Raw genomic sequence first — 72,089 nt, 5'->3', positions numbered from 1 at the left:
ACTGACCAGTTTCCTTGACAACAGAGTGCAACATCTCAGCCGTTTTCTTATCTGTGTCCTTGGTGATCAAGCCTAACGCTAATTAGGGTGATTTATGGGTTAAAAAAAATTGGATCCATTTTCCTGAAAGACAGAGGCAATACCTTGCTTCCTTTTTTTCCACTGACCTTCACCGTGCCTGCTTTGGGGCTGTATTCTGGATACTGTCAGTTGTTTTAAACAGATGCCTGTTGTTGATTTTGATTTATTTACCCCTCCTCCATCCTCATGCTCTTGAAGAGTCTACAGGCCCTGTGCTGAGGGGAGGCTGGATGTGTATGCAAGGCTTTGCATGTGTGGAGATGATGTCAGCTTTATACAGTATGAGTAAAGACAGATGTGTTGAAGACAGACTGTGTCATGAGTACAGGCACAGTCAAGGGAAACGTGCTGTGCTGCACAAAAGACTGCTTGCTTTACATCTACACACTAAGCATTGTGCAAATGATGGTTTTGGCTCAAAATCTGAAGGATTTTATACATTTCATGTCATAGCGTCATCATTAAATTAAAATAAAATTGCGGTGTCCTTATTTCACTCTTAGAAAATGATACTGGATTGCAGCTTTAGTTCATAAGTTAAAAAGAACTAAAAGGAAATATAGCACACTCTTGCTCAATTCAATAAACTCGGTGCATTTTGCCTCTCTACTGACATTTTTGCTCTGCTATGATTGCCAGTGTCAGCAAAATGTCAGATATTGCTATGAGAGTGTCTTTCTTATATTTCTCCATAAAGTAAAATCAAAACAAAGTAAATATGGCAGCAGAAACAATTATTTTCAACTTCAGGGAGTGTTCATTTTCAGCGCTTTACACTCCCATAGTGTGGGTGATGAGATTTGACAACAGAAACAGGCCCACATGTGCCCACAAGAGTGTAAAGAACATAATATGAAGTTTTTCCAGTTACATCCTGCCCCCTCAAGGCTAGTGAGAAGAGCCTGGGAAAATCTTATTTTGTAATCTTAAGTGATTGTACACTCACCAACCATTTCATTAGTTATATGTTGCTAGCACTGGGTTTGACCTACTTTTGCCTTCAGAAGTGCCTTAATTGTTTTTGATAATGATTCAGCAAGGTGCTGGAGATATTTTGGTCCATATTGACATGAAGCACAACACAGTTCCATTGCACATCCATAATGCAAATCTCCTGGTCCATTACATCCCAAAGTGTTCTGCTGGATTTAGATCTGGAGAGCCAAATGAGTAAAATGAATCTATTGCCATGTCCTGATGCATGCTCAGTCATCCAGATGAACAAAAACAACTTTTGGGGAATCCATTGTCATGTTCAGGAAACCAGTTTGAGCTCATTTGAGTTTTAAAATGTGGTCATAATAATGGACATGGTCTGCAACAATACTCAGGAAGGCTGGAAGGAAGGCATTTACACAATCTTCAGTTGATAATAAGGGGACCAAAACATGCCAAGAAAATATCCCCCACATCCACTGCACCAGTACCAGCCTAAATCGTTGATGCAAGGTAGGATGGATCCATGCGTTCATGTTCTTGTACTAAATTCTGACCCCACCATCCAAATGATGGAGCAGAAATCAAGACTCAGCAGACCAGGCAACATTTTTCCAATCTTCAGTTGCCCAGTTTTGGTGATCCCGTGCAAACACTAGCCTCAGTTTTCTGTTTTTAGCTGGTCTTAAGTTACTGTAGCCCACCTGCTTTTAGATTTGACATGTTGTGCGTTCACGGATGCTGCTCCTGTTGAGACCCACAACAGTAAAAATTGAATACATTTTTAAAATTTCTATTGCAGATTCCCAAGTTCTCAAAGTCACTAAATATGTCAGGTTGAATGTCTGTGAAATGTATTTAAAATGTTGCACCAGATGCATTTCCATATGAGTCCACGCTCAGCGAAAGCGTGCAAAGCAGACACCATGTGTGATCCTGATAGAGAAAGGGGGGCTCAGGTGCAAAACTATAAGTCATTTATCAAAGGAGCAAAGGGTAGCCGTCCACAAGAAGCTTGTGTTTGAATATATCTCTCGGTGTAATTATATATATTTACCGAAAGGCTGGAACAAGCTGATGCTGTCAGCCAAGGAAGTAAAAAAGATGATTTTAATAAACTCCAGAAAAAAAAAATGTTAAGGGTTGATCCCCTTCAGCAAAAATTACATAATATCCCTGTGATCCACATAAGTATTACAAATATGTGTTCCTTCCTACTACAAGTAATAAATATATATGGCATGTTAATTATTAGGAGTAAAGTGGAAGTTTGTCTCTCTGAGAGAGATAAGATACAGCAATACTGCGTGGGGTTAAAAATATGCAGCTACTCTTAAAACTACAAGAAGTCTTATTGTAAACAGGCTCGGGCTCTGGTCTGCCTTTGGTATCTGCTGGAGATTCTGAAGTGCAGTTTGCGACCTTCCTCGAAGAGCAGCTGATTCCTTTGATATTTTTATGATTCCTCTGAGTACAGATGATGTTATTGTGGCTTCTCATGACAGTCAGATGCTCCATAATATAGAAGAGTCTTATTAGTTGAAGCCTAACAACCCACATCAGCCCAATCTCATAAAGAGATGGGCATTGATAAACAAAGCCCGCCCTGATAGCAAGATCCTAATGGCTAGCTGAACGACAACTCAATGAGAGGAAGTTTTGACAAATATAGGCGCGGTCACAAGAGACTTCATATGAGGTTAATGTTTTGAAGTACTGTCATTTTTGGATAAAGACCAGATGGGAATAAACACACACACATCCTGGCAGGCTGAATTTGCAACAAACTTTCAAATAACTGCAAGTAGATGTGCTTAAAAAAAGAAAGAAAGAAAAAAAGAGCTGGCATATGTTCATGAACAGGCAGGCACATACACGTTGCACATACTCGTGAAAGCCATCATGGTGAATGACAGCTTATACATTGGGTGCCGTTGAATGGAGGCCACAAAGTGACAGTGCGTAACTCCCATTGCTCAGCCAAGTATAAAGAGATTTGATGGAGCATCTGTTTGGAGAGTGCTGAAACAACAGGCGGAACAAGAGTGGAAAGCTGGACCAGACAGTCTGCACATTGTCATGCGGCTTCAAATTATAACCCATAATAGACACAACAATGGAAAATCACGTTTACATAAACAGAAGACTTACAAAATTAAAATCAACACATCATGCAATATGAATGGGTTTCCTTAATACATCTTATATTATTAACTAACGTTGGAAAGATCTGCAACAGCTGTTACAGATGTGAAGGTCGGCTTGTGTGTGTGTGCGTGAATGTGTGAGGAAGAGAGAGGAAGAAGGTAAAGAAATGAAAGGTAATTTGTATCTAGAGGAGCAGAACTGTCATTCAGTTGTAACGTGGCCTTCACCTTGTTGTCAGCTTAATATGATTGTGTGTCACCGCAAATGACAGAGCATCTGTTTGTGGCACACAAGAATCAATACTCGGGAGTGAGGAGTCATTTATCTTGTTACGCACTGACTTTGAAAATAAAAAGCCCCATTTCATCCTGAATGTGAAGAAAAGGGTAATTACACAAAGGAGCACTCATAATTATCAGCTCAATCTTAAATTATTCTTGAAGATATTTACCTCCATAAAGAAACGCCATTTTATTGAAGTTGGAGGAAAAGCATTAATTATCTAGAATGTGTTTTAATTCTAAGCATACGTTTTTATATGGTAGTTTTCAAAAAGCTGTTATTGAACTCTAATGTTTTTTTTTAATTAAGCTGCTAAATAGAAAATAAACACAGTGATACAGCAAAAAGTGAAATCATTTATTTTAAAATATCGAGAAGTAGAAGCATAACCACTGCTTGAGCCTTGTTTGTCAGCTCCCAGACAAGAAGCTTTTGAGGTGCACAGAAACATCATCAGAAACTCAAACTTCACATGTCAAGAAAGACAAAAGGAACTCCACAAAAAGTAAAGAATTTTGAGTTGAGAAATAAATTGCTTTTGACACATTCTTCTTTTTCTTACACCCAAAATTTTGATTTGCAATGATTCAGGACACTTAACATTTCTACAAAGCACTTCTATTACAGCTCAGTAATAATGTGGTAATAGTGGGCCATCAAGGTAATAACGTGGAAATGACACTATTACTATTACTTAATTACACAAGTAAACATCAAGTAATATTGAATTAGTTATCTTGAATCACCAGTGCTTAATGTGTAATATTGCACTGAAATTTATGTATTTCGGTAGCAACTGGGGGTAATAATGTGGAAACAAACATATCCCTTCAAGGCAAAATCAACTAATAAAGTAATATATTGTCAACAATATGATAACCAGCAATATAATGATAGTAGCTTTGCATGTAGGTAAAAATGTCAATATTACAGTTAATTCAATGGCTTTTTACACAGAACACTATGGTAGTCAGTGGCTGCAAAATGCAAACCTGTGTATTTCTAATTCTTCCTTACCTGGAAATATGTGATATTTTCTGTATCATACGCAGCAATGAAGGCTACAAAATGTAAAACTCCCTTCTCCTATTTAATTTTATGTTAATATTAAATTAACCTATTACCCTAATATCACCACATTATTATTACTGAGCTGTAAAAGAAAGTGTTACAGATTCCTAAATGTATAACAAAAGTGAAAGAAGAAAATCAACCTTGTGACATTTTCCAAAGCTTTGTGGGTATGTGAAAATCTTACTTCTCTAATGACAGGAAAGAGGGTAGCTTCTGGACATCTGCCAATACATTTTCATTGTATAACGTATGCTAATCCTAGTTGTCTTGGTATGTATGCCAGTAAGTTCCAGAAAGTGGGTGGAAAGAAGTTTAAACTTTGTATACTAGTTGCTTTATAAACCTGTCTGAAAGATGACATGGTTGTGCTCCTTGCTCCATTAGCCTCTCCGTCATTGCTCTCCCTCCTCGCTCTGTCTTGCAGTGATTTATGTAGGAGTGGAAAGACTGCAGTGTTGCAATTTGTGTCCTCTCTGTATGTCACCCGAGCGGTCCAACTATTTAAACGGTCTGTAAAATAAGACATCAGTGCGGCAATGAAACCTGTGCAGCATATTTTTAAGATTGTTGCACCTATTCACATATGAATATTGATTTTATTCATACGAGGAATAAAACATTCAATTCTTGATAATCCCTAAAAATTCCTGCCAAACAGAAAAGACATTTCATTTTAGCTTAAGTTGTTGCACAATGTGTTGCACAACATTCAAGTGCTGCACATTGCAGAGTACTTGAAAATGATGGAATACGAATTCCTAAAGTTTTGTTTCTGCAATACTTAAGAAAACCCTCGATTAGATTTTTTATTTTATTTTATTAATTGTTTTGCTAGGAAATTCTTTTACGATGTCATATCCAATATTCAGGACTAAAGAAAATCACACCGGAACACCAACATCTCAATGTGCACAGCTCCTCTGCTCCACACTGAAAATTAAAACAAGGGAGAATCAAACCAGCATAGACTCTCAGGCTGGAGCCGAAATGAAACGGGTGCATATAAATTAGTTAAATAACAATTCACCTTATTAGTTTTTGGAGAAAATTGAAAAGAACTCTGCAATCTGCCATTTAGCATTTAATTGTAGTTTCTCTCTCTTTATCTATTAATAAATGTGGGAATGGAAGTAACATGCACATCACAAAAACCATGATGCTCGCCTTTTTTATTACAAATATTTTACATACAGTCTTCACTTACTACAATACTACAGCACTGCACCTGCAGTCATAACATCCAGTTAACTGTAACTCTACAGCTGTATGTGATTTGAAAAGCGTACCAAATTCACTGGTTGCGTCTGCATAAAAGGAAAATTATGCTGATTGCGTCTGTATTCTGTCTACATGATGCTGTTGAAATACAGATACAAGTGCTTTCCACTTCGTGTGTGTGTACGCTTGGGAAGACTAATAATTCAAATCATCTCTAATCATTTTTTATATGCTGATGATTTGTTGGTATTTATTACAGTATAAACTGCTGACGCAAGTCTAGTGAGTCTGCAATGAGAAGTCTGAGGGTTTCGTTTTTTTCTCCACTGCAATTCAAGGCCCTTAAGCAAAAGTCAAATTTTTATATAACACCAACGTCAGTTCAACTGCTTTTTATAAAGGTGTACTTGCTGCCACAAACCAGACACACTTTTAAGGTATTACAACTGCTTTACTGTTTCCCAAAACAGTGAATAAATCTCTACATCAAGTTTGAGTGTTTGTCTGGCTAACTCAGCAAGCATTCATTTAAACATGGTGGGTATAACATGCAACTGGTAAACACTGAGCAGTGTAAACCTTCATTTTGGCTGATCTGATTTTAAAAAAGATCCAGTCTTGTCATTACTTGCCTCCGTCTGCAAGGCACGTACATATGACAGGATCACTAAACACTATGAGATCCTGAGCCTGATGAAACAGGCTTTTCAAGTCTCCACAAGACGTTCACGTTGTCACACCCTTCATTTCTCTCTCTGTTCCCATCTTGCTTGCAGCTTCTCTCTCTGTCTCTCTGGTAACACACTCTGTGCCTCTCTCTCATTCATACACATATTTTTTTGTGTCTTGGAGAAAGTTTGATTGCAGGAGTGGAGACAGGTGCCTTGAAACCTGAGCAGAGCTTCACCAGCTGTAACCACTTCTCCAATCAAGCCTCCATCATGTTCTCAGCTATGTTCTCGCCAGAGTGCAGACTTTTCTCATGCACAGCTTTAGTATAAGCAGATTAATTCATGTTTTCTGTGTCCTCACTTCTCACAGATGACTCAGCTCATTTGCAGACCTCCTGCCCCATCCGTCCCCTTTGGACTTCCTGGATTTCTTTCTCCCCGGCTCCCCTCAGTATTTCCCCCTGCCAGGTTCATCCCAGCATCAGGTCCACAGCTACCACCAGCTTTTTTCCAACCCAGCCTGAGTTTTTCTGTTAGTTGTTTTATTTTTTTATTATTTATTATTCCTGCCTCTGCTTCTGTACCAGCCTTTAGTTTTTACTTCCCTAGCTTTGGACACATTTGGCACTCCATAGTCACCTTTTATGATGGTGTCAAGTATAAAGCAAATCAGATATTCTAACGACCAGCTTCCCAGAAGGAATTTGCGTAAATGTAGTGAGCTACATCATTATGAATTTATGGTGTAGTCTAACACCACCCTTGGGATTGTTTTGCACTCAGTAAATCAGTGTACAATGGCTAATTTACTGAGAGTATTCATCATCTCCAGAGGATTGATCCTAATATTATAACAGTGTTTCTTCTGAACCCATCACAAAATCCATCACACACAACAAGTAATAAAATGCAATGGGACAATTTCCATGAAATTTACAGAGTAAATTAGTGCCAAACTCAAATGATGAAACTTATTCTATTTGTTGACTCCACGTCTATGAAAGGCTGTCTTTTCATGAGTGGAATGAACAAACCTGAGCTCCGTTTTAGTTTATTATTCTACAGAAAATTCCACAGTGAATTTCAGCTGTAAGTTGTCCAAGACTTGCACATATGCTTGTGCTTCAATAAAACAAGCCCAGAGCAGCAGTATAAAATCAATATCTTACACCTCATAAGCAAAGAGAGACCGACAGTGTTTGTGTTGGGCCTTGTATTGTCATTACATCATTATGAATTCATGTAAAGTGCTTTAATTATGCACAAGGCCAAAGCTTGAAGGACCACCTTAAATATTTATTGATTATAAATGCCGTAATTCATTATAAACCTTCTTTGTTCATGACTGGTTTACACTTTTGCTTCAGTTAACATTCCAACATGTTTGCAGTCACCCTCTGCTCCAGTAATACTTTACAGGCTCTATATTAGTAAAGTTTAAACAGTTTATAATACAGTGCTAACAACTGTAGAACAACTGTAAACATCTGCACTGCACTGCAGGGGTTTCAAGTGAAAAATGTGCTCTTTACAATATAAGTTTTGCCGTCATGTGAATTTGGCTTTCCCACAGGTTATATGACACTTTATTATTATTACATAACCAAACAACAATAGCAAATAAGTGAAAAAATGGTCTGTGAGAGTTTGCGCTGCACTGAATTCCTCTGACTTGCTTCGTTACATTAAATGAAACACAAAGTGAGCATATAGGAACATCTGTAGACTGGATGGTTCTGTTTTTTAACCACAGCTACAGCAGTGATCCCAGGATGTGGAAAAAAATATCCTCAGAAAAAGTATAGGCCTAATTAATTAATGATCTGACGCTGAGCTCCTCTATTATCTGTTACTGCAGAATTAGTTTCCATTTTAAAATGCATATTTTCTAGGTCAGTATATATTGTTTTGAGCAAAACCATTTTTTCTTGCACTCTTTCTGATTTGTATGAAAAACTGTACCGAGCTGCATAATGGAAATATGATGAAAATCAGACCAGCCATAGTTTGAGCCATAGTGATCCTGGTTCTGTAATTATGAGGATTTTTTTTTCTCTCCCTGCGGCTTGGATTTTATCCTCACTGGAGGAAGATCAATTGTAATCATCTGAACTCTCCATAGCAATGAAAGTGATTGAAAGCCTGCTTTCAGATGCTGTTTTCACAAGCTCCAATAAATGCTCCATGACGATCATATCTGGTTATTGATAATCACATGATAGCAAACATTCACAATCAGCAAAACAAAAAGAAAGCATGAGAATAACTCTGCAGCCTTATTTATCTATCTATCTTTCTGTGTGTATATATATATGTATTTATAAATATAGATCATGGGTCATGAACAGAAGGAGGCCTCTGTCAAAACAGAATCCTTTTTTGTTTTTTTATCACCCTGATATCTTACGACCATTGCATATGAACATGATTTTGATCTGATGAAATAATCCAGATGCCTTCTGTTTCCTTACTTCTGTTCCGGCTGCAAACGTCCCCAGCTATAATATATGTTACAAAAACCAATCTCAAAAAGGAGGCTATAGAGACCCAGATAAGTATGCCAAAAATAAAATAAAAAAAAGATTTAATTCTTACATACTGTTCACAGTATAATTTGGGTCATTTTTGACCCAGAAAGAAGGTTGTGGCTCTACTTCGCCTTCTTCCAAGTTGCATGAAGAATAACAGGGGTGTAACGAGGTCGCTTGAGCAAAACATGTAGTATAAATATCAGCTTTATTATTTGACTGGCACATTTCAGGCTGTGTCCTTTGATGACCCTGGTGAAGGCCACAGGCCAAAACACATTGGTCAAAGTAATACAGCTGTTCGTCATACTACAAGTGTTGCTGGAGCGTCAACCTTATTTTTGACTCAGGCCAAGAATTCCCTCATAAGTGTTTAGAAAAAATGTTGAACTACTGATTAATTTAGAATGTGTAAATAGCCTATCTGACATTTATAAATGGATGATTAATTATTAAGTGATGTTTCAGAGAGCAGGAGCGTGTATTTTGGAGAAGCAGAAAAAGAAATTTTAGGAGAAAAACATGTACTTTCACACAATAACATGTCCTGTTATACTCAAGACATTAAAGCATAAACACCAGACTGATTTAATTATATTTCATTAAATGTGAAGATGGCAGGAACATTGTGGAACTGTTGGGATTTATTATATAACCATTCATCCATTAAACAACCATTAAACACTTCCCCACTTCTCTATAATAAAAACCTCATAAGTACCATTTTTAATTATCAGTATGCTTTTAATATTAATCAACACAAAACCTGCTCATTGCAGACTCATCTGTGCATTCACATGTGGTATTTGTATGTGTTTCCACATTCAGTGAAATGGCAGCTCAGGTGTCTTTATAATGTTACCTGTTTGATCTCCCCAGCTCCTCTTTTCATCTCTGTTTTAATCTCAGTGAGAATCAGGGGATTCTAATTTGTTTGTGGTATTATTAGATTATTTTCTTACATTGTTGGTACTTCCCACAGTATGCCTATATGTTGGTGCTTGCAAATTACAGGCACCAGCATATGGGCTTGTAATGTGCTATATTGCCCTTTTCTTGTCTTATTTTTAACGAGAACTCACACTTTGATCGCACATTCTTACAGCACTTTACCTGCCACACATACATGGCCAAGTTAGACTCACTCATTAAACTGACATGCATATCTTTGGACTGTGGAAGGAAGTAGCTGGATAAACCCCACTCCAGGTACTCCACACAGAAAGACCCCAGGAACCTTCTTGCTGTGAGTCAACAGTGCAAACCACTCCATCACCATGTCACCCTATTTCAGATCTGTCTGTGTGAAACCACCATCATTCAAGACACCCACTCACCTGTGTTTCTTATATGCCCCATATATGATCACTCCTAGGCTGTTTTACTATTTCACTGTTTCAAGTTTCCCCCATGAGCCTTCAAAGACCAACAGGTACCTGTCTCTGTGAGTAGGACAAATGCCACCACTGTCTAAAGACAAAAGCAGTATAACTTCTTATATATTTTGTGTGTTTGCAGTCTCTTCAGAAACAGCGTCAAATTTCAGGTTAAAAGAATTACATGTGTGGTATTTTTCTGTGGTCAAATGTCAAAATGGATCAAATTTGACCTGGTATATCAAGTATCAGTTTATGAGGGCTAAAACTGCGGAAAGGGCCGTTGTTTTCTTAGTGTATTGATGCAATATTTACAGTGAAAAACACCACAAAACAAAATGCAGTAACTTTACATTTATGCTTATTTTCTTCTATATAAGCAAGACAATGCACATCAGTTGAGCTTCAGCTTGTAAGTATGCCAGATTTGTATTTGTAGTCACTAGCAGGTTGATGCTGTTTATAGACAGTAAAAGAAAACCAAAGTTGTAATGCCATCTGAGCAAACAAGAAACGCGTATGAAAGGTAAAAGAAAAAACATACATTTTAACAGATTAAATGCCAAACATTAAAACTAGCAATTAAGAAGTCATGAGCAAAGATAATACCAACTGCTAGGACACAGACATTTACTGGAGTATGAAAAGATGTTTGATTATCCAGTAACCAGTGTTTCATAGACTTAAAGAAGGCCTATGATATGAAAGTTATCATACGGATAACTGCGGAACATAACTTTCATATGTTTCAAGTTATGTTCCGTAGTTCTGCAGGTATAGTATACCAGGTGTGTGCTGCTTGTCAAGAAAAGAGTGAAAAGAGCACTTTTTTTAGGAGAGGCTCTGAGTGTGTTTTGATGAATTTAATGCACAAAGAAAGTCTGTTTAAAACTGAATGAAGATTAATGTCACAAACTGGCTCAAAGGAGGGAGACCACAAAAGAGATTTACTTAAGTAAAAGATTATTTATTAACATAAATTAACCAAACACCAAAGTGGGCTCGTGGAAGAGACGCAGTGAGCAGTTCATCTGAGTTTTTATAGCCTGGGAGCCCAGGTGGCTGCATTAGACCCTCCCAGCTTAGCTTATTATTAGTAAGACTAGGCCAATATTTCCATGAGACAGGTTGAGGTATGGCACAAGATTTTAAACAATAGCAGACTAGTGTATAATTTTTGCTAACTGAAGTCTAAAGGAAACCAAATATATACAAACATGTTTTGAGTTATTTCACGCTTTTTTGTTTACTACATAATTCCATGTGTGTTCATTCATAGTTCTGTTGCCTTGGTCATGAAAGTACAGAAAAACCATTAAATGAGAAGGTGTGTCGAAACTATTGACTATATTGACTATATAACTCACTTTTATATAGAAAATTGCTGTTCTTTGTGGTCAATATTGTCTACTTTTTTAAGACAGATGGGTTTCTGGAACAATCCCCGACATGCATCTGCAATTACTGTTTTTCCTTTTTTGTCAACACGGTCTTGTCAGAATATGTCAACAGGTGTTTAGCATTATGTGCTTTTAAAAATATGGTAATGTGGTCAGAATAAAAGAACAATTCCTCAGCTCTGCCTTAAAAGTAGCCATCCCTCAAGTATTATAAATCAACTTATTTTTACAGCTAGAATGAGCAAATTTGTTCAGCATTGGAGAAAAATTTCATAGTAACCTTTCAGCATGTTGTAATTCAATTGGTTTGAGATTAAACTAGATTTCTGCACTTCATCTGGGCTTTGTTTTTAGGCTTTAGAAAATCTAGTCCGTGACGGGGGACTTTGGCTGATCACAAAGAGATTCTTTTCAAAGAAACAGTTCCTATTAACTTGTCTCCAAAATTCAGATGCATATGCACATCTCTTTAGATGATGGAAAGACTGATTCAGTGAAACATTCTTCAGAAAGAGTTCCTATTCCAGCATTGCCAACTGCAAAGTTATCAGAAAGAAAATCTAAATGAGAGGCTGACAACAAATGCAATAAATTATGTGCTGTAGAGCGTTTCAGAGATTGTGCAATCATCATTTTTCTGCTGTTCCAGTATTTACCTGTGGCCCTCTTTACTTCTGTGCTGTGGCTGCTCAGCTTGGTAAGTGAGGATCTGCTGTTAGTGACGTTAAGGTTGTGGAGACAACTATGATTGACTATGATTTAATGTCTTAATTTTGTTGTGTATTTCCTGATATATCTAAATTTGTTCTTCTTCTTCTTCATTAGGTAGTGTACATCTGTGGTCAGAGGTTTAGATACACTCATGGGCATGAATGTCATAGTAATTTGTGGCTTTTAATGTTTTCTTTAAAATCGTCTTTCTTCACAGAGGAATGATTGTATAGCATACATCTTTAATGGCATGTGAACACATTTGAATATATTATGGATTTTCTCAGATCCACACAGGGTCAAAATTATACACATAGGCTAAAATATATACATATACACTAACTTAAATCTTTTAGGAAGTGGTGCTGAAGGTTCTACAGTGTCTTTTTACTGGGCAAGACCGAGGCCTATTAATTTTTTGTGACTGGTCATCATTGACTACAACTGTTAAAAAATCATAAAAAATGAATTGTTTGACAGCACTCTTTGGACTGACTACCACTCAGAACAACGGGAAAGTCCAAGGAACTCAGTGAAGAGCCAAGAAGAATTGTAGTTAGTGTTTATACAAATTTTGACAATCTCTTTGAACTATTTCTAAACCTGCAGATTCCAAGTTCAGCAGTTCAAACAGTTTGTCATGTCACCACTTTGCCAAGGTCTAGAAGAAGACCCAAACTGTCACCTTCAAATGAGAGGAAATTGATAAAGATGTTCTGGAGCAACCCAGAAACCACTAAGGCTCCAGCCTGCCTTGTAGTGGAAACTGTTGGCACACCAGCATCAATTTCCACAGTGAAGCAAGTTTATATGCAGTGAGAGGGCACAGACCAAATAGAAAGACCCTGTTCCAAAACTGACACCTTCAAGCTCAGCTGAAATTTGCACCCGTCCACATAGACAAGTCAAATGCCTTTTTGGAGGAACTTTTTATGGTCAGGCGAAACAACGATTGAAGAAATTGGTTAGGATCTTCAGGAACAACACAGACACCAGTATGTCAAGAGTTATGTGTGAAGGAGTGAAACTGAAGCTTTCAAACCTAAGAACACTGTACCAACTGTCAAGCATGGCAGTGATAGCATCATGCTCCAGGACAGTTTTGCTGCCAGCTACCTGGCACACTGGACAGTGGATGGAATAATCAACAACAACTAGTATGCATAAAGCTGAATCTGTGCTGGGAAACCAATTTAAATTTAAATTAGCCAATTCTACCCAAAAAATTGTCATTAGCTCGCTGATGGCTACCAAAAGCATCTGGTCAAGATGCAACTTGTTAAAGAACATTCAAGTAAATATTAGTGGAGTATGTGTTTGAGCTTGTATTTATAGTTTTGACTCTGTGTGGAGAATCCTGCCAAAAATTTAAACTTGTTCACCCAATCCTTGTTTTCTTAAAGTCATTAAAGGTGTGTGTATGCTGTACAATGATTCCACCCTGGAAAAAGAACAGTTCAAAGAAATCATTAAAAGCCCCAAATTACTCTAACAGTTATGCCCATGACAAGTACATGTACACCTCTAACCACAGCTGTAGGTTAGGTGAGATCTGCTGCAGTTGTCTTGGTGTATAACACCACAGAGAAAATCCAGAAGTTTTGCAAAGAAGTCCATGCCTCGGCTTGTCAGGGCTATTTTGGCAGCACAGTGTTAGGCAGGTGGTTCTAATGTTGTGGCTGACTGATGGCAAATAAAACTTTTTTGACACAGCTCCCTTCTAAACCTTGTCAAATACTTACATGGCTGACTTGCATTCATTTATTCTGTCTGACATTGTTTGTAGTTTTATTTATTGAGCTTAGAGGAATTAAGGCTTTTTGGATTTGGGTTTGTTTGTTACTTCAGGGTTAGCTTAGGTGAAGTCTGTACACAGTTGGGACACACAGTTGTGCAGGTGTTTGCAGTATAAAAAAATATTGTAAAAGCTAAATGCTAATTGATAAATTACTTATATAGCAATTTTCTAGTTGTACCAACCAATCAAAGCATTCTAGACTATAAGTCACACCTTTTATTCTATAAACTCTAACCCCCTCACATCTATGGCAAATTTAGACTCACCAGTTAACCTAACATGCATGTTTTTGGACTGTGGGACAAAGCCAGAGCTCAGCAAAGAAACATACACAGCCTGATCTTTTACCCTTTTTTAAGCATCTACACACAGGTTAGATGTAATGTTTTAAATAAAAAAGCATTTCACTTCTGAATATATGTGTGTCTGTGCACTTTCAGGATTGCTGGTAATTGGTACAACCTAATTCCTACTATTGCACAATTTCTGGGGTGCAGTTGTTTAGCTGATCTCTTTATTCATATTTTGCACTCACAATGCAACAGATCTGTGAGTCTGGCAAATCCGTGTGAAAGTAATATATTTCTTCCACAATGAAGAGGCTCATTTGGTTAGTTTTACTGTTACATGCACAGAGCAGTTTTCATTTTGTATCAGCTTATTGATGTGTATCAAGTGAATCCATATTGTCTTTTCATGAAAAGACGGTATGTACACAGTAAAAGTGAAAAGATCTTACTTACTTCATCTATGATTTCAGTAAAAGCTTTCATTAGGAGTCCATGGTCTTAGTTGCTTGTGGTTTCATTTGAAAACAATTCTCGCAGTGGAGACATATGGAAGGATAAAGCAGGGTATGCTTAGGATGGGCCAACTTACCTACTGTGTACAGTGTCCCTTGGTTTCTGAGTCAGATCCATCCTTTGCTTTTCACATCCGGTTTCAAAATATCAACACTAACACCATAGCAACGGCTGAAATGCTCCGCTTAAGACTTCAAAATGGGACTTCACTAAGAAAATATCCCTCTTGGTGCATGAGGTCAGCAGCAGGGCCTTCCTCTCATTAGAAATGGGATATTCACACATGCAGTACTTTATGTTCAGTGTAGATTTTACAAAGAGTATAGTTTAAAGTCAACCACAGAAAACAGCATTAACTGTCATTATCAAATCACCTGTCAGAATCCAAGTGAAGCTATGACTAATACTGTGCAATTTACTCCCTGCCAATTCTCAAACTGCAAGGAGAGAAAAAAATCTGATTTAAATTATTCCCTGAATACCTAATTATTTTCTGCAGCACCCTGGTGACATTGTCTGGTGTGACTAGGGGTCCCTTTAACAACAAAGCACATTCACTGAGAACAGCTGAAGGGATAATGACTGGACCTGCAGTGCAATTGTTTGACTACAAATACATATTATGGTGCACGAGCTGGTTTGAGAAATGTGTTGGCCATTTTGTTCTGCTTTGTGGCTGAAAATGACAGCTCCATTAGTAACCTCAGCAGTCTCAGAGAAGAATGACATGTAACTAAATCACTGTTTGATGGTTATTCAAATGTCACCGGAGTTTTGAGTAAGATGTGTGTGAATGCAGGAATACAATGAGGAGTGTGGAGGAGAATGAGGAGGGTGAGGAGTGTTTAGTCAAGTCAAAATAACAGCAGTTCTCATGCCAGAGCTCAGGTCATGGTCTAGTTAATATTTTCCATAATCAATATAACAATGGATAGTATTATTGTGAAATGTGCAAGGTTGATCCTAGTCACTGATTTTTTGGAGCCTTTTTCAGGAACTTTTCTGTACAGCAGACAGAGAAACTGCCAATGTTTAGAACAGCTAAGGAGCTCTAGCTGATCTTTTTCTTTTTCTTTTTGTTAGTTTGTTTTTTGTGGTGAAATTTAGAACAAACAAGAGCTTTAAAGTGATTTTTTTCAAAAAAACAAACAATATTTCTCACTTTCCATGTATGATATGCTTTCTTTGTAGATACAGTACTGTTCAAAAGTCCCATTACTTTATATTTTGCCTGGAAATGGTACATAAGTGCAACAAATTATTGAAGCATGTGCAAATACATCTGCAAATACAGTACAGAAACAGAGTTTGTACAACTCTAAAAACCCTCGAAGGTCAATGTTTATTCTTCAACACAGCCTGAATTCTCTTAGGCAAGCTTTCTTGTATTTTCTTCAAGGAACTTTCAAAAGGACATTCAAAGCTCTTCTTTAGATGTTGGCTCCCTTTTGTTCTGTTCTCTGTCAAGATGATCCCTCACTGCTTGAATAATGTTGAGGTACAGGCTCTGGGGAGGGCAATCCATGACTGATAGTGTTCCATTGTGTGTTTGTTAGCTCCAGGTATGTTTTTACATTGGCAGCATGTTTGGGATCATTGTCAGTCTGAAAAATGAAGACATTGCCAATCAGATGATTTCCAGATGGAATTGCATGGTGGATTAAAATCTGACAGTAATTTACCGTGTTCGTAATTTTTCTCCATTTTGACTACTGGCTGAAATGCAGCCATGACAGCGCCTCTATCATGTTTTACAGATGGTAGACACTCACAGTCATACCTCTCTCCTGGCCTCCTCTGTGCATACTGAAGATGATTTGAACCAAAAAATCTCCGATTTGGATTCATCACCTCCTCAAGACTGGCTGCCACTGATTTTCAGTCCAGTTCTTGTGTGATACTTCAGCCTTTTCTTATTTCCTTAAGAACAGTATTTCACAGCCACCCTGCTACTGAGCCCATTGTCTTTTTGTGAACAGTACATAGAGCAACTGAAGGTCTAGACGCATCTCTCAGGTCACGTGTGAGAGCTTTCCTGGATTTTTTCTCCTGATACTGCTCATCCGCTATTATGCATATAGACACAACACAGGCTCATCCTTTGAATTTGGTGAAAATGGTCATGAAAAAAAGAAATGAGAAAAAGAAATTCTGGCTCCTGGGAAACAAAATATGAAGAAACGAGGGGTGGCTCAAGACGTTTGCACTGCACTGTATAACGTTTGAATGATGTGCTTTCATGTCGCTTTCACTTGCAGTTTATACAACATCCTAAATTTTTGTACAGGTTTGTACATATGATAATCCTACTGAGCGCTTCTACTCTCCAAACTTGCTGTTGCTGCTCATTTCCACATTCGTAATGTGAAGAGCTGTCACTGTGGACTGCTGTATTTGCTCACTCGAGGAAGCCCAATTTTACCGGTTTGTCTAGAGGAACCGTTACGCAGTCATGTCAAGATTATTGCTTGAGATCGTGTTCGTGACCAGGCACCTTCCTGACTCAATAACACACTCATGAAGCTTAAAACACCTCATTTGACAACCTAGCAGGTGTTTTATGTCAAGTTTGTTCCCGGTGACTGCAGCTGCTCCTTTCTTTAAAAGAAATAATAACTTCTGCAGACAGCAAGCAAATGACTGCTGCTAAATGTTTTATGACACAGATGATCTCTAGAGTTGAGTGCAATTAAAAATAAAATTTCATCCAATTACTGACTTTTTTCAGCGTTTTGGTTTTTTTTTCCAAATGACCTATTGTTACTTCTGTTGCATTGGCTGAACTCTGAACACTGAGTTAAAAATTGTCTTCCTGAAAAAGAGGGAAAAAAACAGAGAGAAGAAACAATAACACCCTGTCCGTTTGATTTAAGTGTATAATACAGGCTTACATGAGCAAATATTGATGTGGAAATTCTGTATTTATATGTTGCCATGCAGAGCACCACACATGAGAGCAGCTCCCTTATAATCAGTAGGAGTAATACGGTCACATGGTATTTATTTCCAAATATAATATATCTAATAATCTCATTTGGCCAGTTATACAAAGCATTAAGAATAATAATATTATTTAACATCTGAACCAGTAAATCCAGCAAAATTCACTCTAATTGATTTGAGGCAACTCCTTGCATCTATCCTCCTCCTGCCTATTAGTGACATGGAAAGAATTTAACCCAGGACTTGCTTTCTTTTCAAGCTCTTAAGACTACCGTGACCTGCAAGACCGAGATCCTACACAGACATTTGACCCAGAAGTTTGAGTAAAGTTGTGCTATTGGACACTTATTATATTATCCATAGACTGGTCACATGTAAACAGCAATTACACTTTGGAAAGCCTATGATGCTGTGTAAAACAGGCTAAAGATGCTCTTGAGCTGCTCTTTAGAGTAGCTTTTGGATGATTACCGTGGATTATTGTGTTTTATAGCATATATTGATACGCTTGCTTCTCAGTGAGTTGATCCGTAGTCTCACAGGTCTTTAAAAACATCATAATCTCATAGATGATCCTTCAGTTCCTCTGTCTTTGGATCACTGCACACCACTGAATGCCAGGCTAAAAAAAACATTTAAAATAAAGAACACATAATGCCGTGATATTCTTCTTGTTACAACAGCAGCCCTTAGCTAAAACAAAATGATAACAAACAAAAAAAAGTGTGTTGGAAAAGTAAAAAGGACCACATGATATGATAAATATCACTGAAACAGAGTTGAGTAATGCTGTAAAGTGAGGCAATGAACTATGGAAGAGAAACTAGGAACTTTTGTGTACCTATTTTCTTTGCAGAACAGCTGAATCTCTGTTTATCTGCACATTTTGGCAGCGCCTGTAGGTACACTGACAACTTCTTACAAACTGTGATTGTAATTCTAATAAATCTTTCTGCAGAACTTCTTTGCCAACAGAGAAAGTGATTCTGGTGCGATTAAATCAATGCTGTGATTGCCTTCTAGCTACACTTTAGTGTTAAAAAAAGTCAGCTGGTATCTTTCCTATGTCAGTGTCACTTTGCAATGTTATGTGACAACCTAAATTTCACCTCTGATACGTGCCTGCCGGGTGGGGTTCCTTTTCTGCCGACACCCCCCTGTTGAGGATCATATGATGCTCTTGTGTTGCTTTGTAATGTTTTGCATATGGCTCCCGGGCGAGGATCCAAACTCTGAGTTGAATGGTGTTTTTGTTCAACATGGATCATCCCAGAAGAGAGCAAGAGTGCACACGGCTCCCTCAAACAAGCCTGTCAAGATGTCCGTGGAGGACCAACGCCAGCACACCCCACCAGGCAGCTGCTGCCTGCCAGGCGCCCATCTACAAATAATCTACTGTGGGAGGAGGTGTCAGTCTGTTCTGTCAGGGTATACAGTGTGTATCCAATTCTGAGAGAATGGTTCAAAGCTATTGCACAAAGAACTAGGTAATAATAAAAAATCTCAATAGTGTTTGTATTTAAGCAAACTGAGCCAGTTCTGAAATGTAAGCCACATTCTGTGACTTCCATGCAGGGATTACTGAACCTAGCAGGGACTTACTCTGGGGTCCAAGAAAGAGAGGCAGAAAAGTGTTCTTTTTTTTTTCTTTTGAAAACGACTACAAAGAGACATAGAGCAAACCACAGCAGTTACACAACTACAAATGTAACAAACAGCTATAAATAAACACACAACTACCAAAATGGGTGCAAAATAATTGCAAAAAAGAGGCATGTTGAAACCACAAAGAGACACAAGATAACTAAGAAAATGGATGCAACGTGCATTTCTACAGATGTGAAATGTTGTAACACAACCACAAAGAGATGCAAGAGGGCTACAAGAGTTGAGGTGCAAAGAACCATATTATGGAGATATACAAAATTGTAAACATCTAGAATAACTAATAAAAGATGTGAAACAACTACAAAAATATGCAAAATGTCTGCAAAAATAATGAACAGTGATGCAAAAAAAAACCCTGCACATTGTGACTGCAAAGAGATACAAAACAACTACAAAGAGTTGCAAGAAGAAGTGACTGCAAGGGATGCAAGCGTCTACAAAATAGTTAGAAAAATGAATACAAAGAGCTAAAAAACTATTGCAGAATAACTTTAAAATTATGCATGATGGCTTATTAAAGATGCAAAACAACTACCAAATTATCAAAGTGCACAACAGAATTACAAAGACTTGTAGAAGAAAAGAATACAATAGAAGAGAAAGGCAACTTTATTGACATTTGGGACATACAACAGTTAGTACATATCAGAATAGAATTTGAGATCATCTAAATCTAAAGGTGTAAAATATATATTTTTTAAAACTAGAATATATACACATAAGAATATAAGGGCAATATGACACTATTATTAGTAAGGAAAAGTGTACTAGAGCCATAAACAGGTGCAAAACTATTACAAAGAGATGCAGCGACTACAAATAGAAATACCCAACAACAACAAATATAGGTATGTAAAACAAAGGCGTATTCTACACATGCAAAGCTGCAACAAAGGCATCTGCAAAATGATCATAGCTATATGTCAGTCTGTTTATTTATATAAGGTTGTGCCATTACATTTATATGAGATGACTCACACATCACGGCACCGTAACAGGTTAGGTACAGGGTGCTACTTAGACCTTACACAAATAACACACATTTCGGGGTTTTTTGTATTTTCAAAGTGATCTTTTGCAATTGCTAGGTATTTTGGCAACTTTCCATGGTGCATGATTAGCAGCATGCAGTTTTGAACTGTTACCGTAGGACACAAACCATCACGTTTTATCATTTCACAGTGAACTGCACTTCTTCTTGTATTACAGAACAGCCAGTCAGTTTTTTGACAGCCCAGTGATCAGGTGGCATGTCATACACCATTAAGCATGACTGCGATCGCTACGGGGTCCATGCTATAAATTCCTAAGTGTTCTGTTCACACATTTTGTTTTGATATCTTTAGTTTATCTCAGCTTTCTTTGACAAATAAAATTGTTTTGACGACTTTTCATAGAAAATAACGATGTAAAATGCTGCATGAAAAACCCCAAGTCATATGGCTTTACCCCCATTGGAAATTGCTTACAGACAGTCAAGTAAACCGCAATCAGTTTGTATAAACAACACAAGAATATAGCCCATGCTACTGAGCCAATACAGTGTCTCACAGGCCTGGCTGCTGATACAAGTTATATAAATGCTAAGGCGACAATAAGGCAGGTCCTGAGAGGTGCCCGCTGGGAAACATGGCCAGCATGCCAACTCTGAATGTCTAGAGCCAGACACTTTGGAGATGTGTGTGCAACAAGCTCTTCCTTTACTTTAATTTGAAAAAGGTCAATTGTATTAACATTTTCAATGTGAGATCACCCCCTTTGATTTAACTGCTGGAAAGTCCAGTCATGATCTGGAAATTTGAAAATGTTGCACTGAATGAAAGTTGTTCTGAGATCTGCTTGCATGCATAAAAATAAGGTTCCAGTTCAAAGATCAATCAAAGCTCTCAAATAAGCCTAATATACTACATGGCCTCACTGTTTCACAGCACCAGTATCACATTAAGCCTCAAGCCAGGAGTGTCTTGCTCTGGTCATCATGGCAACTCCTCTGCCAAGACCCATCAGAAAGTGTCAGTATTTATCTTCATACAAGCTGCCAAGTAAATCTTGAAATACTGCTCTGAGTACAGATGTTGGCATTAGAGGAACTTAAACTCTTTAACCTGTTGTTGGAAGGAACTTCTTCCAGCTGTGTGACATCTCTTTATTGCTGATCAAGTGGATTAATCCTCCAGAGAGATGCTTGAGGTTACAACTGGGTTTTTCTGCCAAAACAACTACAAAAATCAGACACTGTCAGAAAATTTTCTTCCTTGCATTTTTTTTTTTATTTTACCATCTATTGAATTCAGTGAGTTTCTCCATGGGAATGTAAACTGCCTACTTGGGGGGAAAAAGAAGGAAGATGAAAGGATAGTAAGGACAGCACACATGGTGGGCAACAAGTGGGGTGGAAAACCCAGCGCCACGTGCTTGATATACTGTGGTGCACCAGCAACAGCCACTACACGAACTGTGGAACACGAGGACACAGCATGATTATGAAAATGATTAGAAATTTTACAGTTTAATAAACAAAACAAGCTCTTTGTTGGATGCGTGATTCCTCGCAGTGGTACAATGTGTACAGAACACTGTACTGGAGATAACTGTGCTTTAAGTGTCTATATAATCTAGGAATATAATAACTATTTCTTGCTAGTTAACGCTCTTGAAGTCTTCTCTGGTGACTACAGCGTCAATAGTCCTGTGAAGCTCCACCTCCACTACCACCTTTTATGTTAATTTCCGCGCGGACTGAAGTGAGCCACTGCGTGCTGGATCTGTTAGTTGCTGCGTGCTGCTGCTTGATGTCGATGAATCTTTGGATAGACACAACCTGACGCTGAATCACTGTCGGGACTCTTTTTTTCCCCCCTGTGCGTGTGTGAACAGTGTCGTGTCCATATAATGTCGCTGCTGAGGACGCGAGGCTGAATGTGAATACTGTGGATCCAGCTCGCAGTTAGAGGGAGAGGTGAACGCACCTTGCATCCAGCCATGGGAGGTCAGATCACCAGGAATACCTTTTACGGTAAGGACATCTGGCGTCACCGGACAGGACAGCGTGTGCGGATTGTTTATTATGCGCCACAACTGTAATATTATAAGAGGAGACGATATAAACGAGTTGTAAGCTTAGCTTGTGCAGCTTCAAGCCAGTGTGCATGAAAACTGTAGGCGTCCTGGGAGCCTAAAATAAAGGAGAAGTGAAATTAGAGCCGCTTTGGCCAAGTTTAAGCACCATTTGTAAGTCACGACTGGCTTAGGATTAAAGACACTGGTGTTTTTCAAGTGTGAAAATCCTCTGCGACTTCATATTAACCGACTTCCATCAAAAGAAACCAATTAGGACAAACTGAATTGAGCTGGTTAGAGGATTAAATAGCCTTCAACTTTTTTTGCCCACCTGCTTGTTATTTTTATTTATTTATTTATCTCTACCTTTAGTTGATCCCTAAACACTTTTAGAGCTTTCTGCCTCTTTTTAATGAACCTCCACGTCTCAAATTATAATAGTGAACAGGTACACGGTATCTTGTTTCTTCTGCTTTTTGTTTGTATTGTGTTTCACTTTTTAGGTGCAGCTCGCAAAAACTTCAGTGGTAAAAGTCATATAGAATCCCGTTTCGTTTTGAATTATTATCTGGAGTCCTAGTACACACAACATGCATTTAATAAAACTTCTTAAACTTGTTATTAAACTATGTTGAGCACTAAATTAATTTAAGATGACTGTGATACTTTTTAAAGCGTTTAACTCGTTAGTGCTTTTTTATTAAGATTAAGCATTTAAATTTAAAGTTGGCACAGTAAAAGTTCATGTATCAAACATTAGGGTAGAGCTGAAGCAATACTTTGAATCGATTATTCAGTCTCCAGAAACATAATGCTTTTGGATATGTGATTGTTTCAGTTAATTCCCAAGTAAAACAAGTAGAAAGTTCTCTGGCTCCGGCTTCTCTCATGTGATGGTTTGCAGATTTTCTGTGGCTTACTCATTTTAAATTTAATGACCTTGAGTATGAACTGATGGTTGACGGGCAGGGAATTTTGATGAGCAGTTTACGCTCTTTTCTGTCATTTTATGGAAGAACATGAAGTGACCAATAAAGAAAAATAACCATCAGGTAAATTTAATTATAAGAATCACATTAATAACGACTTGTTGGGGGCCTAAATGATGCAGTTCTAGTGTTACACTAAGTCTTTTGTGGGATGTAGTGTTTTGATTAGTTTTCAGTGGCTTTACATCAGCAAAGATTTGCCAGATGATTGGATGTTCTGTGGTTTTTGGTTCCTAGTTATTGTAAACAGTCCACATACAGTAAATGCCATGAGTCTGTGTGGCCTTATTTGACAGAAATCTGGCATTCTCTTGTGTTTCTGATCATTTGTGACCATTATATTTCAGTGAACTCAAGTCAGATTAACTAAATTGGATAGAAATAATTTTATTCCAGCACAAATGATTTTCCACTGTCTCTGGCTATAAACGTTTTTAGGACAGCAACGTTTTTTGGGTTCAACAATGAAGGAGATAACTTATAGAGTTTACAGTCTTCCCTTTCACTCTTTATTCAGGTCTCCAATGCTGTCTATCAGCACCAAGCTGCCCATCCTATTTTTCCAACTTTTACGTTCCATATCCATATTATAATTTTTTGATTTCATCTCTCTTCCATATTGGTATTATCTTGCTTTAGTTTACAATTTCAGCTTGGTACTTTTTGATATACCGAGTGCTTTTCTAGCACACCCAGATGAACAGATGGACCAGTTCATGCTATCCCTTTTCCAGTTTCATTTGTAGGGTCCACTGGTGTGACACAATACAGGTGCAGACAGGGGCACAGCTAGAAGTTCTTGGCTGTCAGCCATGTGTTCAGTCGGGGCCCTAAAAATGTAAACATTAATAATCCCTGTCGTGTTGCAGGGCCCACCTCCAGCTCAAGGGCTCATGAATCATTCAACCTTCACTCCTCCCCGTTTGGTAGCCCTTCATGACTTCATGACGACTCTGGCATTCATTGTTCTTACTTAATAATTCTTTAGTTCGATGTATTCAAATATGAATACTTGTTGCGTTTCTGGACGGTTTTGGACCGTTGCTGAAAAAATAAAAACAAGACATTTCAAGGTATCACCTTGAGCTCTGAAATTGTTTGGAATTTTTTCACAATTTTCTAGACCAAACAACTAATCCAGCCCAAAGTTTACGTCGTGTTACATTCCAGCATACATCTTTAACACTGTGCATGTATACCTGTTAGCTCATGACAAATAAAATAGTCTTTCCTTTAGGTTTTTTAAATAAAGTAGTTTAAAAACAATGAATTGATCTAACATTGGAAACAAAACCCACTTAACCAGATTCAAGTGATGGCCCTAATGCCTAATGATCCTTTGAAACCTGAACTAGGCGCAGCCCTTTTACAGAGGCCTCATACAAATCATCTCCTCTGGTAAGACGTTTAAAAACTTTTAAATCACAAATGTTTATCTCTTATTGAAACAACGCCAGCTATGACATATGTGGAAAAAGCTAAATGTGCCCTGCAGCTCTTTAGAATGCATTTGAGGGGCCACCATGCCTTGATACTAACGTCACACCACATTAGGGCCTCTGCTGAGGCGTCTTAGTAAGACCAAGCCTCAGGATAAAACACAGAGGAGCGTAGGAGGCCAGGTGACACTGGCCAGGGCCACTCATTGTCTCTGCACTGTTTGTCTTTTCCAATTAATGACAGCAGAGGCAGTCACATTGTGTGCGGTGGTGCATTAAGTAACATTATCCTTAAGTTGCTCATCTGACGTTTGTCATGGCACCTCTCTTTTATCGTGGCAGGGCTCTGGTCGGTGGTTACCCTGACGTCACCGTTGGGTTGCATGACTTTTTAAACACACTACAGCAACCATTGTATCATCAGCACTTTTGGCTCTAACCAGTTGTCATCTACAATAAATCAAATGTGGTATTTTTATTTATCCTTTTATTTACTTTTTTGACTTTCATAGTTTATATAGTCCTTTGAAAGCTGTAAACCCATGACAGGATGTCTGGGTTGTGGAAATAAACCTTCAGCTGATAAAAAAAAAAAAAGAAAGTCTGTAGAATTCAATTTCACAGCAGCAGAAATGGTAGTAATATAGCAAAAATGAAAGAATATATTGGATTCTCTGGTTAGATGGTGGAGGATAAGAGACGCCACGGTCTGCAGGGCCAGTGAGGTGAGGTGTTGCTTCTGTTTTCAGCCCTAACAGGAAATACTCTATTCAGTCTCAAGCCTGGTCTTTGATGGAGTACAATGCAGTGCTGTTTTGTTTCCCCAAGACATCACGTCTGACACGACGTCATGGATGCAATATGGTTGAAGGGTTTGTTATGACTTCATTTAAGACCACTGTTGTGCACAGAGCACAATTAGGCATTGTTCAGCATTGACAAGAGCATGCAAAAAGCTTACTAAATACACTGTACTGAGTACAGAACACTTGGCAGAGCCTCTCTGATTGTGATTTGAAGGGCAGGACTAGGCAGAAATATGTGACAAAGATTCCCATTTGACAGCATTTGTAATTATTTTTCAAGGTTGACTATGACAAGGTTTCTAGATTTTTTTAATATAAATCATGTCTTCATCTACTGCTCAAATCTCTGTCTCTGCCCTAAAATTAGAACAGCTGTGATGTTATATTAAACCTGGCCTCAGAAGTCACATGACGACTCGTTTCCAATCCTGGCAGTCCTAACTGATTTGTCTCTGCGGTGCATTATATACCTCTTGACCTTCCAAGGTCAATTAAAGGAGAGCAAAAATAGCTGTCTTTCAGCAGTGGCTCACATTCTCCTCTTGCAGACAAACACAAGCTGCTCGTACACAGTCTTCCAAGTTTAGGTGCGAAAATGCAACCAGTTCTCGAGGATGAAGAAGCGTTAATGAGGCTTAAATTATTTATTTTGTTCACACTTCGTGCTCGATGGTATTTTAAAACCCTGAAATGCTGCTGTAGACGAGGTCGGCGTTTTATGGAACAAAATCTGTATCAAATCGCGTCGTGAGATAAAAGTTATTTGTGTTATCAGTAGAATAAAAAGTTGTTTTGCGTGAGCCAAAGTTTGTGAGAAAACACCTCCTCCATTAAAACCACAGTGACCTTGGTGTGGTCCTTTTGAAGAGGAATGTAGGAAATGAGAATGGGGAGAGTGGATCCAAATGAGAGGGAGTCCGTGTGAATCATGATTATGAAGGCTTTGAGATTAGACGTTTAAAAAAAAAAAAGAAAAAAAAAAGCTGGTTCTCTTTTATGAGTTACTGTAAGTGGGACAAGTTATTCACATTTTCACATGGGAAAAAATCTAGAAACCCGGGTGCATAGTGTGACTCACTGTGTACCTGTGGATTTTTTTTTTTACCACTTCCTCTGACCTACAAATCACAATAAATGCCTCACATTTTGCACCACTGATTTTGTAGCGTAGCGTGTACGTGACTTTCAGACATAAAGACTTATGATAAGATTGATATATGCTCATTAAAACACAAGCCGTAACTGGAAATGACATGTTAACAGCCATTCCTCACTATTATTAGTGTAGCTTTGAGTAAACTGTATCCGCCAGCTGAACATACACGCATCAAGAACTCCCGTAAGATCCCAAAGGTCATTTTCTGCTAGGCTAATTGTGGTCTTATTTGTGTGTAAGTTGATCTTTTTTTTTCCTTTGTCCTCCGCCTCCTTCTGCTTCCTTTACCGCTTTCTGCTGATTATCAAACAAAAAGTTTTCCAAAGAAAGAAAAAGATCCCAAATGCAACACAAATCAGATGATTATCTTGAAAGATGTAGAAAAACAAAAGTGAGAATTCGGTGTTACCGGAAATGACCATTTACTGAAATGAGAGTGTTTTGCACAGACTTCTCGCAGCTGCATTGTTCTCCTAAATTACGCTGCCAGGAGAGCAAGTCTGTCTTTGTGCTGTTGGGTTCGTTTTTTGTTTTTTTTTTCTATCAAAGGACATTTAGCTTGTAATTTACCTTGCACATTGTTCATGTTTACAATACAGGTGTTATTACTGTGCTACTGTGAGAAGATGGAAACAGACTTATGCTTTAAATTGCTTAAATACAGGGAGTGCAGAATTATTAGGCAAATGAGTATTTTGTCCACATCATCCTCTTCATGCATGTTGTCTTACTCCAAGCTGTATAGGCTCGAAAGCCTACTACCAATTAAGCATATTAGGTGATGTGCATCTCTGTAATGAGAAGGGGTGTGGTCTAATGACATCAACACCCTATATCAGGTGTGCATAATTATTAGGCAACTTCCTTTCCTTTGGCAAAATGGGTCAAAAGAAGGACTTGACAGGCTCAGAAAAGTCAAAAATAGTGAGATATCTTGCAGAGGGATGCAGCAGTCTTAAAATTGCAAAGCTTCTGAAGCGTGATCATCGAACAATCAAGCGTTTCATTCAAAATAGTCAACAGGGTCGTAAGAAGCGTGTGGAAAAACCAAGGCGCAAAATAACTGCCCATGAACTGAGAAAAGTCAAGCGTGCAGCTGCCAAGATGCCACTTGCCACCAGTTTGGCCATATTTCAGAGCTGCAACATCACTGGAGTGCCCAAAAGCACAAGGTGTGCAATACTCAGAGACATGGCCGAGGTAAGAAAGGCTGAAAGGCGACCACCACTGAACAAGACACACAAGCTGAAACGTCAAGACTGGGCCAAGAAATATCTCAAGACTGATTTTTCTAAGGTTTTATGGACTGATGAAATGAGAGTGAGTCTTGATGGGCCAGATGGATGGGCCCGTGGCTGGATTGGTAAAGGACAGAGAGCTCCAGTCCGACTCAGGCGCCAGCAAGGTGGAGGTGGAGTACTGGTTTGGGCTGGTATCATCAAAGATGAGCTTGTGGGGCCTTTTCGGGTTGAGGATGGAGTCAAGCTCAACTCCCAGTCCTACTCCCAGTTTCTGGAAGACACCTTCTTCAAGCAGTGGTACAGGAAGAAGTCTGCATCCTTCAAGAAAAAACATGATTTTCATGCAGGACAATGCTCCATCACACGCGTCCAAGTACTCCACAGCGTGGCTGGCAAGAAAGAGTATAAAAGAAGAAAAACTAATGACATGGCCTCCTTGTTCACCTGATCTGAACCCCATTGAGAACCTGTGGTCCATCATCAAATGTGAGATTTACAAGGAGGGAAAACAGTACACCTCTCTGAACAGTGTCTGGGAGGCTGTGGTTGCTGCTGCACGCAATGTTGATGGTGAACAGATCAAAACACTGACAGAATCCATGGATGGCAGGCTTTTGAGTGTCCTTGCAAAGAAAGGTGGCTATATTGGTCGCTGATTTGTTTTTGTTTTGTTTTTGAATGTCAGAAATGTATATTTGTGAATTTGGAGATGTTAAATTGGTTTCACTGGTAAAAAATAAATAATTGAAATGGGTATATATTTGTTTTTTGTTAAGTTGCCTAATAATTATGCACAGTAATAGTCACCTGCACACACAGATATCCCCCTAAAATAGCTAAAACTAAAAACAAACTAAAAACTACTTCCAAAAACATTCAGCTTTGATATTAATGAGTTTTTTGGGTTCATTGAGAACATGGTTGTTGTTCAATAATAAAATTATTCCTCAAAAATACAACTTGCCTAATAATTCTGCACTCCCTGTAGATGTAATCACTTCTGTTTGTCTATCTGCCTGTCTGTTTGTTAGCAGTCTAGCATCCAAAGTTTTTAAGATTTCATTTTCAAATTTTGTGTGATGGTAGGTACCAACAAGAGCTCAAGCCGATTTAGTTTTTGCGAAAATCAGGTCAAGGTCACACCGAATGTGAAAATCAGTCCAAGCTTTATGTTACCCATGATTTTTTTATGGATCATCTTTAAACTCTACAACAATATACTAGGTCTTGGAGTACCAAAATTGGATAAGCATTTGACTTGACGGTCATTGTTGTAAGTTGACCTTGCAAAATATCATATATCATATATATCATATTAAAAAGGGCATGGAGAGAGCTATACAACATGCTTTTTATTTTCTCAATACAACACCATACAACTGTAGCCCTTGCCCTTTGGGGAAAGTTGGGTTCCCTGAGTGCTCTTGTTACCAAATTGGATAATTCAGCAGAATGAACCAGCCAGTGTGGTCCTGCAATGGTACAGACAGCCTGATTCAATACTGCAGTCAAATGTAATCTAATATTTGGGTATTTTACTGTAAATTGCACCCCAAGAAAATTAACTCCCCCTCAACCCTTGGCCAAAATAACCAACTCTTACGCTTCTCATTCTTCACATAGATTCCCTAAATGGACCGTTTCCAGCAGGACCTCACCGATATCACCACAAGCCCAAGCGCTGCCTTCCCATCCAGCCATGTGGAAATTTGTCCTCCTTCCCTCTGCTCTTCCACCCAAGCACCAAGGGCTCGCAGATCGTCATGGACATGTCTCAGAGAACTGTCAAGAGACAGGCCAGCTTCTGCAATGCCATCACCTTCAGCAACAGACCCATCGCTGTGTATGAGCAGGTTCGACTGAAGGTAAACAATGCACTATTTGAATGCCATTTGTATTCACAGGGATAATTACTATTGGAGCCCCGGTATGCTACACACAGAAAATGACTGGGTTAAAAATTGACCTATTGCACAATGAGTCCAAAGTCCAATAAGCAACAATAATTATTCCGACACCACAACTAGAGCACAAGTGGTTGTCATTTTCATAATTTCCTGTAACAAAAAACATTACATAGATTAGCACATCATGTACTTTCTGATATTATTTCACACAGTCAAGTACTGAGAAGATACAAATTGTGAGTGTGATGAAAAGTAGTCCTCTTTTATCTCTGTCCCTCTAATTCTGTTAGCATGTTTTCATTTTCTTCTCCCTCCCTGTCTGCCTCCCTTTCTTCATCCCGGCTCTTCACTCTCCTGTTTTGATTTTCTCTCTTTCCTCTCTGTGCTCTTGTGTGGGCCAAAGCGGCAGCAGCTTAGAACAAGTTTCCACTTCACCTATCAGGCCATCTATGTCTCGAATGTGAGAGAGTAGGGCAAGCACTGCCATGTGAGGAACACTGTTATCTGGCACACTAAATGCAAAGTAAATAGTGCTTCGAAATAAGACAAAAATCGTTTGCAGGTGATAAACATACCGAGGTAACCAATCTTGAAAGTGATAAGTTGTTTTTTTAGCCCTGCTAGTGGTTTGGCACTATGATGGGAATGTTGTGCTGTCTGTTTGTTCAGACTGAAACATCTCAACTATTGGATAAAATGAAACTTGGTACAGACATAGAAGCCCATCCGTCCATCTATTTTCTTAAGCACTCATCCAGCCAAACCAAATTAAATTCCTCAAGATAAGTAAAAATAACCTCAGTAACTCTATGTAAATGATTGATGTAGCCACATTTCAAAGCCTCGATGTTAGCTTTGCCTAGACAGGCTTCGCCATGCAGCAGGCCATATTATTTCGCAGATAGTTTCTTTCAAAATGCTCCAAGAGGCACAAACAGCACAAACATGGTTGAGAGGTCCACTTCAGTGAATTGAATTAGTGCAGGAGAGTTCAAGCAGACAGCCATCGGCTACAGCTCCCTCTATGTCAGCATTGTGGACCACATGTGAGAGATAACGTTAATAACGTTTATTTGCCCGCACAGGGAAATTCTTTTGCAATCACATTTCGTACACCAACATGGAGCAAACACATCGTTTTCAATATGTAGGGACACTTTCATTGCACCTTGAGGTTGTTTTGGCCAAACCACCTGGGAAGGCCATGTGTTGCCCATGTTTAGAAATTTGATGGCTTGAGGAATAGACAAGACATGGATGTTGCTTCTTGTTGTTCTGAAAAGTGAAGCCAAGGTGGAAGTGCCTCTGGTAGTACAAATTATTCCTGTAGTAAACAGCCTCCACTGCCTGGATTTCTGACAATAGTAAACACTTTCTGGATGATTGTATTGGAACAATTGCTAGTTTCAGAACAAACAGAATAAAACCTGAAGTAAATTTTGTAAATTATGAGTACACTCATGGGCCAATGACTTGCCAGTCACATGTGAGTATTGAGTAGCATGGTATCACTCACTTTCTCTGTGATGTCTTCCCTGTGCTGCTGAGGCTTCACCATGAGACTTCACAAAACAATGGGTGATGTCACCGTTGTTATAGCCATCTTTCAAACACATTAACAGCCATAGTGGTAAATTTAAGCCTTACCAGTTTTCATTGGTATACTGGCTTGCAATTGGTACAGTGGTGTAATCATCAGCTGTTGGCATGCTAAAAGATAAGCTGTTGGACATGATTATCATCAGTTAGACATTTTTACCTTGGTGACATTCTTAAACTCAAAGCAACACTGCACAACAAGTGCATATATGTCTGTAGACTCTAGATATTTTTGAACAATATTTTAATGTTAATGCTCTTATAATATATGCCTTTAATGCCCAGTACATGTTTCTGCCATTCTATTGGCTCCCATAGGCCTTTTGTCATGGTGCTAACACGCTCCGATCTATCAGGCAAAAACATTTTGGATTGAATCCATTTTCATAAAGAAGTCACATTTCACAATAATCTAGGACTCGCTGCTCTTGGCACTGATAAAACACAGTCATACCACTTTAAAGGTAATTGCAGCTATAATTATGACTGGGGTGGAGGTGAAAAATTACCCAAATGCAAGCTTTGGATGGGATGAATTAATCACGGTGCAGTGCAGGTAGTATCACTGCAACTCAGCAGAAAGGAAGCCGGCCCAAATTTGGCTTTATTCTTTTTAGCTCATATTGTAGTTTGTCTTAATTAAATTATCTTCATTGATTTAAAATATGTTCTCTCCAGATCACTAAAAAGCAGTGCTGCTGGAGTGGTGCTCTACGTCTTGGTTTTACATCCAAGGACCCATCAAGGATCAATCCAGACACCCTGCCCAAGTATGCCTGCCCTGACCTGGTCTCCCAAAGTGGCTTCTGGGCAAAAGCACTTCCGGAGGAGCTCTCCAATGAAGGAAACGTCATCTCGTTTTGGGTGGATAAAAAGGGCCGGGTGTTCTATCGAATCAACGACTCCAGCCCCATACTGTTCTTCAGTGGGGTACACGTCTCAGAACCCCTCTGGGCTCTCATAGATGTCTATGGCCTCACTAGGGGGGTCCAGCTGCTAGGTGAGTCATGGCATGGCATTCAAAGGCAGGTCTACATTTTATTTTCTCCAATATTTTATTTATTCCCCAAAACCTTTAAAACTACTCATATTACTGCCAGTTCTAAGTTTGATTTGTGCCCTGTTTACAGCTGTTGTAATGATATTGCATTAACTCATGAGACCCATTAAGGAGGCTAAGCTGAAATGGTAAACATTATACTGTTAAACATCAGCTACAAGTTATCTCACAGCACCTCTCTGCCTGGGTAGAGCCTTACAGAGTTGATATCATTGCTGCAGACTCTGTGTTCTTGCTGTAATGCTTTGCCACTGGAAAAACACTCTGCATCTGCTGCTTTTTCATCAAGTGATTAAAAGGTGATGTTACATACAGCTGCACTGCTTTTCCCACACCGGCCAAATGGCTCAGTGGAAAAAGATGGTGGGAGATTAGGCAGATTGTATAGTTAGCATGGCTGTTAGTATCAAAGAAATTTCCCTAAAGGGAGAATTTCAAAATGTCTAAAATCTTTTCTTACAATTCCGCCGTGCTGTTTAAAGGGTCATTACATCAAAGAAATGTGAAGCAAACAGGTCTGTCCCAATTATTAACAGCAGTGTTTCATCAATCTAAACCATCTCAAGTGTGTTTGGATTGTTGATTGTGTTGTATTTATGAAACACATCATAACCAAGCCAGCTTTTGAAAACAATGAAAAAGTATGCAAACGAACAAATAGGAATCCTTGTGGTTGCCTCAGTACTTATTTATAACCATTTCCAAGAACCGCACTGCCTCTCCCTCTAAACAAAAGAGGCTGTCAGCACCAGTAATAAAAATAGAAGAGGCTCCCATATTGTGTAGATAGTGCCATTTAACCTTATTTCTTGTGGTGTGGTTGACAGCGAGAAGCGTGCTATCTCGTGATGGGCTGTTTGGTATCCAGCACCAGAGTGTAGCTATCTGGGGTTCACTGGCCTCATGGTGCTGACCAGCACATTGCTCTTGTGAAAGAACAAGAGCAATGTGTTGGTCATCCCAACAGGATAGAGGAGGGATGATGTCAGTTCAATTCAATTCAATTCAATTTTATTTATATAGCGCCAAATCACAACAAAAGTCGCCTCAAGGCGCACCTCAAGGTCAGGTAATGAGATGTTTGGGGTGTTTTTCCAAGACTATCAAATCAGTGGAATGTCTCACTCTGTGGATCCAAGCCTGAGTTTGACTTCGTTTGACATGCAGTCAGCCCAAACTCGGATTCATATGTTTAAATGAAAGTCCCATTGGTATAATAAGAGAATTTTTCCGTTTTACAATTACAATTAAATCTGGGGTTTTCTGGAATGTGAGATCATACTTTACGCAATCTATGCCTGTGTATAATGTGAATGAGGCCAGCAGCCATAAATCCCACAGTTTCTACTCTAGTTTTCCCATATTGATCACTTTTATCCTCACATTGATGGCTTAAACCGAAAAGCCTCAGCCCTCAGTCAGCTAAAGGATCACTTGGCTATCAGCTTTCCTCTATAGTCTGAGAACGTCACTGCTCAAGAGCATGGTATATCGCAAAAGGCCAGTATTGTCTCAGGGGTTGGCTGCAGTTCAGCAAACACTTAGCCTGAAATACGGGCAGACACATCAAAGTCTGGTGTTGCAAACTGGCACGTATTTTCCTTTAACAGAAGGCTGCTTTTTGATTCTTAATGATGCTTACAAGCTGAGCCAAATTTCACCTGTTGTGGGCTTACACAATCTGCCCAGGTGGGAATTATAGATCGCCAGATCTTTTTTTTTTTTAAACAGAAGACATATTGAACGAGGAGCTGTGAATAGGCTCCACGGAGTGTGGAGAATGGCTTGGTTGGGTGACCTTGATTTGGCTTTTGTGATGAATTTGCTGGACAGTAAAAAAAAAAAAAAAGGCAGAATAAGTTGCGATTAACTTGTTTACTTCTAATAATAATATGCATCACTGATTAGATAATGTGCTTCAGGAGTGTTAAAGGGTTTCACCACCAAGTTTACATAGGACTACTGTAGTACAGAGGGAGTACACCACTCCACTCCAATTTAGGACCGTTGCGAAACCGTTTCACCTCAGCCAAACAACTCAGTCCAAGATGTTTCAGTCAGAGGTTTCGCTGCAGGTGCCTGATGTGGCCTCAAGATGCTAATCTCCAGCACTGATGACGGCTGTTATGTTCACTTCTTCCCGAACATGAGATTTAATTTACATTATAAGCTGAGAGTCTCCATATCCAACCAATTCCTGATTCAAGTGACATCTTTGGAAGCAATTTATCAGATTTCATGCACCTCCCTCAGAGCCGCAGATGATTTCATCAAGCTTTTCTCCCAAATGCATTTCCTAAGCACTGTAAACAGACTTTTATGTTTAAAAACCGAAGGCCGCATTAGAGACTGGAGCTTGATTCGTTTGGAAAAATGTCAGCTTTTGGTATTTAGATGGTATTTATTTACAATAATAGATATATAAGATTCAGCATATCAGAAGTCTGTTTTAGTCCATTTTTAAACATGTCTTCTTTGTTTCACTTTCAGCATAAAAAAAATGTATGGTATGATAACAGATTTCACTTCTCGTGACATTTTATGTCTATTCCTGTAAGCCGAACCAGTCTTGTCTTATTACCTCATTCCTCAGCTGACATGGCAGACACTGGCCTCCATTCACTTTGAGACCCACGTAGTGAGCTTGCTGTGATCTGATCTCATCCTTTATGTAAAAAGAGTCCATGTCTTCAATATTTAATGGATTAATCATAATAATGTTCCTGCACACGTCAGCATCACAACTGTCACTTCTGCACCACCTGAGTATTACTACCCTGTTAAAAGGTGGTGGTTTGATTGTCTTTTCCTGCACAAATACTTTCTGTGATCCCTCCCAGGGTGAATATTTCTTAAAAATCTGAATTTATTCCGAACGCATGATAAAGTTTTATAATTATCCAAGCCATTTTTCAAAAGATGTTTTTCATTCAGTGGCTGCGACCTCCCCTGAGGAGACGCAGTCAAAACTTTGTTGTTTTCTTCAGCCAGTGGCTTATCCGCATCAAACGCATGCTCTGCATCGTTCTCATACCGTTGTGTCTATTTGATCCTTTACAACCAAACATGCTGTATTAAGGGATTCATCCAAGCTGCTATCCATCATCACCTTTTCACTTGCGCTGCCTCTTAATGCGGTCTGCTGCCAAACAGTTTAACTGCTCTCAGGTATTATTCTGATGTTCAAGGATCCTTTCCAGTGCCGTGTTGTTTCCACTCTTATCATGGGAGTGCAGTTCAGTAGCTAGCCACCCATGCAAGAAGCCAAAGGTGATCCTGAGATCAGTGAGACTGCTTGAAAGCTGAGATGGTGTTACGTAAGAGAGGAACCTAAATTAATCTGCTGAAATCAAACTGAGCCTCGGGGGTTGTCCAGACCAACAATGCTGCCCATGCAATTTAAGAAAGATCTGTTACATCACCACACTTGTCCTACTCACACAGCTATCAATAAAGACTAAAGTGCATTGCTTGGGCTTTGTACAGAATGGACTGGGCTGTTGAGGATGCACGGCACTACCAGTTTAGCCCTTAGTAGGATTGACAAAAGATTTCCTCAAGTGTATAATATGTCCCAAGCAGCATAACTGGTTTAAAGCTCAGTTTTCTCAGCTGTGTTTTCATAAAAAGGTCTCTGTTTACTATGTTTCCCCTAGCAGTATTACCAAAAGCCTGGCTTTATGTAAATCTTTTTAATACAAAAAAAAACCCCTAATGTGAAATAAAAAAGTGTTAGTTTTCTTTTCTTACTTGCTAACTTATAGGCAACTTGTCAAGCTACAGAAACCAGGTCATAAATATCTGAAAAGAAACACACAGGGAAATGGTACACCGTTTTGTGGTAAAAAAATGTAATGGGGAATCAGAATGTTCCCTTTACACCTATATAGCCTCAGTCTTAGCAGAATCTGTTTGTTTATGGGACGTATCCCAAGAGACCACACAGCATCCTCGGTTTTGTACAGGTATGATGGATTTTTTCCAAGTTAGATAAGCCGACAGAGTCAAAGGCATCTTTTGATAGATGCAAGATGCTTTACTGGGGGTTTGTTTACTAGAGGTAGATGAGTCACTTAATCACTGACAGAATGGTAGTGATCCGTGAGGCCGGCATCAGCTAACATCATCTGCAACCTGTCCTCTAGTCATTAGAGAAGAATCCAAAATGACTGCCAGACTGTCAAGAGGCTGCGTACCTCTCAGGTGATTAAGAGGGAACTGTTGACATCAATCATTTCCATACACGGCATTGCGACGCATTAGACTGTAGAGCTTCATGGTGGGGAAAACTCCTGCTATTTGCTTTTCATGCTTACTAGCATCTTCAGGGACGTCCCTAACATTTACACCTGATGAAACACAGGAAATGTTCCTTTTTTAAATGCGTGCTGCATAGAATATCCGTATTAGTTGCAAGTATCCATGCATGGCTTTGTCAGCTTTGCTTAACAGTGGAGAGGATGTGTTCACAATAAGGATAAATCCTTATTGCTTTGGTCATTTCTTCTGTTTTCACCTGGTAAATCGCTAGATTGTGTATTATACAGAGATCTGAACTATTTTATTGTGGGCTTTGAGTCGCTGATCACTTAAAATTAGCACAAGTCACTCTCCTACTCCATAATTTAAAGACACCCAGTTTGCACTCTCTTTTCCCCTGCCATTCTAGATTAGTTTGGAGTGCAAATCTGACAACAACTGCAATCTTCATTTACCTTATGGCTGCTGCTGCTGCTGCTGCTTGAGTAAAAATGTTGGTTATCTTTATTATGATTTGTCTTTCAACTATTTTAATTCCCAATTGTTTCAGTCTATAAAATGAGAAATTAGACATTACTATCCTTTAAATCAGCGCCAACAAACCGGCTATTTGCCAAAAGAGCTAATATTAATAAACATAAAAAACACAAAAAAGTTAGCATTGGCAGTATGTTAAACAATTTTTAAGCTAGTTATTTTATAATAAAGTGACTCGGAGCTGACAAGCATGCACCTCCCTGTAATCATATAATTTATCCCTACTCGAGAAATATTGAAGATTAACACTGACAGGCCTCAAGTCCAAAGCAATAAACTCCACAGCTCTCATCATCATATTTTTCCATTTTAATGATGGAAGAGGTTTCACATCCAGCTTGTCTGGGTGCAGCTGCTGCTGCTGGCAGCCGCTGGAGCTGGTGAAGCTGTGGCTGAATTGGACCACACAAACTGAAATATGCCAAGTCAAATATGGAATCAAAACATCAAGCACTAAACAGTTGTCCGAATAGTCTAACTTAGACAAGTTAGCTTACAGGGTTTAGATGATAGATGACTGCTAAATTCTTAGTCACACACACCTAAAGAATTGAGGGTGACCCTTTCATGTTCCATGGAAAAATGTGTATTCCTCAAATCATTGGCAAGTGGTTGCCTCTAGTCATGCAGGCCTAGAGACCAGTTAGCAACTCCCACACTGGTCACTAAGGAACAATGTGTATTCTCCAACTGGTTAACAAGCAGTTGCTGGACGTTGCTGACAGTTGCTAGCTGAAAGTTGTTCCAAAGTGTTGCATTAAAAACCCTGTTGCATTTGTTTTTGGTTCCTAGCAGATTGCCACAGTTGCCCTTAGTTTGCATGGAAGATGCCAGCTTATCTGCAGCTCAGAGAAACGTCACCTTAGTAGAAAATGTATCATGTTGCTGAATCCTACACTTTTCCAAAGGAGCAACTTTTACTTTAGTTACTTTAGTTGGCAAGTGTTTGCAGACAAGTTTCATGCAAACTGCAAGCGACCAATTCGCTAGTGACAAGTGATCGCCAGGATGTCTTAGTGCAGCACTATCTTTGCCACTAAATTTAACTAGTGGCAGCCAGCAAGCTGGACCAACGACTCCTCAATCAGTCTGAGAATACACATTTTTATTGCAAGGGAGTCACAGACTAGTCTCTATATCTGTGTAATTGAGGCCTAAGCTTAAAGTTTACACCAGCGTCTTCACTGTGTCAGTTAGTTTGGAGAAGATAAACATTCAGTAAATGTAAACATTAAGGACACTAAACATAGTAGTGTCTGTTATTTTTGGCAGTGCTGTGAAAACATGGGGTGTTTTCAAAACATCTCCATGTTTTTCACGGATCAACCCTGGAAGGCTATCGAGGTAGCTGTCTTCTTCTTATTAAAACGGTGGACAGATTACTGAGAATTTGATTATATGAAACAATATCGACAAAATAATTGAGCAATTGTCTGTGAGACTGCAACCCTGATTCTTTAAATGATCACTTTATCAAATTGATCATTTAAAGAAAGGGCCACAGAGTCTCTTAGTCCCATTTGGAATTCGTCGCTGAACAGATTTACAGTATTTCATCATTTGTCCATAGCAATTCTGTACTCTTGTTATTGTGTTACTTTCATGTTACTCAAATAAAAGCGAAAGTTTGCAGTTGCCTTTGACTCATACCTGTTTTATCAAGAGAGATAAACTGCACACGATGAAAAGCTCAGTGCTGCACAAACATGTTTGACGAAACCTGATTGTGCTGTACTTTCCTTTCTTTGTGTCTATTTTTGTCTGTGCTCGCTCCGTGTGCCACATGCTTATGTTCACTTGCTACAGATCTCACCTATTGTTTCTCTTGTCAACACAGATTATGTGGCCTTTCACAAGGTTTGATTTGTGGATTAATATGTTTTAAATATAGAGGCAGATCTGATAAGTGCAGTTGGAAACAAGTGCACGCAGGATTGGGTCAGTGGGGCTGATTAAAAAAAGATTCAGTATCATAAAAGGATGCACAAAGTGGTTGGTCTAATAGCATACAAGTAAAACTTTTAATTCAGTTTTTATACTGTATCCAGTCATGATGTGGTCCTACCTTTTTCTAAGGGGCTTCATAAGGGAGCAGAACTAAACTCTTTGTTAATTTTGATTGATGAAGACACGCGATAGGCCTGAGGGTTCTTATTACCCTGAAGTACTGCAAATGGATGTTGTACTAATACATTCGGTTTCTGGTCTGCTGCTTACAGCCAAATCCTCCAAAAACAATAAACTTGAAATTCAGCATGGTAATAACAATATGCAAAGTCATCTGTCAAAAGTCAGTTTGCAGCCAAAGGCAAAAGGCAGACAGTGAGAGAGGAAAGCAAAAAGAAATGCTAAATGTCTCCATATTATAAACATTCGGTAAGTTCCTTGAGGTGAATTCTTTTGGCGGAATTAGACTGAAATCATGAATCATACTTCAGCTTGTCGCGCTTTTCTTTCTGTTTTCTTCAGCAGTTGCTGTCTGTGTGATGAAAACCTGAACAAATCGCACGAAAAGTGATCCTTTTTTCAAGGGACTGGACATTTAAACCTGATTACAGTCGCATTATGATTTCGCAAGGCTGTGGACGCCGTCCCAAGTTTTCCTGTTATGGAAATTACTGAAGCTTGAAACTTACGTTCCGGTCAAGAGGACATTTAGGCCCATGTTAATACCTTTTTGGGTAAAAACATGTAAGGCTAGAGAGGACTGTGCAAAATCTGAGATATCCTTGCCCATTCCTAACTAGGTACATTGTCTTTGCTTCTATGTCATCATAACCAGTTTGATACTGAGGCTGCTAGCTCTCGGGCAAGTGATAAATCTATTCATAATCCATCTGTCCTTTAAGTTAAAAAAATAAAAAAATAAATCACAGTTTGTGCTTCAATTTAAGGTCATAAAAAATAGCAGAAATTGTTATATTTAAATAATTTTTCTGTAATGTTGTATTTGAAATGCAAATGATTAAACTGCTGAACATAACGGTTTCAAAGTATAGCTGTAGTATAACTTGATAGTACAGATTTTTGTGCTTGAGTCATCCTTTTATTTCATAGCTGCCAAACAATTCCCGTTTGCATGCATGTTTGCAGCCAACCTTGAAAAACTATTTGTCATAACTAAAAAAGCATTTTAAAGACACAGTGTGGAGGTACAACTTTAGTTTGGAGAAATACAGTCTTGTCAAAAGGACAACCTTTACTCCTTCCATGTAAATTAAGAGGTCAAGTAGCAGCCAGTTCAAATGCACTTGATTCACTCAGTGCAAGTGTGACAAACTCTGTAAAAGCAGACGTTTTGACAGGTTGCCGGTCTGCAGCATTCAAGTGTATGTGCACTCTTTAACACACTGCAACAATCCTCTAAAGTCCCAGCAAATTCACCAAAGGTCAGTACGTGCAATGCTCTGAGGAATTGCAAAACCTTCAGCTCAGACTCTACAGGCCTCAGTTAGCATGTTAAATATTCAAGTTTATGCAAGTACAACTAGAAAAAGACTAATATATGAAGAAGTATGGCTGAGACAGGAGAAAGCTTCTTCTCTTAGAAACATAGAAACATGACCTCATCTAGATGCTGTAGTTAGATGAAATGCTGTAGTGGGACCTTAAGAGCGCTGTGTATAAAGTAATGGCCGCAAATCCAGTAAACTGAAGCAACGTTGCGAAGAAGAGTCGGCCATAATTCCTCTATAATGATGTGACAGAATGATAGTCCTTAAGGAAACCGTTACTTCAGTTTATTGCAGCTAAATGTTGTTCTATGGCTTATTGAGTCATGAGGTGTATGTACTTGTGAAAACCTTCTCCTTCATATGACTGCGTGTTTTGAATGCTATGTAAATAAAGAGTCTATAGTACAGTGGCTTCAATCAGCGCAAGGAAAGACCTGATAAATGACTAACAAACAGAAAGAGATTTGCAAATTCAAAGGAAGAATTGCCTTACTGTTCGATTATTTTAGCATGCTGACTGAAAAAAAAAAAAATCTAAAGCTACCACTGAAAGCGTTTGAACAGTTGCTGGTATTTGGTATAATTATAGTGAAGTGATTGGGTGCATGCCAAGGGGGCTTGAACAGCCTTTCAGCTTCTATAGCTGCATTCAGGAGTCAAAACAGAGACACAAGCTGGTTTCACCGTCCCAAAGAGACACACAGTGCATGAGTGTTACGCAACATTATGGCCCATTAGCACTTCCCATTTCTCATGACAGTTTTTTGTCGCTTATATTTCCACTCTTTTAAAGCCACTGTTAAGTGATTGCATAAATGTGTCCATTCATCTCCAAGTAGTTATTTTGTTAATGCTGCACATACACCCAGGAATGGCATGTTCAGCTTTTTGTTTACATGTATTTTAATCACACATCCTCTCCTGTAGGTCGGTGAGGTGTGAGTGGAGGACAGAAGTGTACAGCTCCCTATAGCACTGTATTCTCTAAGTCACTTTTGAGTGTTTTTACTTGGATTATAACTAAGTAAATTAAATCTGCCAGACAGTCAGCTACAATTAAATAAGGGGCTTGATATAAACTAAAGGGCTGTCCTTTGACCTAACATCTGCCAGAGTGTACACACTGGGATTAGAGTCCACTTATTTATGAGAGCTCTGTTTCTGGTGATCTCAGGGCTTGGAATTCATTTGATTTGTTGAACCAAAATAAATGCCGCTGGCCAGGCTATTATGCTTCAGCTGGGATTTAATCGGTGCAGATGGAATCGAACAGATTTTCAGGAAATCAAAATAGAAATCGTAATGGAGCCTGTCAGGTTTGGATCCAGGAAGCTGGACTGTACCGGGGGAAGCCTTTGGAGAGGAGGCTAATCACTTTCAGATGACCTGGTGAAGATGTGAAAGCGTGCTCTCTTTCCTGTGTGTCGATGTGTGCACAGATGTTCTCTCGATATTACTTTCACCAAAACAATGAGATGAATCAATAATTGGAGAAATGTGTTTCAGATTGAGACACCTCATCAAGCAGTGGATGGTTGTCCAACGTGGAATTACCTAAGATGAGTAAGGCTGTGTAGAAGCACTGCATTACAGGCAGTTTCAGAAGGCTGACCTAGAGGAAACTGTGCCCTTGAAGTGCTCAGCAGCGTCTTCATCTGCTGCCATTTCTCCCTTCAACGTGTGCCCTTTACTTTTCACTGTCACAGTCATAAATTCTAAAAACCAATTGCTTAACTTGGACTCTAAACATATGTGGCTTTTGTTGCACATGGGGTCCCACCATGTATCACTGTCATAGCTTTTAGACCCTCTTGCTTCACGTACACTTTCCTTAGTGAGCTCAGTCGGGGGGTTTTTTGCCTTTCTTTGATAAGCGGAAGCCTATCCCTTTCCTTTTTGGGACAGGCACATAACCCTCGCCAAACACCTCTCTTATGACGGATGACTTCACTCAGTCATTGCAGACAGAGCCCTGGATAGCTCTGCAATGCATGCATACTTACGGCAAATCCCCAATCGCACACACGTATACGCACATGCACACAGTCGGTGCAGCTGACCTTGTATAGAGGTTGCAGCTTCATAAAAAGACCAAAATGCCTCTTAATCTTGTTCTGCCAGCGCAAGGAAGAGGAAGAAATCTCCCTCGTCTATATAGCGGCGCGCCCCTGTCTGACTGAGAGCTGTCCATGACTAAAAAAGGCACAGCATTCCCCAAAAAAGAGAATGTACATAAAAAACAGCTCTATTGCAATATGTACATTACTTGTGAGTTACACAAGATGCAGTTAGCTCTTAATATAAAGCATACTGTTTGTTTAGACTATGTGTGTGTTTGTCTGTCTGCAGTTTGTTTGTTTGTTGTTAAACTGGCTTGCGTTTACAGTAAAACAGGATTTCGGTTTCAGTTACAGCCTCCATCCTTGCACATGAAATATCGTCTCCAGAAACAGGTTTTTCCAGGCAGTGTGAAGACGTTATGCCTGTGAATGTTGGGACTTGTTTGAATGTGTAACAACGCAAGAGGCAGAGGGATGTTTGTCTCTCTGTGGACTACATTTCTTTTCCTACAGGTGTATATTTTGGCATGGATGTGTTCTTGCTTTCTCGAAGCCAAGAAATGTCCCCATAATGTGTAGCAGGAGTTGAGCTACTCTGATTACTGATGTTTTCTCACAGCTACAATGATGGAATAAAGAGCCAGAGTCAAAGCGGTCAGCCGCTGACCCTGCAGTATCAGTCTGGTATGTGTTCCTCTTTTCAAATAGTTTTTTTTTTCCCTTCTCCTGGGACCAAGAAGCTGGAGCTGTTAAAAGGCCTCTTAATGCTACTGGGGCAATTGCAGCCATGCACTTAATCATTTCAGTATTGTTTTTTGTCCCAGACCAAGAAGAAAAAAAAAACAGAATTCAGACTATTCAAAAGCTTTAAGCAAGGACATGAACTTCGAAGTAGAACATAATTACCATTATGTTTAGGACATGCTATTAAAGAAACCACTGGAGCACTGCCAGCTGTTACGACTCAAAAAATTGTTACTCTAAGCTGCAATGAATTTTCTGTTGGTACCGTGCTTAATCTTCTCACATAATTCAGAAGTGTGTGTGTGTGTGTGTGTGTGTGTGTGTGTGTGTGTGTGTGTGTGTGTGTGTGTGTGTGTGAGACATTTTAATGAGAGTGCAGATTGTAAGGAAGAGTTGGTTCTTCATCAACCAAAGGGTTTATAGTTACAAAAAGGTTTGTGTGTGTGCGAACTCACTGGTTTATGAATTTGCTTTGTTAGAACAGTTTTCATTTGTATCCAATACTTTTAGCTCACACTTTTAACATATGGTCCTTGATAGTACTGAGTTGAAACCCTTTTGCTGCCCTAATTGTTTGTGGGATAGATTTACAAAGTGCCGGAAATATTTTTTCAGAGATTTTGCTCTATGCTGACATGATAGCATCACACAGTTGCTGCACATCCATGATCTGAATCTCCGCATCCCAAAGCTGCTTTATTTGGTGGTCTGGAGACTATGGAGGCTATTTGAGTTGAGTGAGCTCATTGTCATGTCCAAGAAATCAGTTTGAGATAATTTAAGCTTTGTTATCCTTTGTTATCCTGCTGGAAGCAGACTTCAGAAGATGGGTACACTCAGGCCATAAAGGGATGGACGTGGTCAGCACTAATACTTTAAACGATGCTCATTTGGAACTAAGGGATCCAAAGCATGCCAAGAGTCACCCACACATTCAAGGAAGGATAATCCATGCCAAGTTCTTACCCTACCAAATGTCAGAGCAGAAATTGAGACACATCAGACCAGGCAACATTTTCTCAATCTTCCTTCCCGTCTTCCTGGCAGCTTCAAGCATTCTGGTCATTCTCTTCTTACCTCTGGCATCAACAAGGCATTTTCTACATCAGAACTGAGCTCACTGGGTATTTTCTCTTTTTTGGAACAGTCTCTGCAAACCCTGGAGATGGTTTTATGAGAAGATCCCAGTAGATCTGCAGTTTCTGAAATACTCAGACCAGCTCGCCTGGCACCAACAACCATGCTACATTCACAGACAGTTAAATCACCTTACTTCCCCATTTTGATACTTGGTTTGAATTTCAGACATTGTTTTGACCATGTGTACGTGCCTAAATGCATTTGTTTCGTTCGGTGTGATTGGCTGATTAAATATCCGGACTAGCAACCAGTTGAACAGGTGTACCCAGTGAGGTGGCCAGTGAGTGCATTTGAGCCATTAATCCATTATTTATTTCTAAGGATTTCAGCACATCATTCATTACTTTTACTCTAAATTCTGAAACGTAGTCTCTCTTGCCTCCTGTATGTGGATCTAATTTTGCTCACACTCAGTCTTAGTACCCCCTGTGGTAGTTTTAACCATTTTGATAGACATACATAAGCACATTTTATCAGGCACAGAAGATAAATGTGGTGTATTAGGTGTTTCAGGCTTCACCATTTCTCTGTATTACCCAAAGATTTTCATTTTTTTTGTCAAAAGTTTCATGAGTAAAATTCTTTCCCAGATTCTTTTCAGGCTAAACCCAGGAAGAGGTCATGCATATTTATTTGCCTCACATCTTTGTCTTTCTTTGTTTAGTCTTCTTTTATCTCTTGTATATCTTTTTTTTCACAATGTCTTGAAATTTCTTTGAATGTTACTAACTATTCCCCTCACAGCTTGGCTTGAGTGCTGTGCCAATCTCAGAAACCAAAACTGTGAACCGCAGGAAGCTTTAATAGCAAGAATAGAAATTATCTCCTGTAAGTCGGCTAACTTTGCCTTGAAGATGATAAGGCGGCTAATAATAAGACTCTCGTGCCTGGTCGTGCACGCTCTTGACTGAGGTAGTAATGAATGTCAAGCGCTTTATCAGAGGCTAGCCGGAGATGTGCCATCTTTGTTTGATAAAGGAGAGATGTTGAGGTCTGCCCTTTCATTCAAGTGCCCACCCTATTTTTTGTCCGGTCGTCCCCTGCTGCGCTCTCCTTCTTCATCCACTTCTCAAAGGGAAAGCCCAAAGCAGATCGAGGCTGCTAGCCGTCATGTCACTCATCTCTCAGCCTGCCCTCTGCTTGCTCTCCTCAGATGTCTAATCAGCCTAATTTTAGCTTGTTTTAGATGGCCGTGTTAAATATGGCTCTGCGTCCCCAAGCGTGCCATGATGCAGATGATCTGTTTGCAGTGACTGTGTGCATGGAAAGCACGCTCACGTTGTGTTTTCTTTTTTTTAATGATGCTCCCGTGTGGTTTCTATTTTACAGTGAGCAGATTTAGCACAGGAAGGCCTATTTGTGAGGTGGGGTGGAGAGCATGGAGAGACATGTAATGCAGTTTTTAGGAGTCCCTTTACCTTTCGACGATAGGAAAAAAGCTGATTTTAGCATCCAGACACATAGCTGAAAATGTCACCAGTAGACAGAGGTATATTAAGTTGCTGGTGCTGAGGCAGTTTGTTTTGTAAACACTTGTGGTAGCTATTTGGATGTATACATATGGTTTTACTCTCTGACAAAGACTATATATAAACTGGCTTCATTAAATTTTTGGAAATATAATCTTTGCATTTAAAAACCCGGAGGACTGGAGCTGTGGTAACTCTCACTTGCACACTTAGAGTCATGGTAAAAAAAAAAAAATAGTGCACCCTTTATCAGTTCTAAGCTTTAACATATCAGGATAGTTTTAAAAAATCATCTTTCATTAGCAGCTATTAAAATTATTTAAATCTAGCCTTAGGTGTAAAACGACACACAACAGTTTCCACTGTTCCATCATTTATTTAACAAAAACTAAGCCCAAATGCAGAAGCAGTGTGTGAAATATTAAATACACCCTGTGATTCAGTAGCTTGTACAGCTTTTAGCAGTAACAGCTTGAAGTAATTGTTTTCTGAATGACCTTATCAGCCTCTCACATCATTGTGGAGGAATTTTGGCCCGGTCTTCTTTACGTTGCTTCAGTTCATTGAGGTTTGCAGGTATTTGTTTGTACTCAGTTCTCTTAAGGTCCAACTACAGTTTCATTCAGGTTGAATTCAAGACTTTGACTGGAAAATCGCTTTTCTTTTTCAACCATTCTGTTGCAGATTTGCTGCTGTCCTTGAGATCATTGTTCTGTTGCATGACCCAATTTCTGAAAAGTTTTAGATGTTGGACAGTGTTAGGGTTAGCCCTAACCCTGTGATGAACTTTAACATGTAACTTGCTAACTAAGGCCTTTAGGGTGTAAGATGTAGCTTTTAATTTTGTTGCACTGTACAATCTGACCTTTAGCAGAATTAGCTGGGATGACCAGTCCTAGGACGATTGATGGGCAGCAGTAATTGACTTTCTAAGATAAGTTTTCATCCTTGGTGTTGTGTTAACATATACCTGAATATACTAGAGCAGCCAACTGCTAAATCTTCTGCTTTTATAGAGGTGCTCACACTTGCTGATGATCAGTTAATCAAGTGCATTTAATGAGCAGCACCTGGCTCCTACTTGCCCTCCTAATTCCTACTTGAAGCAGTAAAAATGTCTGTAGTTTTTCACACGCTGTGCCTGCATTTTGGCTCAGTTTCTGTTGAATAAATAATGTCACAGTGCAAATCTTATGTCATGTGGTTTAGCAGAGGTTGCATTTACTTAATTTTAAGACGTGCGAGAGACCAGTGTATTTTCATCATGTTGTGATACATAAAACCTCAGAAGTGAAAGAGGGTGTACTTTCTTTTACCATGACTGTAAGAAACAAGCAAAAGAAACCACAGAACCCTGAGCTAGAGACAGCGAGACGGGGCCTCAAACACAGGACCTCTTTTTCCTTCAGTGTTACATAAAGCTGTTATGTCCTACTGTGATGGAGCCACTGGGCCTGCAGCTATAGCTTTCCCCCACTTAAAGTGCAGATATGTTTCGTGAACATATAAACATTGAAAAATTTTGTTCATACTTTTGAAGCCTTAGTGCAGAGAGAGCTTTAGAATGAATATGTTATAAAACAGAGAAGCCGGAAGCCACCATTTGTTTAGAGTGGCAGGTGTGATGAATAAACAGTGTACAGACTGGGGATATGAAACAAAATAGTGTTATACAAGGAAATATGCAGAATACTAAGTAGCTACATTAATTTCATTTAGTCCTCCTGACTCTGTTTTCCACTTGCAAAGACTGTAAATTGATTCATTTTTTTGCAGCTGTATAAGCCACGGTGCTGCAAGTTAGGACGCTATCTAAATAAAAATTATTAGAGAACAAATAAAGGCAGTGTGCATGAATTTAGATTTAAATGTGCTCTGTAAAAAAAACCCAGCACAAACAAGTGATTGCATAACATCGCTGTGTGTGTGTTCTTTTTTTTTCCACAGACAGCGAGATGGTCCCACTGGATTGCCTGCGTCCTCGTTCTCTCGCTTCCGCCCACCGGACCGCCATTCAGCGAAGCAGTGGTGACCCTCGCCTCTCCGTCAGCCTGTGTGACCTCAGCCTGCAGCAGCAAGAGATGCATCTGGAGGAAGATGATGAGGATGAGGAGCAGCTACAGCCCCTGAGCTCTTCCTCCTCCTGCCATGTGCCCCAAAACTCACAGAACTCACAGCAGTGCTCGCTTCTGCCCAGCCATTTGGACAATGATCTGCACTTTCACTCGGTGCACGGCATCCACGTAACCGTGCTGGATAAGCACACGGTGGCTCGGCTGGATCACCGCGGTGATGAAAGGACATTGGTGTTCACCAGCCGACCAATGCGCTGCTCAGAGACTGTATTTGTGAAGGTGAAAGCAGGTGTGTCGCGGCCCGGGTCGCTTTCTTATGGCGTGACATCCTGCGACCCCGCCACCCTGAGGCCCATTGATCTGCCGTCTAACCCAGAGTCCCTAGTTGACCGCAAGGAATTCTGGGCTGTGCGTCGCGTAGCGATGCCACTCCACAGCGGCGATATCTTGGGCTTTGTGGTGAACGCAGAGGGGGAGGTTATGATGAGCCATAATGGCGTCAGTGCAGGGATGCAGCTGTGCATCGATAACTCCAGGCCTCTCTGGATGTTCTTCGGTCTGCACGGCACCGTCACACAACTCAGGATTTTAGGTAGATTCAGTTGATCTTTTCATGTTTTTATCTTTCCATTGTGAGTGTGTATGTGTGTGTGTTTGATACCTAAAAATCAATTTTTATGTTCTTAAATTAAATTTGGATTAGAACAAATTCAGGAATAACCTAAGCTATCACTAGAATGGACTCCATCACTGTTATTACTCCCTCAGAAAACACTAAGAGTTTTTAACCTAAGAGCTGCTTGAATTGAAGCCATGTTTAACTGTCGAGTCACAGCCCTTTTAGAAAATGAATTTTTGGTAATTAGATTTCAGTCTTTTATTAGATTTCAGTTTTTCAAGATTTTTGTTCCTTTTTCCTCCTTCTGAATAATTAAATCTTCGTTCAAGGAAATCAGATGTGCTCACAGATCTTTGCAGGGTGTCAGTTGTAACTTTCCATTCTTAACTGAGTGTGTGATCGTTGAATGACCTTTGGAAGCTGAATTCCCACTCAGTCAAGTCATGAAATAGTTTCTCCCTCCTCTGTTGTCTGGGGCTGCTCTCTGCCTTTTTATCAACTCATATATCGCTTTTGGAATTTACATCCAACCCCCACGATTTGCCCGTGAATGTTAACTTTGTACCGTCGGATGAACAGAACTCGTATCAGCTGGGTTTGATTCCAGCAGATTTCACACAGTGGTAACGTGGCGTTACCTGAAGGTACTCTGAACTAAAAGTGTGGGTGTGCGTACACAGTTCAGGACTCAGAATGAAAAAAGTAGGAACACATAATTGCGCTCTCCAAAATAATTTCTTGGTTGGAAATGAAATGATATGGGTTATATGTAAATGCTTTAGTGATTATGACTGAGTAAAAACAGATTTTTTTCAGGGAGCTTTGAGGAAATTGATTTGCCTTCAGGCTCTGTCCAAGAGCTACAGATCACTTGATTGTTCAACTCTTCAGAGCATGTAATCAGTCTACTCTGTACATATTTGAATCTCTTTGGGAGATTTTCAAAACAGGGTTTACTGTAGGTGAAAAATTGAAGGCCCTCGTGTCAGTAAAAGGTTATTTTTCCAGGTCATTTGACATTCAGCATCTGCCCTCATTTTGTGCAGAACCAGGTTAAGATTGAAATATTTATTTTGATTTCCTCGGTGGTAAGTCTCCTGCACTTTAAGGATTTTCGAGTTTGAATTTTTATAAGCTGGAGCGTGGACATAGTTTATTTGCATGTATCGGTAAAATATCACAGCAGGCAGGAATCATAAGTGAGTCCTTGTGATCTGTTTATCTTCATCGCAGATTAAGTCTTGATAAATTCCTGGAGTAATTTTTTAGAGAACAGTTTTCTTACAGCTCAGAATTACAGGATAGACATCTTTTCATAGAAAATCTAACATTTGAGATGAAAAAGAGGGTCAAAATACTCTGGTTGGTTAGTTTTTTTTTCTATAATAATTCATCTGTGGATTCTCTGCTCTCTCTGCTTTCATGTAGTCAGTCAGACCAGGAACTGAAGAGGTTATTTCTGTCTTGCGTGGGCTCCCAGCAGTCAGCATTATGTATCAGGAGGGTGCCTGTGATCGCTCCTCATGATGCCCTCCATATGCATTATTAAAATGTAATTGCATGGAGAATTGCGATGCTGGGTTTTCCACCCACAGCCAGTTCCTGTCACACTGGTCCTCAAGTCGTCTCTGTACTTCCTCTTTTCCTTCTGCCTTTTTCTTCCTCTTTCTCCCCCCCGTCCTGATTCTTTGGGGGTATGAGCATTCTTCGAGTCATTACCCACTCCAGCTGTGGGGAGTGCATTTGTGACGTCTCTGCTCACCCACTCGCAGCATCCCGCACGCCATGAGTTGCCATGGAAACATCTAGCCAGTGAGGCAAGTGACAGTTTGTCATGGCTGGGTGTTGTCAAGCCCGTGAAGCGGAACAGATGGGAGACTGTTGCTCTCACGTGGTCATTTTGTCCATGTTATCTCAGAAACAGCGATTTGATCTTTTCATGGGTCGGTCTAAGGGTCTACTCGTGTAATTACATGCTAATTTCAGTTGTAAATGTTATTAATACATATATGAGCTGTAATTTATTAACTATTTTCAAGAAAGATTCAGCAGAGAATTATCACCTAACTCTGACCACAGAGCTTCCAGCATCTTTCAGTTCATTTTTGTGGTTGTACTCCCCACAGCAAGTAACCTCTTCTCAATTTAGGGTTTAAATAAACCATTTGTTATTAAGTTGTGATCTATAGTAATAGTATTAGTATAAAAAAATCCTACTTATTTTTTAGCACTCTGTTTTAGATGCCTGGCAGTTACTCGGAATTAGCTGCTGAACTGGCATCTTTTAAAAATTGTGCTTTACATATTTATGTTAATTTTGATCAATTAAAATATCAAAAAATGTAGTTAATGCAAGAACACTCTGCAGGTATTCTTGCAGACAGCTCCAAAATCCTTCACCAGTAGGACAGGACAGCTTGTATGCAGCTTGTATCACGCCACTTGCTGTTGCTTGTGGAGCTTAATGCGTTGGCTATGAATAGACTGTACACTCACCGGCCACTTTGTTAAGTACACCTGTTCAGCTGCTTGTGTATCAGCCAATCACACATCAGCAACCAAATGCATTCAGACATACAGACATGGTCGAGATAACCTGCTGAAATTCAAACTGAGCGTCAGAATTGAGAGAAAAGGTGATTTAAGTGACTTAATGTTATATAGCTGTTGTTCCCAGATGGACTCTAGTGTTCACAAAAAAACTGTCCAGTCAGGAGCACTGTCTCTGGGCAAAACACACCAGAAGTAGAAAAAAAAAAACGAATCTCACAAAACACGGAGACGCTAACGTGACAGAACAGCTGCAGAAGTGAAAGAAACCAAAGCAGGTGAAGGACTGCATTGAGACACGCTTAGGGGAAGCGGAAGGTTCATCAGTGTTATGATGGAGAAGTAGATGCAAGTGCATTATTCATATAATCCTGTAGATACATGTTGCTATTAGCCGTTTACTGCTAGTTCGTCACTACTGCAGCTGTTGCTTCACGTTATTGTCGCCCCCCAAAAATTCCTATTTTGTTTTGTGAGTTATGTTCCACTTCTATTGTTTTTTGTGTGCTTTTGCAGCATTTTTCTATTTGCTGTCAAAACAGAATATCAAAATCTAACAATCTTTCAGATGGCCAGCAGAAGCCCGCTTCTTTGGTTCCCAAATGAAATCTGATAGTACAAGAAAATGACCCTACTACTAATTTCATGATCTCATTAAATACTTTTCCAGTGTGTTTGTGGTCTCAACCACTAGATTCAGGTCTTCTTTAATATAACATGATGTTCATTTTCTAAATTATGGTCCCATTTAGAGTAAAATAGAAGACAAAGCAGGGTATGTTTTATGATCTGGCTGCCTTTCCTCCTCCGCCTCCTTGTGTCTTGCTTGTTTGTTTTCTTTTAAATGCTGGTATGACATCCATCGTTAATATAAAACCCATGGCTGCACTGCAGTAACTAGAGCCGACTCATAATTGTTTGGATTTTGGAGTATGGTGGTAAGAAAGAATAATATTTAGTCAACCTTTAGCAAAATTTAGGGGGACAAAAACACAGTTAAAAAAGGAGTTTCCCTCACACCTGATGCCAGGAAAACACGTTTAGCATGGCAGTGAGTTCACTGTATTAGCACATAAGCTAGTTGCTAAAAGAAAATATGCAGTACTTGGTGCATGGAGGAGTTAAGTGGGGGGGTAAAACAGGGCTAAAAGGAGAGCGAATATCAAACTTAGGTTTGGTGGAGGAATGCCAATGTTCATCCATAATTGCTTGATGCGTAAATAAACAAGTGTTGAAAGCCACTATACACATGCTCAACCACAAATAAGTCTCCTGCACTGCCAGCACAACCAAAGACACACATACTCACGATCTCACAGCCAGCCATAAATGCATAATACAAGAGAAGATGGAAGGGTACATGAATAGACAAGGTTATCCATTCGGCCTTATTGGAGTTCACCAACACATTAACTCAGAGCTGCCACATAAGTGCTTAATGGAGTGCCGTTTAAATGCTACTGTATGCATACGTCCTCTCACTTTAAAATATATAATAAATTTATGAATAAATAAACAGATGACTCTGAGAAGAGTGTGTCTCAGCAAAGTGCTGCGATCATCATTCCCAGCGCTGACCTTAAATGCAAGTAAATTAGGGAACGTTTAAGCACGGATAACCAGAAGCAGTGTGTTGATGCAGACTTTGCTCCATCCACTGATTTTTTTTTTCTTTCTTTCACACAAACACGCTGGTGGTTGCATGATTAAAAAGCTACTATGACTTGTTTACATAGGCTGAAACTGAACTGCAGCGGTTCAAGTGGTCCAAGGAAAAGGCATCAGAGTTCAGGACAGCGAATCGGGGCACGTAGCTAGAGTTACGCAACAAACTGTATACATTTTACAAACCCTATTAACTTTTTCCCTTCCTTTTTTTTTTTGTGAATTCACAGCGTTTTGCTTTTTTCCTGTATTTTCCCACCATCTGTGGTTCTTTTTTTTTTTCTTGTTCTCCACTCCACATTGTATTGTAAGAAAATTTGGATAAGCAAATAGTGGAATTGAATGAAAACCACCGATATTAGATAATTTGACACATGGAAGCACGGTGGCGCCAAGTAAGTGACCAAACCAACTGTGTAGCAGTATTCCTGCCATGGTCAGTTGAAGGACAATGTGCAAACAACAATGCTGCATGACTGCCAGGCAGACTTGATCAGATTTTGTCTGTCTGTGAAATCGGGGTCGGTACGCTCTTCTGTGAGGAGAGATGAAGTGCCAGTATGAGAACTGATGCCAGAGCCTGTGGTTATGGGGTGCGGATGGGGACGCATCACACGGGACGCTCAAGAGAGCGTCTGTGGAGAGGGGGGTTTTTGTACCCTACCCAGAGGTATCGTGGGCTCATGAAGGAAGAAGGAAAAGGGGGGTGAGGGGAGATTACATCAACTCATAGGCTCCTGACTCACTCACACGCCCACCCACACTGTAGACTCATAAGTCATCTGCTTGGTGATAGAGAATATTTGACGTACTTGTAAGGGAGAGAATGACAGGCTGAGACAGCGACAGAGATGCAACAAGACATCAAACCTCCTACATTAGCTAATTATCAGCTCTGACTCTCAAAGATGCGGACGACTGAAACGTGAAAAGTGAAATGTTTAATCTTTGCATGTGAAATTTTGGCACTTTTGAATACTTCTATAAAGGTATTGTTTCCTCTCTATCCCCAGGCTCATCTCAGCACCAGGACCTGCGAGGCCCATCGGTGCCCAGCTCTCCATCATGTACACCAAACACACCCACAATGCTTTGCAGTGGCAACTCTGAGTCCAACCTCAACACTTCTTTAAATATCAACCTCAATTCAAGTCTCAACTCCAACTACCACACGCTCTTTTCCTCCTCAACAGGTTTGTCCAAGCGTTAATTCTTTCCTGTCTTTGCGTACCTTTTCGGAGAAGTGGTCTCCAATTCAAGTATTTCCATATGCCTTGTTTTTTTTCCAGATTTTTCCATTGTGTTTATAAAAAAATTGTTTATGAAATTTAAATTTATTAAAATGCAGAGGTGCAACAGAGCAGTGAAACAGCCAGCAGCACACAAACGCTGACTGAACAGCACCAAGACGTCAAGTCACGATAAGCACGTCAGTGCATGAAGCAAATATTTACCTTGGTGATGTGAAGCAGCGATCCCTGACATCACTACCGTCCCAAGCTGCCGGCAGTATGACAGCAAAACTCCTGACATATAATGGCGGCAGCAGGAGTGATGATTGGAGTGCGCACTCAGTTATTCTTGCATAAAGTTGTCCTGAAGCTTCATTAGCAGGAAAAATAGGGGAATAGTGCTGACAGCTTAAATAAAAGAGGCGTTGGATGTAGGGTACGTCGCATTGAGCAGAGCTGAATCTGTCTGCGTGAACTACCTGGAAGGATTCTTCCGTTTTTCTGCCTCACCTTCAGACTCACATATCTCTAATGGCTTTCTTTTGTCACCCCAGGTACAACCCCAAGCTCTCCATTCTCTAACCATCCAGAGTCCCCCACCTTCCCATCCTGCTCCAGCTCATGGAGTGATGAATGCACCATCTGCTATGAGAATGCAGTGGACACGGTCCTCTACGCCTGTGGGCACATGTGTCTCTGCTACGCCTGCGGTCTCAAACTCAAGAAGATGGCCAACGCGTGCTGCCCCATTTGCAGGAGGACAATCAAAGATATCATCAAGACCTACCGGAGCACGTAGGCTCGATAGGCGATGTCAGGTTCAGCTCGGCACATTGTCAAAGCCATGTGAGACTTCGTAAAGACACGGCACAAGCCTTGATTGTTTGCGTGTGCAGTCTGGCTCAGGTACTTTAAACTCCACCATTAAAGCTTTTTAATTATATCATGTCTAATGCACATCCTTGGGAAGCTAACAGTTGGTCCACTGAGATTCATCAGAGACAAATCCAAACGTACAGTTTGATCAACGGAGACACATTTTTGTGTAATAACAGCACAACAACAACACACCTTGACCCACTTCCACTGAAGAGAAGAAGTAATCTGAAGAGGCATCCGTCCTACTTCGCCACAGTAGCTCATCAGTCTGCTGGTGATAGCATCGCTGCTGGCTAGTTTTATGAGAAGTAAAATTGTCCAGAGGAGTGGAGAAATAAATCTGCGGTTTCACCAGCTGCTCCATCGCAGTTTTTCAGGTCGCCTTGGTTAAAGTTTTTTTTGTTTGTTTTTTTAAGTAGAAGCTCATGGCAAGATCAGATCACAGTGAGGAATGAGTAGAAAGACAGAGAAAGAATGTGGCGAGTGTGGTGTGTTTGTGGTGAAAGTGCTTCTCTAGCAATAAAACACAAAGAAATGTCTGACCCTACAGGCTGAAGAAAAGCCTGAAAGGGAGCTCTGTTGTGTTATAAATGAAGTGTTCTGCTGAATATCTCACCACCTGCTGTGCTTCTGTGAATGTCAGGCAAAGCAAGATTGCGCAAAGGGTAAAAAAGTGTGAACGTTGTCACCGCAGAAGGTCACGCTGGCGGTGAATGAGCATGTAAATCAGTGAGGAGGAGGAAGGAGGAGAGAGGATGTACATTTGGGATGGAGACAGGGAAGCAAGGAGCGTCTTTGCTGCATGTCAGAGTAAAGAAAATGTTCACGCAGACGTACCAGATACAACTTTAGAAAGCCTGTAAAATGAGGGACTTGCGTGGATTGCATGTCCTGCTTCTTGGCAGCCGTTCACACCATCTCTGGCTGGTTGCTAAAGCCTGCTGGATGCTATAATTGCACAAAAGTCATCCAAATAAACAGTGGTGGGCAGGGAAGCATTTTAAAATGCTGAAAGAGCACATGAAGATGATGAATCAACCTCTTCATCCCTGAAAGAATTATACGAAATCCCACATAAGTTACAGATGGCTCCTCTTACTTCAGGTTACGCCCGTCTCTTTCATGTATCGAATCTGAACGTGAATAATTGCTTTCAGTTATGACATATTTATGTGTCCTTGAGCGGATTGGAAATTTTAAAAAAAATCGCAAGTTTGTCATCAGTGGCAAGGATGTAGCTTGTTATTGTGGGACATTTGTGTAAAAAATGTCATTTGCATATCAGTTTCTGAGTGCTGCTCTCCATCGGTAAAAGCAAACTCCAAGGACATTTTCACTTGACTAATCTCTTGCATTATGTACTGCTTTGAAATGTTAAGAAACACAAGATGTGTTCAGGTGTTACGCTGGCCTCGCTGAAACATTGCTCATCTTTAAAGTAGTAAGTGCTGATTTCTTTTCGAGCTTGTCGTCTTGTGGGGAAAAATTGGCAGTTACGGTATGTCGTGGAACATTTGAAGGACAGCTACGTTTTCTAGTGTGCCTTTTAAAAAAGAGAAGCTTGGACAAAGTTAGGCTGCTCACTGTGAAAACCTAGAGGGATGCCGAGGTCCTTTTTTATCTTGGAGCCACAGGTGGGAGCACGAAAAGATCGGAAGCAAACGCATCAATGTGCTTAATATCAGCGTGTGCTTTTTATTCACTGCTAATGATGAAATGTTTGTGTCACTACAGTGTACAATACTGGAAATTAGTTGTGAGCGTTGAGAGATGTTCACCGTGTACATTTCTACCTGGGTTTGTTTTCCTTCCTGACCAAATATTACTTAGCAGAAATCCAGCATTGCTGAACGTTTGAAATGGATGAAGTGGTATTGATGAGTGTAATATTAACTGTACATTATGAGTTTTATTTATTTTTCAGTGCTACAATAAGAAATTATCACTGTTTCTTTCGTATGTGTGGATGTAGTGTCCAAAAAGTAAGAACATTGTTTATTTTATGGTTAGCAGACAAAGACTAAAGGAAACTTTTATTTCCCTGAAAGGCCCCTGCGGTTGTGTCAGCTGATTTTCACTGAAAGAAATAGTTTGACATTTTGGGAAATGCTTATTCATTTTGCGGTGAAGATTCAGATGAGATGATCCATACCGCTCTCCGGTGGTTGCATGGTACGTACATTAAGTCAAGCACTCTATTTAACTACAAATTTGAGGTATTTGTATTTTCGCTTGAGCATTTCCAGGATTTCAGAGAGAAACATTAGACTTTTGGGGATGCCACCTCAGTCTGTTGCTCTTCATGGAGCTACAAAATCAAATATTACTTTCTCTAAAAATTAGAGAAACTGAGAACCAGATGATAATGCTACTTCGCAACTGGTGGATATTTAAATAAGCAACTGTTTGCTTACAAGTTTGCAACACCACGTCAAACCGTGGCCTACCTGAACAAACACCCCGAAGGCTTCACTGTTTGCCTGCCAACTCGTCCCTGCCAAATAATAGTGCAGCCAAATCTGTCACACATCCTCTGGAAAAGTGGTGAATGGTGTAATTTGTACACTTTGATTTCAGCCGTGTGATATTTTTGGAGGTTCTTGTTGCCTTTCTACAGTCGGGTGAGCTGCATCTCCAGACAAATAAGAGAGTGGTATCAATCTATTCATCAGTTTCCCAAAAGGCCAAATAAGAGAAAATCAAATGTAAAGTTGGAATTGTTTGGCTTTACCTTTTGGTAAATTATATTTCTCCTAATCAAGCATATTTAAACTGTGTTGTGGCCTGTGAGTAGTTCTGTTGATTCTGAGAGCTTCTTTTTTTCCCCAAACGTGACCAAACTAAACCGAATGAGGCAGTACGTGAAGGTGGGCATTGTGTATTTTTGGACAAGAAAATTGGCTCTTTATTTTGGTTTTCTGGGCTACTTTGTGGTTTCTGAATTCGCTAATTATGTTCTGTTTGTTAAATAAAATTTAAATCACTGGCTTTCCTCTTTGTCTGTTATTTCCTATGACTGTATAACATGACAAAAAAAAGAAAAGAAAAGAGCACATAGAGCTTTTCTTTCGATACAATAAAGAGTGAAAACTGACCATTTCCATTTAACTGCCAGGGTGCTTTCTCTGTTTTATGCACAGCAGGAAAAAGGAAGTCAATCTTGCACAGACGGGGAATGAAAGTGCATTAGTGCCATTACCTTTTCCCAAAATATACATTATACAAATGTTTCATGGGAGATTTACCTCTTGTACATGAAAATTCAAATTAGGCAATAGCTCGAGAACTAAAAGGCGCCCAACACAAACACTCTCTGCAGTAGTATACTTGACTAACATCCCACCATATACTATATGAATAACAAAGGCAATGGCTTTTAGTAAACGGCTATAACTCATAGGGAAACTGTTTAGAGTTGTGGTATGTAGACCTGGACAGAGTGAACATCATCTGTTATTTACTACCCTGCAGGCTTGGCTCTAATGCAGCAAGGTTTTAAGCTGCACTCCAATAGGCACAAATACAGCCTGCGACGTGCGGACATGAAACAGGCAGCAGTGTGTTCAGAGGTGAGAGGGAAATACACAACCAGGGACTGCGAAAGTGACATGAATACAGTACATCTCGCTGGTGTCTGTGTACACACAGACTTTCCACTCAGACCTCTCAGTGAACCTGGCTGTGGGCCTTGTGAAGGCTTAAGGGCTTGCCAGACTTGTTTGAGCTGTGTTATGGTATCTCTTCTAGACAGCTGTTTGGTCAAACGCGCAAACTATCAACTTGTATTAATGTATTAAATTTGTATTCCAAGAAGGCAAGGTACTATCGATTTTGAATTTTAACTACACATCAGACAGTCTGAGTTTGTGTTTGTTCCTCTGCTGTAGCCGAGGCACTGAGCTTTTGGTGTTCAGTGTGATGTAAAAATCTTTTCCTCAGTCAGATTGGTGGCGTCGAGGGACAGACTCTGAAAAGCGTTATTTAAAAACTGCAATTTTTGTTTTAAAGTCCGTGATATCAAATGAGTACTTTCAGCCCCACAGTAATTATTGAGCTGATGAAGGCGCAGGTGAAGGTCGCTGTGATGCAGTGCTTTGTCTGTACCAAGGTGCTGAGTGCTGCTGCCATCCAGTGGCCAGAAATATGTTCAGCATCTTATGATAGAAAACACAGACAGTAAGATTTAAAAAGCTTTCAGTGCATTTAAAAAAAAAACAAATATTCCATTCAAAAACCCAGTCAATACATGGCAAGTCCATTTTTATAAATAGTAATGGCAGTAGGTTGACAAGAATCTCATTTTATAGAATCAATTTTGACCATTAGCCATAATCATGACATATACAGTATATATATATATATATATATATATATATATATATATATATATATATATATGATGTATATGTATATATACATATACATATATATATATATATAGTTAATCAAATATTTTCTTTCCAGGTGCTATAAATGACATTTATAGCACCTATAAATGACATTTTCCATATTTCATCATCATAAACTATTAGCTAGTCTTCAGATACTTGTGGTGACACAATGAGGGACACATCGCTTTTAAATTTGAAGTCCCAGATAGTGTAATGCATTCCCTTCTTCTCCCTGTCTTACCCATGTGATTCATCATTTGCATTCACAAGTAAATAAACATGCACACAATTGTGCACATTTAACTTGTTATAAAGATGATGAATGGACATCCACAATTAGTTCCAAGCCAATGACTGCACGAGTCTCAACAGTGGGATGGACATATTCCACATTAAATTCCTGTGGGTGGTAAATCTTATTACAATTCCGGAATCAAATCCAATATATCAGCAATATGCAGAGTCTGACACTGGAAAACCACTCCAGTGTTTTGATTTGGTGTTTCTCTGATTGCAGCTGAAGGCGATAATATTATACGTCTCCAGACTGGTAACTTAAACTTTTGCTTTGCGAGTTGATGCTAAATTAAGTCGCTCAGCAACCGCAGAATGAAAGCCAATGTCAAACATGCAGGTTCTCCTAAAGCAGTACTGCTGTCTATTAGAAATGAATGGAATCCTAAGCAGCCCAGGATGATCTAATTTATTTGAATGAAATCATCTGGCTGGTAAAACACTTGAGCTGTATTAGAGCTATATATATATGCAGATGTGGAATGAAACTAGATATAAACACATCCAATACTGAGATCTTTTACAGAGTTAAAGGTAGAAAGAGAACTGAGGGGTATCCTATTGCCAGTGATTATGGCTGGTAATAAATTTCATCATACTTTCTGTCAACTGTTAACAGGATTATACAAAAAAAACTACCCACTGGAATTTCATAAAACTTGGTGGAGAGCTGTATTTAGAGAAAAAACCTTTTGTGGGTGGGTCCGGAATCAAAATGATTTTGTGAAACAAGGTATTGGACTTGGGAGAGGATGTCCTCTCAGTGTGCCCTTCTAGCTCTCGATCTGCTCAGATGATAATGATCACATTCACCCACAATAAAGAAGTGCCCCTAAACACACCTGCAACGCAGACGGGAATAAGTTCATTTTGGTTTATCGCTTTTACAACAATATCAGTTTTCTAAATTGATATGTGTGAAAGATGGCTCGTTATTTTTCCTTCCTTGATAGGTCCTAAAAAAAATGTTAAAAAACATTAAAAATGAAGCATTTTAGAGGCATTTAAGGAGTATCAGAATACTATATGTAGATCCTGTTTTACATAATTAATACTATTCAATAATGCAGTTATGTGAAAAAGACAGTTTTCAAAGAACTTTAGAACAGTTTTTAGCAGCAATAACTTGAAGGGATCCTTTTCTGTATGACTTCAGCAATCTTTTAAAGTGCTGATGAACAAATTTGGCCCACCCTTCTTTAGTTCTTTGAAGCATTTATTTATGTCCCAGCATATAATTTCATTTAAATTCTGGTCTGGACTTTGACAGATCCACTGCAACATCTTGATTCTTTTCTTTTTCAGCCATTCTACAACAGAATGGCTGAAAAAAGTAAACTGTCCTGTTTATGACTCAATTTTGGCCAAGCTTGGCATCACATTTGACTCTAGAATACTTTGGTATTCAGAGGAGTTCACAATAGACTCAGCGATTAGGTGCCCAGGTCCTATGGCAGCAAAATAAACCGACTCATTTCCCCTCCACCACCATACTTGGCAATTGGTATGAGGTGTTTGTGTTGGTATGTTGTGTATCTCCACTTTAGTTTCATCTGTCCAAAGAAAATAGTTCCATGCTGCCATGTTCTTTTTAGACAGAAGAGGCTTTCTCCTGACAATCTTTCAAACTGTTCACTGTCATGAACTTTAACATCTAACATGATAACTGAGGCCTGCAGAATCTAAGATGTAGCTCTTGGTTTGTTTGCAGTAACTTGGGGTAAACTTGCTAAACTGTCCACTCCTGGGAAGATTGTGCCATTGTGTTAACACACACATGAATGCGTCAGACAAGCAAACTGTTAATAAACAGTTAACAAACAGTTAATAAATTGCGTTTTATTAGCATTACCTGGCTGCTAGTTATCCCTTTTCTCCCCTGAATGGAGGGAGTCTTTAATCTGTTCTGTTTGCTTGTCTGTGATGGTAGATACCAGTAACAGTGCAAGCTGATGTCATTTTGGTGACAATCAGGTCAAGAACAGACCAAATGTGAAAATCAGTAAAAACTTTATATTTTTTATAGATCGCATTCAAACTTCACAACAATAGACTGGGCCTTGGGGGCCTTGACCTTGACCTTCACTGTTAGCACCCAAGGTCAAAGTTGAGAGCAAATTAAGAAACCACATATTGAGTAATATATCATATGAAAGTGGTTGAAGAGAGGTGTAAGCACACTTTAAAAAAAAAAAAGAAAAGAAAGAAAAAAACTAATAAAACATCAATGTTTTAGTATACCCCTCGCCCTTTGGGGGACATGCACTCTCTAAGTGCTCTTGCTAATTCCTGCGAAAGCACTAAGGGTGTACTTCATTTTTCACATGTTGGGAACCACAGGAGCAGGAAAACAGCAAGTACAGGTAAAATTTAAAAATTAAAATAAAAAAAAAAAAACAGATAAAAAGCAAATGAATGTTCAAAAGTGCATTTATTAAAGTAATTCTTTTGGCACTTTAGTTATCATCACTGATCAAACAGTTAACATCAAACAAAAGTGAGAAGGTGAGCGTCCCCCCAAAGAAAAGAATACTGTCAAATTTACTGCCCAGCAGAAATTCAAAATGTTATTATAATTAATAGAGCAGTTCACTTTAGAAAGGTTTAAATGACTTTTGCCTTTGTAATAATAAAACATGTATTAACATAATTATTAAGTAATGAATTTACAACATTTTCACTGAGCTTTTGGAAAGCTCTAATTCTGGAAAATTTGCCTCTAAAATGAAAAAAAAAAGTTTAAGGGTGCTCTGCTGTAAGTGTTTTGAACTTTAAGGGAGAGAAAATGCTTGCAAATTATTTCACGAGGACAAAATTACATAATTAAATGGATAAAATATTTCACATGAAGGTGACATACAGTATAAAGAGATATAAAAAGAACATGCAGCACCAAGATTTGACTAACACAAAGCAGCTTTGGCAACAACAGAGATTTTCTTTAGGAAATACTGTAAAAAATAACAATTACAAAAAGGTTTAATTTCAACAGCTCAAGGCATCGTCAGTATAATGAATCATTTCAAACATGCAGTAAGCTTTAAATTCTTAAAATGTGTTTAATAAAATTATGTTAGAAACTAACAGAAAGGGGTTCAAGGAGTAGACACAAAATGACGTCTTATTTCAAGTTAAAGGTAACCACTGGAGAATATCGTTAACTCACTCTTCCACTCTCTGGTGTTGTCTTTGGCTGTTGTTAAGTCCCGATATATTGTTCCTGATGCAAAGTCTTAGGCACTGTATCGTGTAGATTCATATTACCAGATGCCTTGTTTCATTACAGAGTTAAAATTTGATGGGGCTGCTCGCTTTGGCAAAGGTACCGGAATTCAGTCCTGATTTAATGTCCGTGAGTTAGCGGTTTTTTCTTCTTCTTTTTTTTTTACAAAATAAGTCTGTAAGAGTAGTCTTTACACGCATGTCCAGAGTTCTGCCAGCTCCATACACGAGTGCTAGTGCTTTTTCTCGAGGTAATTTGAGGGCACCCATCCTTTCCTTGGTCTGCCATTGTCCAGAACTTTGCAGTACCACCACCCATTGGGGTTCTTTTCAAGAACCTCCAGACTCGTCCCCTCAGGAAATCCCATCGTCTCCTCATCACCAGGGTAGTCTGCTATGGAGACGTAAACCTCTCTGAGGTTGTTATGGATGATGTGGGGCTTGGGTTTCACTGTAGATACAGGTAGGGCATTCTTCTGAGAGCTGACACCAAGGGATTCAGAGCTACCAGTACCAGATCTGTTCCTGCTGGGGAGTGCTATGTTATTTGGTGCCAAACTGCGTGGCACAGTGCCAAAGGAGGCATTGCGTCGCACTGTGGGGCTGGCGCGTGGGTGGTCTGTTGAGTTGAGAGACTCATTTCTCCTGAGAGAGCCAACAGGGCTGGGACCGTCTCTGATGGGGGCTGAGATGAAGACAGATTGCGGTCTGACAACCTGCTGCTGCTTGGTGCTGTTCTGCTTGAACGAGCCAAACAAACCCGTAGGTTTGGAGAGACCACCTGGAGGCTTGGAGGGGATGGGTGGGGTGACCTTCTTTAGGTTTTGGTTAATATTATTCAATGCACGCACCCTTTGTTCATTCTTCTCCAGACTGTTGGACTTGCTAAGGCTTCCAGGTTTAGTCGGGGTGCCATCGGATTCGGATCCTGCCGTGTCATCTTGTGGCCTGACAGGTTCCAGGTAATAAGTTGGAGCCCAACCCTCTGCATCTCCCCAGCGAATATACCACCAGCCACTTTCCTGCTTCTCTAGCACCTCCACCTCCACTCCACCAGGAAAGCTAAGCTCAGACTCTTGGACTTTCTCGTAAGGGTCTGTGGTGCGGTACAGGTTACAACCTTCCAGGTCAGAGTCTCCCCGGCTGCCTTTAGAATAGATGGAGGAGAGATCTGATGTGCTCTGAGATGAGAAGGAGTCCTCAGAGGAGATAACTGAAGCAGTCTCTGAGTCCTCACCTTTAGCTTTGGTACCATTCTTCAGCTGTCCTGTTGGCCGTAATTGCCTTCTTAATGTGCTGATGTCCATCTTCTCTGCACTGGAACTCTTTGCTAGCTGTGGTTTGGGCCTCACCACTGGCCTTAGCTTAGACGAAGATTTGGTGGATGAGGATGGCTTGCTTTCCTCCGGGTCTTTCTTAAGTCTAGATAGATCTGGAGTGGACTCAGTGGAGGCAGATTTTGGACTGGATGCCTCATCAGTTTTGGTTGAAAATGAGCTCCCATTCAAGTCGATCTTGAGCTTATTACCTGCAGGTTTCCGTCCACCGGATGTTGGGGGTGCAGTCTTGCCAGTTTCTGACAAGACATTTGTCTTGGAAGAATTGGAGTCCCTGCTGCACTGCCTCTCTGGGGTCTCCCTGAATGGTCGAAAGCCATCGTTCTCATAGATACATTCTTCCTCACCTTCTGCCTCTCCCTCTGCCTCGTGGCCATCTTCAAATGACTCACCCATCTTGAAGGAGGCACTGTGGAGTGATGAGGCTGGTGAAGGCTTTGAGGACATGTGAGAGCCCTTCTCTGAGGAAGTGTCCTCATTCTTTCCATCTACCAAGGAACTATCTCCCCTCAGAAACTCAAACTCAGACTCCAGATCCAGATCGCCAATGGCAGGGACATCATATTCTGGCTCTTCATACACAGGCTTACCAGGAGACACAGGAGACTCTGGGGCCTCAGACCCAGGGCTGCTGGGAGGTGCGGTCTCCACTGAGTCCTGTTTCTTGACAGGTGGAGCTGGAGGTGGAATTTTTGGGCGGCACAAAGTGCTTGTTCTACGATTCAGGTTGGGTTTTTTACGTTTGTCAATGTAGGAGCAGGGAGCCCAGCCCTCCTTTTCTCCTATCTGGACATACCACCAGCCACCAGAGTTCTTCTCAATGACCTAAAACACATTTCCAAAGAAAAAAAAAAGTACATTTTTGTCTTTATGTGAACCCATTTTACACATTTTAATTTCAGAGGTGTTATTGAGCTATTGAGCAAGAGATATGTGACTGATGTTTATGGTAATCTTGTGCCTTAAAATAAAGAGTGCTTACCTCAGCTTTTTGTCCTCCGTTGAAACTGATGCCATCGGATATACAGGACTGGAAATCTGCAATGGTGTAATACTCTGCTTCAACTGTAGGGGGCTCTGGAGGAGAGGGCAACTGAAATCCCTACATGAATAAAAAATGGGCTCTATTAGATTTATTGTCAGTGATTAAAAAAACAAACAAACAGCATCTGCATTTGTAGTTTATATTCAAACCCCTACATTTAAGATGCTTATGGTAACTTTTTTCTCCACATTATTTAAATGTATAATAATAATAAATAATACACTGTTTCCAGCAGTACATAAGGCCGTTATCCTCGATAGCAGCAGTCCCTAACCCCCGGGCCACGGACTGGACTGGTACCGGTCCGTGAGTTGTTTGGTAACGGGCCACAAGAGTTGAGGCTTTTTTATCGTTTTTATCGTTAACACGGTTTTCCTGGGTCTTTTCCCGTGTGTTATGAATAAATCTTCTTTTTTTTGGTACCAGTACTTACATAGTGCTTACAGATTGAATCAGCGTCACTTTCATAAGGGTTGGAGTTTTTTTGTTTGTTTGTTTTTATCAGAATGGGTACTTTTATCTTTAAAAATTAAAATATGTTGGTAGATGGACAGGACATTAACTTAAACAATGTGAATACTTCTTCAATTACACATTGTTGTATGTTGGTAAATGTCTCTATGAAGGAAAAGTCACCAGTAACAAAGTCTCGTGCACACTCATTAACTTGAGATGAATGCAGTAACATTTTCCCTTTGATGTGTCTTTTTAAGTAAAGATTTACTGGTTTGTTCTTCAACAATGATCAAAATCATTAATAATTACTTACAAGTTGTATGCATTTATTATTAACACCCTTTTTTCACGCTTTCTGACCTTTATCAACCAAAAATAATAATTACATGTATAGAGGGATAGATGGATAACTGAAATATCATCACTCTTACCAGGGTTGCATCTCTCCGAGGAGGAGGTTTTTGCCTGAGAATGGGAGAACCTGTGGGAAAATAACAGAAAACACACAAATGGATGTTTGGTTACATTTAATGAATGTGCTTCACATAGATATACCATAGATTCAAAAGATATCTGCCCACACTTGATTATATTCAAGTCACTATGACAAAAAATGTTAAGGGCATGACTAACCAATTTCTACCCGATGTGGGGCAATTCTGGCTATAGCGGGTGAAGCAGGCTCTGCTTTGCTTTTTCCATCCTGTGGGGCATTAACAGGGCTGGAGTCAGCGCAGGGGATTGGCAAGCTTATCTCCCTCCTGGCGACCTGTGGACTCTCTGGGACACCTTCAGTTTGTACATCCTTCTCACTTAAGGCTTTCTTGTTAAGGAGGTTGCTGATCTCCATGATGTTTCCTATGATCTCCACTGGGCCTGTCACAGTCTTCTTACGGGGAGAGAACTCATCCTTCATCTTTTTGAGGTAAGATGCTGGAGCCCAGCCCTCCTTATCTTGGTACCTGTGAAGTAAGTTGGAGGAGAAAATGATAAAATATTGTAGAACGAAAAAAAAAAGTCAGAAGCAAGTAAGGAGAGCTGTACTGTACCTGATAAACCACCAGCCTTCCAGATTCTTCTGAATCACCTCCACAGTGACACCTTTCTCAAAAGCAATTTCATCTTTCCCTTGGCTCGAGTAGGGCTGCACTGTTATGTACTTCTCTTCTGCAAAAGAGAATGAGTTCAGATTTTGACAGCAACGAGATCTCCAAAAACAAAATATTTAATGGAAACGAAAAAATAAGACAGAAAACTCTTAGCCTAAAGTCTTTTTATAGACTTGTATTTTTTATGACTACACTTCAGTAATGAGATGACACATTACATTATGAAGCACTATATAATGATAGATTACCCTGAGATACACCGGACCTGTGAGATGAAACAGACTGGATGTGCTTTCAGGCAGATGTGTGAGTATGTGCTCAAATGGTCTTTGGCACGTGGGATTTGTCTATAAATTTTTCTTTATCTACCTAAGAAATAACTACAGGACATAATTAATTCATGTCGTTAACGTACACAGATGTGCTGCAGTGTTAGCAACTGTTTAGCAATGTCTCACACAGCAATAAAATCCGTTGTAACTTGGAATGTTTGCATCATTATTACTGGTAATGGATTACGAGTTCCAGTCTGATTCCCAGCACAAATAAGGAGCAGTGGGGCACCCTGGTGGTGCAGAATAGGTACACATTGCTTCTGAGTCTTAAAATAATACTAAATATACACAGTGAGTATGCACATATGATAGCAGTGCTTTCATGTAAGTGAGGGAATATATCTCTGTAATAAGAATAATGCCCATGTTTGTGGAAAGAGAAAATGAGGCACGCAGAAAGGCCAACTTAAAAAAAACAAAACAAAAAAAGCAACTGACCCGCTTGATTTAAGCCCTCAGATTGCATGAAGCTCCTGTTAGCTTCAGCTAAATCTAAGAATATAGTTTTTATTTATTTATTTATTTATTGCAAAGCATTTGAAGAAATGTTCTGCTTGCAGCCAGTGTGGACAAAATAATATTCCAAAATGGTTTAATGACATGTGAAAGTATATTTTAGTCTTGGTTCTGTATGAAAATAAGTGAAAGCAGACACACTAAACAGGGTCATCTCAGCACAGAAGCCTCCTCTTTCAAACCTTCTGTTTTAGAGGGACAGCCAATCAAAAGAAAGTTTGCCCAAAGTAAGAGGAAATGTTTCAGGCAGTGGAAGAACTGAGGTGCTGCACAAAAGTGCAGTATAAAACACATAAGCATAATTATGAACTGTGAATCATGCAGCGCCACTCAAGTAGAGCCAAGAATAAAAACCTTGTGGTCATTTTCAGCTCCACTGACAGAACGTAATTAGTTCTATAACATGACCATGGGAAACTACAGCACATGGGTCAAACTAGTGTCTTAAAAGTGTCCTTGTCCTTTCGACAGGGAGTATCTCCTAACTCAGCACATAACAGAAAGCAGAGGCACCACGCTGATTTATGCATTCCCATGAGGCCGAGGGCCAGAGCAAAGTCATCATTTCCTGTCATTATGGCAATTCCTGTCTAAACACAGGGAACACAAGGAGAAGAGGTGTGCTCATAAAAAAGGAGAGGAGCACATAAAAAAGTGCTGTTCTGTATGCCATTTTCCCAGTTAGTTCACAGGAATCAACACTGTGGTAACAAATGATTCTGTTTTCCTTTTCTCCACCCATTTCCAAGGTTGTGTAGGCAGCTTAAATGGCTGTGGGATAGTAAGTCCTTTCAAACTCGTTGGGTACAGGATATTTTCTGAATGCTTTATTTTCCTTTTCCCTGGTTCTTCCGGCCACTTTGTGTTGGGGCTGCTAAATCGTTTGCCTCTTACCAACTTCTTTCAAACAATCTTCAACAATATCCAATGAAGGGAAATTCTGAATCAGATGTTATGGTAACCACAACATGCATCGGTGTTATAAAGTGTTCATGTGGAGTCAGCAAAAAAAACAACAAAACACAAAGCTGAATTTCAGTCATGGGGTGGAAACTACTCTCTCTCCACTCTAGAGAGCAGCATGCACTGCCAAGTGCAAAGTTTGGGCTGAACTCAATAGCCTATCCTTGCTCCTCTGTCAGCCATCCAAATGCATCTCTTGTGAAGAAAACCCCTGGCCGCGGTAAGAAAAACATGTGCAAGTTTGCTCGCAAACTAAGTGGAAGATTAATAAGACTCTTTGTTTATCAGTCAATGCTGGTTGCTATCTGCACCAAACCAGGAGAGAAATGTCTGTTTGTACCACACTTTGACAGAACACACACTTATTACAGATCTACATACACGCTTCATTTGCTCATAAAACATAAAATATGGCTCTAAACTGCAGCATAAGGCATTCCTTAGTCTATTACGCAACTACTTTCAGATGAGTGGGTAGTTTTTTGTTTTTTTTTCCTCTGTGATTTGGAGACGATTGGCTTTGGCATGCGGAGTATAATTATCATAAAAACGCTTACGTGGAGCAATTTTGTAGCATAATTTGAGCTTAGCATCAATAATTAGTGTATATAAAGTTGCTGATTTCACCTTTGCTTTCCAGGCCCGTTTCATATTAACGTCAGTTAGTGGTTAGTTGTGGATTGTGGCTCGTGATAAATGCATTTGCTGGAGGACAATGCAGGATGCAAGACTGAACAAATATGTGCATGTGATAAAAGTTGAGTCATGTGATAAGAGACAATAAATGAGATGGGGTGAGGACAACAGTAACAAAAAGAGAAGGGAGGGAAGGAAGGAGGGAGGCGATGCAGCATGTTTCTCAGTTCACCTCGGCTCTGCTGCCTGCTGATGACACCCCCCAACGTCCATCTCCGGTCCAGCCTCTTCAGATGAGCCTTGTGTCGCTTAGTAACTGACACACACACACACACACACGGCGACCAGATGACAAGGAACAATCAAACAAACATGGAGACATGAAGAGCAAGCACAAATGTTACACAAACACACAACACACAAGTGACATGGATCCATTATTAGCTACATGGAGGACACTAAAACACGACCACAACGCAAAACATGGTGGACAGTTAGTATGAGTGGATGGAGGTTACAAAAGAAGTGTTAAAAACCAAGACATCTTCTCTGTGGCTTGTAATTAGCATGTTGTTATCACAGAGGCTCTCCCCCCCGTTAGGTTTGAGCATGTGGGACGCATATTGCCTTCCAATTAATGGAGCAGCTGAGAGCTGGTTAGAGATGTGCACCTAGAAGGGTCCATATTTCCTTGTATTTTATATGTAAAATGGCTAAAATGGAAATGATTTCTGACAGTTCAGACATTAAACAAGATCCTTTTTATATAGAAATTTTAAAGAGACAGTCATAACATTTGGTAATAAAAGATTTCAAGTCTGAATCATACTCACAAAGCAGCTAAACTTTACACAAAGACTCAGCATCTTACCAGTTAATACATTTTATTTTGCTTCTTTAATGTTCACAAAAACCAAAGTATAAGTACATCAGTTTGCCATTTTACTGGTGGCTATACGCCAGTCTATTTTCCTCACCAGTTGCCTCAGAGGAAAGAAATAATTCAGCACAAAACGCCTCCATAAAGTCACACATTATTGTTCCACACCTTACTGTTTGCACATACTAAACAAAGCAAAAATAAGGTGTTTAGTAATACTGGTAGGCAGATATATTGGACTAAGGTAAATAGCTGCACTCCCAGAAATACATGACTATCATTTGTGTCGATGCTGGCAGTATCATTGTTTTCCTCTTATTTTCTGCCAGGAAGCAGACGAACGTATTTCCCATAAGCATTATGATGACTTTTGAACAAAATAATACCAAAACAAGGAGGATGAGGGTTTGTTTACGCTTCCATCAGTGGGTAAACTCAAATCAGAAGATGTCTGAGTTTTCAACAACTATCATTATCAGAATCGGAAAACCAATTTTTGAAAAATATGTTGTTGTTTTCTTGGGGAGGGGTCCAAGTGACTATGTGGTGGTGCACAGTCGGCTGAAGACCGCAGAACTGATAAAGAGTTGCTTTAAGAGGTTCATGCCATTTCCAAGACTAATGAGACACATAAACATTAATTACACTGACATCTGATATCTCTTTACTGAGTTAACCAGTAGGGGTGTTTAGGAAGGACAGTCTGTCAGTCCTCCAAAAAAGAAGATAGGAGTGCATGGTTTGCATATAGCCATGGGCCTGTGTGTAGTTATCCATTTGTTGTATTCTGAGAGGAGAAAAGGGCATTTTAACTTATTTAACATAATGCAAAACATTAATACTGACTAGCCTTGTGTGTTCACTCTCTTCTTCCACCACTGAGTCATAAGATATACAACACCGCAGGGATCCTGAGTCCCATTGTTACACCAGTTGTGCAGCAAAAAGATGTTTGGCCAGAGTGCTGGAAAATCTTGATGTTTGTTTGGAAGTGTAATATGCAACTTAATTATTTCCGTACCTCCAGTTTGTTGGGTTTTCTCTAACACAATGTTGCATATATCTTACAAATATCCTGCAGTTGCTGCAATACCTGCCAAAACGATCAAAGTCTGTGCATCTGACACTAATTGAGCTCTTCTGGCCTACGATTAAAGTGCTCTCTCCACTAATATTGAAAATGCTTGGGGAATGAGACAGCATTAGTCGCTCATAGATGGCTTGATAACAGTATCTGAAAGGGCCATCAAGGCAGTTGGATGCTGTCTTCAGCTTCACACGTCAGTTTCGCATTTCTGGCAAACCAAACTCTTCATAGGTGTGTAT

The 72,089-nt window shown here is 39.7% G+C and overlaps 2 protein-coding genes across 3 annotated transcripts in view; one reads left to right on the top strand and one right to left on the bottom strand.

Moving 5' to 3' along the window:
• The first annotated feature begins 22,401 nt into the window (after positions 1-22,401).
• Positions 22,402-58,567, top strand: neurl1ab (neuralized E3 ubiquitin protein ligase 1Ab). The gene is made up of 6 exons (XM_031756911.2): positions 22,402-22,653; positions 29,952-30,193; positions 32,513-32,834; positions 48,507-49,226; positions 54,482-54,661; positions 55,255-58,567. The coding sequence occupies exons 1-6, from the start codon at positions 22,620-22,622 to the stop codon at positions 55,497-55,499; spliced, it is 1,743 nt and encodes a 580-aa protein (XP_031612771.1). The 5' UTR covers positions 22,402-22,619; the 3' UTR covers positions 55,500-58,567.
• Positions 58,568-62,676: 4,109 nt separating this feature from the next.
• The window catches only part of sh3pxd2ab (SH3 and PX domains 2Ab), a 61,667-nt gene continuing 52,254 nt past the window's right edge, over positions 62,677-72,089 (bottom strand). The window contains exons 9-14 of one of the 2 annotated variants that reach the window (XM_031757184.2): positions 70,116-70,199; positions 67,374-67,491; positions 66,958-67,286; positions 66,756-66,805; positions 65,806-65,925; positions 62,677-65,648 (exon numbers count right to left, since the gene is read on the bottom strand). In XM_031757184.2, the coding sequence (XP_031613044.1) occupies positions 63,720-65,648; positions 65,806-65,925; positions 66,756-66,805; positions 66,958-67,286; positions 67,374-67,491; positions 70,116-70,199 (2,630 nt within the window). In that variant the 3' untranslated portion in view covers positions 62,677-63,719. The remainder of the gene's footprint in view (positions 65,649-65,805; positions 65,926-66,755; positions 66,806-66,957; positions 67,287-67,373; positions 67,492-70,115; positions 70,200-72,089) is intronic. The other variant, XM_031757192.2, reaches the window with a different exon arrangement.

This window comes from Oreochromis aureus, linkage group 13 (genome assembly GCF_013358895.1).
Source record: "Oreochromis aureus strain Israel breed Guangdong linkage group 13, ZZ_aureus, whole genome shotgun sequence".
NCBI lineage: Eukaryota > Metazoa > Chordata > Actinopteri > Cichliformes > Cichlidae > Oreochromis > Oreochromis aureus.
The sequence above is the reverse complement of the archived record's forward strand: the minus strand, read 5'-3'. Positions and strand labels throughout refer to the sequence as shown.

Excerpts from the sequence above, each read along its gene's own strand:
- neurl1ab (XM_031756911.2), top strand. The coding sequence starts at position 22,620 with ATGGGAGGTCAGATCACCAGGAATACCTTTTACG. Across the intron at positions 49,227-54,481 it reads CACACAACTCAGGATTTTAG|GCTCATCTCAGCACCAGGAC; the intron begins GTAGATTCAGTT and ends CTCTATCCCCAG. Across the intron at positions 54,662-55,254 it reads GCTCTTTTCCTCCTCAACAG|GTACAACCCCAAGCTCTCCA; the intron begins GTTTGTCCAAGC and ends TTGTCACCCCAG.